Source organism: Lepisma saccharinum, chromosome 12 (genome assembly GCF_977018435.1).
Source record: "Lepisma saccharinum chromosome 12, izLepSacc3.1, whole genome shotgun sequence".
Lineage (NCBI taxonomy): Eukaryota > Metazoa > Arthropoda > Insecta > Zygentoma > Lepismatidae > Lepisma > Lepisma saccharinum.
This window is the reverse complement of record NC_139240.1, coordinates 60,718,842-60,790,930: the sequence shown is the minus strand read 5'-3', so window position 1 is coordinate 60,790,930 and position 72,089 is coordinate 60,718,842. Positions and strand designations below refer to the sequence as shown.

Below are 72,089 nucleotides of genomic sequence, written 5' to 3'. Positions count from 1 at the left end.
ATGCTTATATCAAGCTTTCCGTATCTTACTGGCTTTGACAAGCTACAAGCGAGCTACCTCAAGCAGGCCCGTACCCAGGATATTTTTGAGGGAGCGGCAGATCCAAAAATGTGCATGCATGCATGTGTGTGTTTAATTCTTGCTTTCTGTTAATAATTATCGTAAGTTTTCATACTTATATCAGTCTTGCATTCCTGTTTTATCTTTTCTTGTATATGTTGCTAAAAGCCCAGGATTTCTTTACGAGGGGGGTGGGGTAGATCCGAATCAGCGGCGGCGCTAGGGGTGCGGAATGAAATTAAAGGGGTGCAGTGTTCAAAATAAAGAAAACAGGAACGACGCATGCAACATTTAGCCACTACATCATGTCTAAACATGAACATGTCTCGATGTGACTTAACAAAAAAAAAAATATACATTAAATTAGGCATACATAGGAGATGTACTACGTACATTTTTCAGCAAAAAATGCAGGCTCGACCAGGACTCGAACCCGAGACAAGACGATTATACACAGGTAAATCCGTGGCGAATTGGTTAGCGTACCGCGCTACGACGCCAGGGGTCCCGGGTTCGAATCCCGGCTAGGACGTTTGTGTTTGTCCGTAATGAGAAAAACCGAGAATATAGTAAAAATGGATATGTGTGAAAGTTGAAAAAATGATGAATGATGGGGGATACTAGAGGAAAAGGTCTAAATATGCCCCCCCCCTTTTTGTGCTGTCATTTTCGGAGGAAAATATTAATATATCAAGCACCTGCCTTTAAAATGCATATCTATGAAATATATCCTTAAATGTAATAGCATGCTAAAGTATAGAAGGTCTCAATTTTTTTTTAAAAAAAAGCAATTTCCGAAAAATTGTAAAACGATGTATTTCAAAATTGTGGTCTAAATATGGGTTACTAGTGGCAATATCACAAAAAGCAATTAAAATTAAAAAAAAACAGTCATTTATCGCTAAAACATTATAAAATTCATATTTATGAATTATCTGTCGTTTTGAAAATCACGCGGAATGGGAAAAATCGAAATTAAGAAAAACATCCAAATATTTGTTGAAAATGTGATCTCAACATTGGACATCATGTCATAGCCCATATTTAGACCATCACCCTATTTTTCTTCTTCAATTTATTTTCGCTCTCTGTGCTACATATTTCACAAACAAATCATGGCATTATGAAAGCCCACATTTGTTTTATGTACCGCTAATATCATAACCTATACAAAGCAGATGAGAATTCAGAAAACGCTGAGTTAAAACATACCTGCAAAAAGTTTTCTGAGGTGGCAATTCTATAACAGCGTCCAAGGCCGAAACTAACCACCACTTTCTCTTGCGAATTGGCGCCGCAACCTTTGTCCTCGACAGATAACCAGTTCCCATAGCCTCTGCCAGGCTGCAGCACCAGGGAGCGGTGATAACTCCAAAACCCATATTTAAACCTTCGCCCATATTTAGACCTTCTCCTCTACCATAGCACGGTATGCCAGAAACACGGGTTCGAGTACTGGTCGAGCTTGCATTTATTGCTGAAAAATCTACGTAAAAAAATACATTTTCGCGTCATGACTGCAGTTTGAAAAAAGTCGGGACAGAGATTAAAAATAATGGACTGTCCCGACTAATTCGGTAAATAGGATGTCTGATAGCCTTTCGCCAATGATTATAAAACTAAATTACCCAATATCGCAGACTGCATACTTATACACAACAAACACATTCATTTTAGGGATGGCCAAACGGATCCGGATCCGGATCCGGATCCGGATCCGGATCCAAAAGTTACGGATCTGGATTCGGATCCGAGAGTTTCGGATCTCAATCCCATTATAATATTACCACACCTTAAAAGGTATGATCTACGATTACAAAGAAATTTCTCATTAGTTAGTCCATCAATAATTTTTTTCAAGTGCTGTTCCTAAAATACTTGCTACGCATCGGCTAACACACTCGTGCACAAAAATAGTCTTACTTGTTTAACATAAAATGTCAGAGGTGATTTTGTAAATGCCATTGAAACGAATATGTATTCATTCGAATGTATTGGAAATGGAAACACACATAAATGTGAGACATTCCATTCCAATATGAAACCTTTAACACATAGAACAAGATTGAAATGTTATACAAAAATTATACAATTTTTCTGCAGTTACAGTTTTACAAATTAAAATAATACATTATAATATATGCAGTGTTATATAATTACAAAGTGTAAGACTAACAAGGGAGGTTATCTAAGTGTCCCCCCCGATTTCCATGAAACTTGGCAGGTGTGTAGTGGGGCCCAATGGAAGAAATAACTGTTTTTTGTTTCAGCTAAAAAACTGTTTTAGGGGGCAAAACCCCCTCAAATGTCATGATGAGGACAAATTGAAGAGAGGATCTGACCCCTGTGTTCCCCTCCGATTTCCATGAAACTTGGCAGGTGTATGTATAAACGGACCCAAAGGAAGAAATACGTGTTTTTCTGTTTCGGCTAAAAAAAACTGTTTTAGGGGGCAACCCCCCTCAAATGTCAAGATGAGGACAAATTTAAGTGGGCATTTCACCCCTGTGTTCCCCTCCGATTTCCATGAAACTTAGCAGATTTATAGAGGGGCCTAAAGGAAGAAATACGTGTTTTTTTGTTTCGGCTAAAAATCTGTTCTAGTGGGCAACCTACCCTCAAATGTCAAGATGAGGACAAATTGAAGTAAGGATCCCCCTCCGATTTTCATGAAACTTCGCAGGTATGTAGAGGGCCCCAAAGGAAGAAATACGTATTTTTTTTTGTTTCGGCTAAAAAACTGTTTTAGGGGGCAAAACCCCCTCAAATGTCATGATGAGGACAAATTTAAGTGGGCATTTCACCCCTGTGTTCCCCTCCGATTTCCATGAAACTTAGCAGATTTATAGAGGGGCCTAAAGGAAGAAATACGTGTTTTTTTGTTTCGGCTAAAAATCTGTTCTAGTGGGCAACCTACCCTCAAATGTCAAGATGAGGACAAATTGAAGTAAGGATCCCCCTCCGATTTTCATGAAACTTCGCAGGTATATAGAGGGCCCCAAAGGAAGAAATACGTATTTTTTTTTGTTTCGGCTAAAAAAATGTTTTAGGGGGCAAAACTCGCCTCAAATGTCAATATGAGGACAAATTGAAGTGTGGATCCTCTGACCCCTGTGTCCTCCTCCGATTTCCATGAAATTTGACAGGTGTATAGAGAGGCCCTATGCCCCGTGTTTCTTCCTATGGCATATTTACGTGGTTTCGGGGTCGGATCCCCACTTCAATTTCTCCTCATCTTTACATTTGAGGGGTGGGGGTCCCCCTAAAACGGTTTTTTAGCTGAAACACAAAAACACGTACTTCTTCCTTTGGGCCCCTCCATACACCTGCCAAATTTCATGGGAATCGGAGTGACACACAGGGGTCAGATCCCCGCGTCAATTTGTCTTCATTTTGAATATTGAGGGGGGTTTTGCCCCCTAAAACAGTTTTTTAAGCTGAAACACAAAAAGACATAATTCTTCCTTTGGGCCCCTCCATACACCTGCCAAGTTTCATGGAAATCGGAGGAGGAGACTTAGACCTCCCTTGTAAGTGTATTCATTAATTACAAATCGCGCACGCGCGCACACACTATATATATGTGTGTGTATGTATGTATATTATATATATATATATATATATATATATATATATATATATATATATGTGTGTGTGTGTGTGTGTGTGTGTGTGTGTGTGTGTGTGTGTGTGTGTGTGTGTGTGTGTGTGTGTGTGTGTGTGTGTGTGTGTGTGTGTGTGTGTGTATATTAGCAGGTAACAATGTGTTATAAACACATTCTTACTTTCCAAAGAAGCGCATGTGGGATGGCAAAACGGATCCGGATCCGAAAAATTTTAGGATCCAGATCCTTAGGATCCGGAACCAACCGGATCCGGATTTCGGATCCGCCAGGATCCGGATCTGGCCATCCCTAATTCATTTATGTAAGAACAAAATGTTTACAAAATTGCAAAACCGTTCATGTTATTTTCGTAATTTTTAAGAGGTTTACATTTAAATATTTCATGGTTCGAGGGGTGAAAAAATGCAAAGATATTGTGCTATCTGGGAATAAGTTCAAAAAGTATAACGAGGAAATGGATTTAATGTGAAGTGAAAATGCTGCCAAGTAGAACAATAACGAAAAGGAACAACAGCGAAATAAAGTCATAGAAGAGAGAGAGAAACTAACATAGAAGGGAAAGAAAGCGAGAGATGATGAACGTGGGAGAGAGAGAGAGAGAACGAGGAAAATATATGAGAGACGAGGGGGGAGAAAGAGTAATGGAAACACACACACACAGAGAGAGAGAGAGAGAGAGAGAGAGAGAGAGAGAGAGAGAGAGAGAGAGAGAGAGGAAGTGTGAAAGAGAACATGCATCACAAAATTATACATCTACGCTTAGATCAGTTCATAAAAATAACAATAATAATAACAAACTTCAAATTGAAACTTCTTTCTTTATTTCCCGGATCATGCTTGCGAAAATATATACTCTGCAAACACCACACACAGTTAAGTGTGTCATTGTTATCGTCCAAGAGGCACAGATGACTATTGTCGACAAGGAATGACTCCCAAAAATTACTCCGATAAAAAAGGTAAAGTGCTCCCCTGTGCTTAGCACCGCGCCATGAAGGCGTATAGGGGGTGTGGGGGTAACGCCCCACACTTTCTTGATCCGGTCGTGAGTGGGGGTGATGTGATCAGCATCACGCCCCTGACCGCCTTTACTCCCCAGGGTTCCCCCAAGGTACCCATGTCGTTCGACGCTTCCAACGTTAGAAAAGTTCCCGGATTTGAACCGGCCGGGATCGAACCCGGGACCTTTAGCATGGTAGTCAGACGCGTTACCGCCTGAGCTACCTTTTTTTTTTTTAAAAGGAATACCCCTATGCGGTAGTATTCCCCATCATTCACGCATTTCTTCTCTACTTTCACTCATATCAACATTACTATTTTCTCCGTTTTTCTCATTACATACAAACACAAACATCCATGTCCTAGCCAGGATTCAAACCCGGGACCTCTTGCATTGCAGCGCGCTGTGCTAACCACTCCGCCACAGAGGCCGACACCTCGGCCATTACTCCGATACCAACCATAAAACAGCTTCGGGTTGGCATAATTTGATCATTGTGGTTACACACATTTCAACTTTATATGGCTTAAAAACACCTCTCTGCGGTTGGCAACACTGTCTCGTACTACGATAAGGTGAGAAGTCCAATCTTTCATTTGGTTAGAGGCTGATAAGCAAGAACGAGATAGCTTATTTGGGTTAAAGGTTGAAGGTTACCTAATTAAATCAAGGATTGAATCTATCTCTTATTTACTTACTTCAATATTATATTATAATATATATATAATATATATTTAGTATTATAGCGTTGCATTTCTGTCACTTTTGGCTAATCACGACTAAATGCAATGTTGCAGCATTTGGAGAACATAATATAACTCTGCTTTTAAGTTGATCCTAAGGGGATTAAAAATGGCGCTGCCCGGTCAATGTAACAATCGAGTCCACCCATGTTGTGATACATTATTAGAGAACCGATAGTTACTATCAGATATATATGCATATCATATGCATATAATTTGGTTTAAACTTGTATCGGTTAGAATTGGTACATTTTTTCTACTTTTCGAGCATTAGAGTTCAGAGATAATTTGATTCAGGCAGAGGCGTCTCGTGAACGCATGCGTCAATTCCGGGAAAAAGGACAGCTTGCTCTGCGAAGACATTCATGAGAATTTCTACATTCTAATTTCTTCATATAGGAGAAGTATTTATTTTACACGAGAGCGCTGATCTAAGCTTATATTAGATTCCTTGGATCTGAAGTGAAAGAAAGTAATAATTCTTTTCTCACAATTGATGATAGTCTCAGTAAGGTATGTGTTATATATAGACATATTCTCCGAAATCTCATCTTTACATTGATGTACGATACACATCACAATTGTGTTTCATAACTGCTGTCACAATAATTAAAGCTACCTCTTCCGATGGAAATTTCAATGGATTTGAATAGATGAAAAACACGTTTTCACTTTGTTTAGACTCAACACGTGCTCCGTCGTCTGCTGGAACGTCACCACTAATACGGTCCATTGCAATCAGGCATGGAGTCTCACTCATTGCACAATGCTCAAATACCTTTTTGGTCAATCCCCGCCCTTTCGTCTTCCGACGTAAGCGCATATTACTTTCGTTGTTAGGTTAGGCATGTTAGGATTAGGGCTCTTAGCATAAATACACTCCAATTTTTTTGGGGGGGGGGATGACCAAAAAAAAGTATTAGTTATGTTAAGTTCCCTAAACCTAACATTTCTAATCTAACAACGAAACCATTTAGCCTGACGTCAGAAGACGAAGACCAAAAAAGTGTTGTGCGATAAGTGAGCAAAATGCTTTCGTGGTGCGCAGTAATTTCCAAACAAGGTCTCGGACACGTTCTGCAGTCTGCTAAGGACATCTCTTTGTGTTGACAATAAGCAAATCCTTACGAGACGAACATTGTTATGATTAGGGTGGACAAGGCATGTCATTTATCGGCAAATTAAATTCATAAATGGCACTCAAATGAACAGCTGTAACAGTGTGAAATAGTAGAAAATGAAACAAATAGAATTGACGAAATACCTGAGTATGAATCACTTTATTCTAACTTGTTTGGCTCTCGTACTGTTGTTACTACTTGCGTTAAACTTTATTTTACAGCATTGAAACAATTAGCAAATTGGAGGCTGTAGAATGGGTTGCATACGTATTATCAAGCAAATTGTCCATCACCATGTTCAATCTGTTTCTTCTTCTTTTATTGGCTCACACCTCCTTTAAGCGATTTCTAGCCAAAGGTGCCGAGTACTGGTTTTATTGTCTTTAATCTTGTTCCAAGAACAGTAATCTGTGTGCTATTAACTTTCCTCAAGAAATTATATTCTCCATTGTCACTTTTTCAGTATTATAGACCTTCTGTTCCTAAGGTATAGTGAGGTTTTGTGGTTTGTTTTGTAATGTTTCCTTGGCTCCGTGCCGATATCTTACACCCTGGATTTCGCAAACATTTCAAACATTTTCGTCAAATGAATAAGTTTCTTGTAACAAAGAGGTGTTTCTAAATAACGCGGAAGGTATTTTTTCACCTCTACGGCTACTAGTGTTGCCCACGAGACGAGACGAGACGAGACTTTGGTCTGTCCCGTCCCGTCTCGTGAAAATGCTGTCCCGTCTCGTGTCTCGTCTCGAAAATATTCGTTTGTCCCGTCTCGTGTCCCGTCTCGAAGGGTTCTGTCCCGTCTCGTCTCGTCCCGTCTCGTTTTGTCTCGTCTCGTCTCCAAAAAGTGATCCGGGATATCGTGCCAACAAAAGTCAAAAGTAGCAGAAACACGAAATATTTTCCGGAAAGTGGGATAAAGCTCCAAATATTTTACCCATTGCGTGGTGAGAATAAATAAGGTTCGTTAATCATGAGGACATTAATATTAAAAATGCAGTTTGTTGGTTACTGATTGCTAGGTATCTTATGAAATCTACCTTGTGGTTTTTCTGGCTTCCATACAAGAGTGCTCCTTTCATTACTGCTATACCTTTTGGAAGTTTTGAAATGTTTTCCACTAGACCTTCTTTCTTTCTGAATGTCGAACTACCGTGCACTATGAAAATGTACATTTCTTCTTTAAATTCTAAGCTTGGCACTCGGGAGCAACAAAAAAGTTTTTAAATGTGTAGTACGAACGCAAAAGACTATTTAAAATTTGAATACTTAGTATATTACATTTATTGTTCTTAACATTGTTAAACATCTTCTATGTTAAACATCTTCCCTTTAGCCTCTACGTCTGGTACCATCGCTTGATCTAATTTATCCTTCGTCAGACACGCATCTAGAAATATATGTCGGGGAAGAGTGTCCGAGCCAAGTGTTTCAGAAAAATTGATAATAATAACATTAACGACAACAATTAAGCAAATGTGTAAATTAATACATTAATATAATTCATAGGTCTATTCATTTGAATATGTAAATTAATCAATTCTATTATTATTATTACATAAAATGTTACAAAGATTGTAGAAGAATGGTAATATAACAGCACGAATATTAGCTAATATCTAGCTTACGTGTAGTTAAGATCGCCAAAATTTGCATAAAAACAGCTGTCCTGGCAAGAAGTATAATGTCAAAAAAGGTGATGAATTGAATATTTGCTGAATAACAAAAAAGGATGTTACATCCAGTTGACGAAAAATAAAGTTCCTGATTAATATTTTATGCTCATTATTATAAGTAGTAGTGTACATAAATCTTCATTGATACTGTCATTCAAAGCCGTATGATCGCAATAAAATCCTTGTTCGGCAGGAAAAAGTAACCCTCGATTATGCTAAACAAATATATTTTTTGTTTAGCTAGAGCAAGGCCCCAGGAGGATGCAAGAAGCCGTTCCTGCAAAAGTGTATGTTGTACGAAGCGAAGAAACGTGACAAAACCACCACGTATGGAAGGCAAACCTGCATATATTTTATATCGCACATTTACAGAGCCGTGCCTCCTGAAGTTATAAAAATCCCAACTTCAATGATTCTTTTAGACATGCTATAGTTGAAAAAAATATGTTTAGATGCACCAAAAGTGCATCATTATCAGATTATGCATATAACGTGTTATTGAAATCAAAAAATTGTGTAAATGGCTACCTCCCCGATGGTGTTGTAATAACGTCGAGGTCTTGTAATCAAGGCCCCCCGCGTTCGATACCCAATGGCGGCACAAAGTGGATCGGATCGCACTTTAAACTGTAGGTAGGTTCGCGATTTAGCCTATTTGTGAATCAAGTGGACTTAAATAAACAATATCAACCTTAAGAATATTAGAATCCACTAATTCACCCGCACCTAAGTCAAATTTCACATATCCCTTTTCATCCTCGTTCATAGACTTCCTGCAATACTCTTGTGCATGTATGTTGCATCCCACCAGGTGCGAGAAATGTGAAGTTATTCTTTCCCTGTACTGCGTTATTTCTTTTCATAACAGTATCTGAACTTTTAAAAAATGTGCAAAATACGTCTCTATCTTTAAACAACCACCCTTTCTCATGCATGTGCAAAATAATCCCACTCTGTCTCAGAAAACCTCTTCGTACGATCAAATGAAGGAAACAACTCTCAAGTCTCAACAATTATAATTTTTTGCTTAAATTTCCTATAATTTATACAAACAGTAGCACATATCACGTCCTTTGGTCCAACACTGTCAACAGCTAATGTTACTTTCCTCGTCCTAATAAATTTACTTCCAACCAGTGACGGTGCCAGGGAAATGTGACGGGGAGGGGCGGAAGGGGGGCAACAAAATATTCTAAGGGGGCAGTCACATTAAAACGCCCGAAAACACTACACGTATATATATACATATATAATAATACTTATAATAATAATTATTATTATTATTATAATTATTATTATTATTATATTCATGTATGGTGTTTTGTGTTTGTCTTTTATTTAGCGTGGACGTTTACTGCCTTAATTTACTTCTTGATTACGAGTTTATCTCCACATGATTCGTTTTAATAAAGACATTAATTCTTTTTTATTGGTAAGTTGCGTTGTCTCTAGTGGCCTATTTCAGTATTGGAAGACATTCATAATTTTATAATTCATCGTCTTTCTTGAGATGAAACTACTGATATAAATATTTAAGTTATAAGATAATAATATAAATGACGAAAAAATGCTTCGAAGAGTTTAATTTTCTTGCAAAATAAACGTGACGTTGGAAGAAATGAATCTTCTTGAGTATTAGAAACAATGTGAAGCACTTCTCCTGTAGGAGAATTCTGCTCTATGTGCTTTGGAGAACACATTGCCCACCTTTGGTACGTCCAGGACTTGACATTTCTTCTCAATGGCAAGAACAGCCAAATGAGGCAGTTTGCATCCAGCATCCTGTTTCGAGCAAGCCTTTTCAAAGATTTTAAGGACAACCATCTTCGTAATGCTGAAGAGTTTTTGGGCAAAATTTGTGTTTCACCTTTCAGGGAAATGTTATCACAGGATAAAAAAATCAGACAAAGGTTACAGTTATCTCATAATTTAAGAAATATTCTGACCCTGGCATTACTTACTCTTACTCTATCACTCCAACGTATGTCTGTGCTACACAATTACAGGCACCTATGGAGTTCGTGGGAAGTTGTTCTTCGATTTTGATATGTACGAGAAAGAGCGAACCTGCATCCAATGATTGAAGAGTGGCAAATCCTAATAAGCGTTCTTTTACCTGCCCGCGATATGTTTTGAATCGAATTTTAAGTGCAATTTGCATTTTAAGGTTCACGTTCAATACATTTCCAAATAATATCATCTCATTAACTTCAAGAGTATCGAAGAAATTCATTTTGTTAAGGTTTCCTCAGACTCATCATCTCGAAATTCAAGTCCCTGAATAGTAAGAAACCGCGATGAATCCACAACAACTGACATGTAGTGACGGGTTTTCTTCGATCACCTTTGGTCCTGGGTTCGATACCCAGTGCAGGCACTTTAAACTATTAGTCCAATCCCGATTGGCTTTTCTGTGCATAAAGTGGACTTAAAACACCAAATCAACCAACCAACCAAATCTTGAATCAACTTTCAATGTCTTTTAATAATTAGCGTTGTCACTAACGACCACGATTAGAATAATTTGCGCGTACTACAGATGATGTCTTGTGGTCCTGAAAATATTCGTGATGTTTTAAAACCATCCACATTCACACTTTTCCCCAGTTCTTAAGACTGGTTAAAACTTAGGTTAAAGGTAAAGGTAAAGTGTTCCCCTGTGCATAGCACCACGCCATGAAGGCGTATAGGAGGTGTAGGGGCAACGCCCCAAACTTTCTTGATCCGGTCGTGAGTGGGGGTGTTGTGATCAGCATCACGCCCCTGACCGCCTTTACCCCCCCAGGGTTTCCCCCAGGTACCCATGTTATTCAACGCTGGGTGGGCGCCGGGGCCGCTTCCACCGTTAGAAAAGTTCCCGGATTTGAACCGGCCGGGGATCGAACCCGGGACCTTGAGCATGGTAGTCAGACGCGTTACCGACTGAGCCACCGCGGCCACATAGGTTAATCTCGGCTATTACAGGGCATAAGATGAGAAATCACCTATGCCCGGGTCGGCGCTTGATTCTTGAACGAAAGTCACATACACATAGCTCTATATATATACTAAACAAATTAATATTTGTTAATCAAGTTGGTATTATAAGCAGGAAACTGATATCAGGCAGAATACACAACTTTGAAAAGGTGAAAATCGTCATACTCTTATAAATGAACTCTCTTATTATTCGATATTTAATTATCTTCAGTTGGAGGGCCCGGGGGAGGGGGCAAAGTGTCTGACATGGGGCGTCCCCCTCCCTCCTCTGGCGTCGTCACTGCTTCCAACCCTCTAATATAAAAAAAAGCCTGACAAGTTAAGTCCCGATATGCGCAGATCGCTGCGGAGCACTTCCTATTACGTTATCCTCCCCACCACTCTTCTACTCTCTGGTCTGGCGTTGAGAATACCAGTGGTGCGAACTCAGCAAAATTAAGCTAAAACAAATATGACAAACGATTTTCAGTGTTTAGCGTGACGGTGAATGCAGGCTCCTATTATATCAGTGGTTCATTTTATTTAATACGGCCTTTGAAAATGCGTGCGGTGCGCCGATCGCAAACTGTAGTATTACGCACGTGCGTTAAGGTTTATAACAAAGAGAAAGTACAAGGCGAATGACTTCATTTTCTGAATGTGACATCGAGTAGTGGCCTTTTTTTTTTTTAACCGAGTGGGGTGGTGGTTCGTTTGTTTATCGTTTATCGTACAACAATCACTACGAGAAGGCAAACACGCTTGCCTGTGTTATTTTCTAAAGCACTGAAACTTTGAAAGAGATGGACTTATGGACGAGCGTGTAGATGAACTGATAATTGGACATTAGACTTGGGTGAAGCCGATTCAGACACGGACACAGATTCATCGGTAGACACAGACTCGGATGAGTGGGAGAGTGAAACTGAAGAAGGAGAACTGGAAAACATTTAGAAGGTGAGCTCAGTTCTATCGTTTATATATTTTTCATTTCTCTATCGTTTTATTTCATACATTTCTTATGCTGGTAAGAAATATCCCTAATATAACTTAATTCATTTAAGGTTTAAAGGGATAATATCAAAATGTATTTAGAATTTAGCGTAAACAATAGGTAGCGTAGGTTAGGGGATACTAATTCATGCCTTTCACATTCAAATTTCGTTGAAAATTCCGCTGCCTCCGGTTTGCAACACTGCGAACGAACGTCGCCGCAGACAATGGAGAGGGGAAATGTGATGTGAGGTGCGCAAACAATGGATTGCAGCGTCTTGTTTTTAAACTTGTCAAGTTATAACTTCGCTGCCGATAGCCTCACCTTCGAAATGGAAGCTTGTGTGTCGGCGAATAATACAAAGAACTTGTGTTCACTGTCCCTCTTTCATTCAAAGTCTGCCGTTTTCCTTTTCAGCTTTCCCTGCAAAACTTCCTGTCAGCAAGCAAACCAAATTACAGAATTTTTATTGCCCCTCCCTTGCATCAACTTCCATTCCTACTTTAGGCCTGGATTTATGGCACGTACCCGCTACTGCAGGTCAACATCGCCCTATGTTTGGTGTTTTCCCCCTGAAGCAACGGTGTCCATTGTTGAAAGCGAAACCTCTGTTAGTGGGGAACGGCGAAAAATAGTCTCGGAATACACCCTGGTCGTAAACAAGCTCCCACCACCCTGACATTGCTGTCAGCTTTCCTCTGAAGTTCGATAAAACTACTTTGTGAAATGTGTTTAGTAACGAGTGAAAATGTAGACAGTAGATACTACATGTATTTTGCTCATAAACTTGAAGGCTAAATTTACAGAATAAAAAGAACAGCTACAACATTCCTTCATCTGATTTACATAAAGGCTAATCGGGACTGGACCCACAGTTTAAAGTGGGATTCAAATCACTATGTTCCTTCACCGGGTATCGAACCCGGCACCCCTTGATTACAAGGTGACGACGCTACCACTGTACCATCGGGGAGTCCCCATAGAACAAAGTTTCCTTCTACGACGATTATACAGAACTTAGTGCATTCCTTCATTTGAAATCTATTCTATATCAGGCTCAGTATTTCGTTATTACAATCCAAGGAATAGTATTCTCCTTAAATAAGAAATACATAAATAAAAAAAAGCATTGGAAATAATCTTCAAACGACGTAAAAAAATCGAATCCAACCATCTGTAGAATTTCTGAGGGAAACAACTAAAATATTTCTCAACAAATACATATCCGAAATTTCCATAACATTCTAATAATTTCGCAACCCGTGCAAATACTCATGTGGTAAAATCTTGTCGTGGTTCCCTGTAAACACTAAAATCACCAAATTACTTCTTTCCATATTTCCCGTATTTTCTCCTCCTCTTTAGCTCTCAGCTGTTCGTAGTGGGATAATGGAAGATTATTTGTCCCTAATCATCTCCTTCTCTTAGTCTAGCTAATATCTTGGACTCCTTAATAACTTTCCCAACAACTCCTTATCAATTTGTACTGCCATGTTTCCCACAATGCTTTTCCTACTTCCTAATAACAATCACTTCTGTACACCCTTTGCTGTAAAAATTAAATAATAAAAATAAACCATATCCGTCGGTCCGTTTATCTTTCCAACCTATAGAGCTGAGACTATGTTTACAAGATAAATCTCGGACTCAGATACTCCACGATCTTTTGGCCCCTCCTTCCACCTTCTCTACCTGCCCTTTTACTTGATGTTATTCAGAATTGTATTAGTATCTGGAGTACTATCGTTACATAAAGTTATTAACCTGGAATAAATTGAAAAACAAAAATGGGGAGTAATTCTGTGTTTCGAAAGAGTATTGAAAATAAGTTTAAGTATTCATTCATTCCTCTCTCTAGAATAGTCTTATTTTGACTTAATACACGTTTATCAACGTTTCTAATTGAAATACTTTATTCCAAGCAAACAAGTATTTGCAAATGATTAAATATTTTGCTTTTATTTTTTCGAGACATTCGAGACGAGACGAGACTTTTCAAAGGCCGTCCCGTCCCGTCTCGTGTCTCGTCTCGAAAACGAGACGAGAAAGGCATTCCGTCTCGTCCCGTCTCGAATTTCAAAATGCTTGTCCCGTCTCGTGTCTCGTCTCGTTTTCGAGACGAGACAAGAGACGAGACGGGACATGTCCCGTCCCATGAGCAACACTAACGGCTACGAAACTTACGTTTTTTCATATTGAAGTTCCTTACGTACGTGTAGCGTCTATACGGCTTTTCGGGGCTTCCATAATGGATACCCGATTCATGTCACAGGCGCACGTCCACACATTTTCTTTCTCTTGTTATGAATGACTTGTGCAATGGGATAATTTGCGATATGTTATTTGTATTACGTACTGGCGGGTTGGAGATTTCAGACATTGGAATTGATTTGTGTGACAACGTTATCTTGTGGAACATCGTGGACATTTCTCTTCGCAACTGCGGGCCAGAAAAGGGGAGAGTTGTACTTTCTGAATGACTTGTGGAATGGAATAATTTCCAACTTCTTATTTGTATGATTGTACGGAATGGGAAGGGTAGTATTCTGTTGAAAAGGACAACAAAGACTTTTGACATACGACTTACTTCTCTTTTGGACTTTCAAATTAACTTCGATCCGCAATTCAGTCTGCACGTGGGATAAAGAGGTAAGTTAACTTTTGAGGTTTAATTTCAGCCTTATTTTTTTGGTACCTAAATGTGTCAGTGCTAAAAATAGGGCTTATTGGGGGCAGGTGGCTCCGGCCAGTTTCTAACGTACGTTCAAAAGGGATTCTATGTAGGAGGAGTTAGGTTAATTATCCCAGGGGCGGAGCCCGGAATCGGTGGGTTTGAACACAGCAACCACCTCGCAACTTCAAACGGCTGTATAGTCGTAAATACTTATTTCCGCGCTCCAGAATTGTATTATTCACAATTAGCAGCACATACTTACCTGCGAAATCGAGGGTGTAAGATTTCGATACGGACCCGTTTCCTTTACCCAATTAGAGCTTGAAGAGTTGCAACAAATCTCCAAACAAGCTGCTGACAACATCTGCCACAGTACGTCGATATTCAATAACATGATACTTGAATAGGATTCTCTATACAGGGTGATTCTTTATGTAGTTTACAACTTCAATAAATTATAATTATTTATTGGAACCACATACAGACTTGGTTTATATGTCATTATGCAGCAAAACACTTCAAGTTTTGACTCACGTAGTGTGTAGTTGCGGAGTTATCACATGCGGCGCCACCGGTCTATCGTTGAAAATGGCGACTTTCACTGGTGCGGAAAGAGCTAAGTGCGTGTTCTGGTTCGAAGAAACACTATACTCGACTTTTTTTATGGGGGTTTGTGAAAGATAGGGTGTACACCCCTCCCCTACCTCATAATCTTCATGAACTTCAAGATCGCCTCACAACAGCCATCGCTAATGTTACCCCTGAAATGCTGGTTAATGTTTGGCAGGAAATTGACTTTCGTTGGGATGTGTCCAGGATGACCAACGGTGCACACATTGAACCATAACATATTTCTAATATAAAACGTGAAGTGTTTTGCTGCATAATGACATATAAACCAAGTCTGTATGTGGTTCCAAAAAATAATTATAAATTATTGAAGTTGTAAACTACATAAAGAATCACCCTGTATTATCGCTATACTCAACAGACTGACTGGCTAATTATTTGGTGATTGTCGTTGTGAAGTTTCGTTTCCTTGACTTCCATTATTGTTGTCTTGTTCAATGGCGTTCATCTTGCTGTTCTAATTCTGAGACCTCTGTGTCTCTCGATTGGAATTAACTAACTTAACGTAATCCTTTAATTTGAAGGTAGGTTAGGTTAGTTCATTATTACTCCAAGCCACATGTGAATGTGTAAAATAATTCATACTACAAGATGAACTCCAGTGGACCAGACAACACTAATGGAAGTCAAAGAAAAGAAACTTCACAACAATAATTAATCAGTAAGTTGAATACCGTAAAATCATTGACGCTAATTTATAAGTGTATATATGTGTGTACACATACACTCTCCATTCTTTAATATAATTGAGGACTCGGGAGTAAAACTTCACAACCCACGCTCCGTTAAAAATTTAGTTAACATTAGATGCAATTGCTGCACAGGGAACATCTAGGTAACTAATAAGCCATATTGTAATGAACGAACTTTCACCTGCGTTTCTCCCGGTTCCATACTTTTGTGTTACTTTTACTTCAGAGCCGCCTAACTACGTATTTTGTAATAATTACCGTGATCCCATTGTTTCAAACCTCTAAACACCAATTGTTAACACTATATTAAATCATTTTAGAATGCATTGCAATTGTGTCAGAATAGATTTATATGAAATTAACTGGTTGATCCAGGTCATGAAACATGCACTAAGAATGTCATCGCCAGCAGCTTCCTGTTTAGTGCCGTACTGAGATATTTGTACATAGGTAAGTCAGTAAGTAGGTCACAAACGTTTATTTTAAAAAAATACTAAGTGAGATACTGACTTGAAAACAGTTTTTTTTTTCAGCACAATCTGATGCACTTATCCCAATCGCTTTATCAGTCCCCCAAAACCTGCTGCATAATAGGATTTTGGGTGCTGTCCCAGCGACAGTCGAAAAACGTTTGCAGCCACCGTGTACACACTTCTCGGCTAAACCATGAGAACACCCTATTGCAGTTACTATGCTGTCTATCGTCACTCGCCTGTCAGTTCGATTAATCTGCTCCACCCGTATGATCTCTACGTAAACTCCTCGACAAGGACACCATTATTAAATTGAGCTGCCCATGCGTGCTTCTACAGTGGAGTCGCGGTGCTAACCGGTGTGCAGGAAGGTTACTTTGACAAAATCCCGTTTTCCTACTGGCTGCTTTGGAGAGGGAGATTTTTAACGTTGTCAGTTCTTGCCCAAGCGGTGGGCGTAATTGGCTGTTTGACCGCGAGTTTCTTCGCAGGGAAACGCGGCAACAGAGGGTCACTGACATAAACCGTTTCCCGCGCCGAATGCAAGACCGGCAGGACTGTAGAAACTGCTAAATAAATATCATCAAGCTGGATTGTGCTGCCACCCAATGACACCTTTGGAAACTACTCCTTACTATTTTCAGCTATACCACATCAGTTTGTGACCCATTTACTGACTTCGCCTCGTAGTCTCCAGCACAGAAATCCGAATAAATCTGTATGAAATTACTGGTAGCCCAGAGAACGCCTGAGGTACTGATAAATTCCACGCAGCAGCTCCTGCACGGAACGGGCCATGCTGATGACTGAGACGCCCAGCAGGAAACCCAGAGACCCTCCGACGTCCGCCAGGAGCTGGGACCCGTCGTAGGCCCACACCTCCGCCAGCCGCTCAACGAAGTCGGAGGCGATTCTGATTCGGACGACGTTGTGCATTTTCTCCCTTGTTCCCATGTCATACACGGTGGAATAGTCCATTACGATCCTTGTCGTGTAGCACGGACGAGGGCAGTTGCACAATTTGTAATAATTGGCAATAGCTCTTAAATAGTTATACACAAGCTGCGAGTACGAAGAAGAATTGTTGCATTCGGGATATCCGTAAATAGTCATCCACGGTGTGGTGCATCCGCTGCTGTTTGCCGCCCACTTATCGATGCATTCGGATACACACTGTAAGAGAGGGAGATGTAATAATTTCAGAAAAAATATTAATTATTTCATTACTTTGAATTTCTATAAGTTATATTTTCTGTTGAAGTAATTTGTTACATACTATATACGCAACAAATTGAAAATCGATGGTACGGTGTGTAGACATTATCATTCCAGCAGAGACGTTGATGAATTGAGGTTGCGGGTTTCATCTGTATCACCATATGTTGCATACTGGTATTCCATTGTAGGTTTACATTTAATGAAGACCTTCTTAAGTTTTGACCAGAGATATCAGTTACTCCTGGTTAGTCTTTCCGTAGTGTAGTAAGAAGTTTCGTCGTTGTTGGACGTAAAATCTGACTGTGACTGGTAACATTGAATGTATCGCATGCCTGCATGCGGTACATTTAATGTTGATTGCATACAACTGCTGCTTGCAGATCCCGATACTCAATATGTGTGTGTATGCATCGTGATACTCTTAAATACCTTCGAAATACTGTAGTTCCTATCCTGAATACAGGTGTTCTGATGGTAGTTCAGCGCCTGGACACTCTGCAGTCTGATGCTCACCGTCACCGTTTCGCCTGGTACAAGTCGCAAACCGGTTTTCTGGATCCAATTAATGTCGTGCTCTGAAAATAACAAGGGATTTGGAGTGAACTCAAACACATTCATTAATGGCTATACCGGAAGTGTATGTATGTGCATGTGTGTACGTATACATGTATTGTATTTTCTGGAATCCTCAGTAAAATCTTTACTGACTAAGATAGGAGAGGTATTCTTCCCTCTTCAGTTACTGTAAGAGGGAACGTAAGCGCTCCCTCCCCCAATGTTCTACATCTTACTAATCACCCGATATCCATAAGCAGGCGATTACTATCCACTGATTCCGTAAAGAAACTGTTTCAAAGAGATATTATACTCTTCCATATCGATGATATACGACATAATAGTGCACCAAAAATGCTTTTGTCGGGTGTGTACTTAGGATTTACTAAAATGCAGTTGTCTCATGTTCTCTCGCATGATAGAATCCAGTGTGGCATTTGAAAAATAATCCAGTAACTTCTTTGGACGTATCAGGATATTGCATACGTTCAAGCATCACATCGGCCAAAAGTTTACAACAGAGAGAATATATAATAATAACAATTTGTAAGTCTTTCTTCGCTAGGATATGATAATACGTACCAGTCCAAGGTTCCTTGTGATCATGTATGTTGATGAGCAAGCTGGGCTTCTCGTCCAAATTGTCGTAGATCTGCGTTATCACGGTGAAACTAAATCCTCTGATTGCTGTCCGGTTTATGAAAAAGGTGAGGCACCTTCCGTTCTTCGAATGCATGCTACTATCTTTACGAACTTCTTCTAACATTAGAGAGATTATAAAACATATGTATATGTTAATCATTTAACTTCAATGGATAAACGTTACTTATTTGTATGAAAAATAGACAACAAACTGATTACGTAATATTCACCTCAACCTTTATTGTCCACGTGTCTGTGTGTATAATTTATGTGCATTCCTAGTGTTGTTACTTGATACGTCAATACTGTTTGTCCAAGCTTTTCTCACTAGATCAAACGTCATCTTACATTAAAATATGTAACTCATAACATCCATCAGCTAGTTCCTGTTTTTATCTTTCTTTCGTTTTAATAAGTCATTCACTCGTACACACACACACATACACACAGAAACAAATGATACAATGCAATGAAAGATATTTCAGAATTTAATTCTAAATGTAATGCATAATCTTGTATAATGCCCAATTGTGAGATTCAAGCAATCAAAGGTATCATTGTGGTCAACTAAAGATTAAGTAACTCTTAGTTTCCCCAAACATATGAAGTTTACATTCATTAATATAACGTTACACAGAACTGAAAATAAATGTCCACCATGGTAATTGTTATGCAAAGTCAACATTATTTCGTAATTCTAATACTTGATCTATAGTTAGTGACGTACCTAAGGGAAGTTGGTGTTAATCCTAACCCTTTTTAACCTACCATTCCTACATAAAAAAAAACACTAAATGGTGAAAAACTAAAAGAAATGCAGGACTGAAAACTAAAATAGAAGACACCTACCATGCCCTCCCCTTTAGAAACTCTTGGTCACGTCACTCTCTAGATTCATGTAATAACTGTGATAGAGTTTCCTCAATATTAGACAGTGGTATTATCTCACATGATTGCATCCATCTTCACACTCTTTGAAGTAAAGAAAATGTGGAAAGCAAGGATGGCTGTTACCAATAATCACCATTAGATAGTAAGTCGTCTCCATACATTACGGTGTGAAACATTTCGGTCGGTTTGTAAGTGGCTTCCTCCCAGAGATCATTCAGAGATGTAATATTCCAACCAGACAATTCGTCGCCTATTGGCACAATGGAGAATGACCAGTTGTATTTCTGGAAGAGAAGAAGGTAGGCATTATTGTAGCAGTTATGTTGAACAGACGAGACTATTTCACATTTTGTATTGCCTCGTGTGGATGATAAATATATTAACGTGAATCTAATATGGAGAGCTAACCTAACCAAACCTAACCTAACCTAACCAGGAGGGAAGGGAGTCAAGGAGTGGCACTTGGATGGCAAGCAGCGGCGATGTCCTTTCAGATGTAAGATAGGAGTCAGGATAAGCCCTTTGAGAAACAGGTGGCAATCGGTGTTAGTGTTCTTGTATGCAAATTAGGGGGGGGGGGGAATCTTGAACTATAATATTTGTCAAGCTCTTGAACGATATAAATTAACCTGTGTTCGAAATAGGTGTATCTTCTTCCTATTCAACGCACTTATGTAAAATAGAAGTAACGTTCTTGAAAGATATAAGTTAACCTTGGTGCTTGATTAATTGATTGATTTAGTTAATTTTACTTCGCGTTTTGTGCCTCTTGGCTAATTTCCGAAGATGGGGATGAGTGATGAAATGATGAAATTGATGAATGGACATTCACAAACAACCAAGCCCGAGCGGGATTCGAACCCGGGACCCTTGGCATCGCAGCGCGATGTGCTAACCACTTTTTTTTATTATTTTTATTTATTTACCATTTTTCTTTCATACAGTAATTTTACAGGTTTTGGATAACAATAGTTCTTTTAACATTCCATCAGCACCTTTAAAAAATGTGCAAATAATATTGTTCTTTTATCTTGAGACACTTTATGATATTCCTGTTTAACATATATTAAAAATTGATCATGAAAATCTATACCTTTATATATGCAGACAAACAATATATAATGTCCAAACAACCATTGTACACTACGCAATTTAGTACATGGAAAATACGAAAACGTAGGTAACATTATGTTATGCACAGTAAACGCATTGGGATGGGTGCAACAAATTTTTCCTAATAACACACATAGATATTTCCATGTTTCACGTGTCCGTATGCATTCACTTAGCCAGTGTGAAATCGAACCTTTTTTTTTTTTACACCTACCACATAGTGGGTCTTGTAACAGTTTTAATTTATGTAATTTCTCTTCCGTCACCACTATATCCTGTACCACACAGTACCACGCAGATTTTACCAAGGGCGATAAATGTGGTGCGTGAACATTGTTCCATATTTTGTGCCAGGGATGGGTTCGTTGATTAATCATTATTTTGCAGCTAGGCAATGTTGCCAAACAATGTGACTGGTATAATTGAGATACTTTTGGTATTTCAAGAGGTTTCGCTGAAAGTAGTATATAACAAATTTCTAGCATTGATTCTTGTAAATATTTATACTGCGGTGGCACCGTTGCTATATCAATCGGAGACTGCAATGGTATGGTGTCCAAAATCTGCTTAAGTATCACACCCGTTAAACTGTCTGGGAAGTTTACTAACATTGATATATCTGCTTGTACTCGGAGAGCTTGGCTTTTTAAATCCACGTGAATCAAGCCAAGCCCCCCGCACCGTACCGACAGACATACATTCTCTTGACTCACTCGCAACATTTGGTGTGCCCAAACAAACCAGTTTATCGCCCTCCTTATCTGTACAAAATCCAATTTCCTCATCGAAAGCACTCGTGCCACAAACCAGAGCTTTGAACTCGCATAAATATTCACAAAGGCTACCCTGGCAACCAAGCTGAGGGCACGAAGTTTGTTTTGTTTAAGCACACTTTTCAGGCCAGCAGTACATATTGAATAATTTTGAGCAATCATTTCTTGTAAAGAGTGGGTAAAAATTATTCCAAGTATTTTCAGTGCATTTACTTTTTGAATTTTATCATTTTGATACGAGTGGTTTGTAGCATCTAAGTGCATCCAATGAGTTTTATTATAGTTAATCTTTAGTCCAGCCACCGAGCTGTACTTTTCTATCACATTTTCAAGTATTTCCATATCTGTCGGTAAATTCACAAACACCGTGACATCATCAGCATAACCTAATAATTTTATCGTTGTTGTGTGAATATTTAACCCCTGCAATTGCATTTCAAGTACCTTTAAAAATGGCATTAACGCTACACAAAAACTTATCATCGACATGGGATCACCTTGTCTGACACCCCTTTGTATAGGAAATGTCTTAGTTAGGAACCCATTGATTTTTACACACGATTTGGCATCAGTATATAAACTCTTAATCGCATTTACAAATTTTGGACTACAACCCATCCTTAAAAATACAGCATATACAAATTCGTGCTGTACAGTATCAAAAGCATTTTGAAAATCCAATGCCACTATACCATGGTGACCTTGTATGGTCGTATGTCTATAACTAGTTATGACATCACGAATTGTCTGTAAAACAGTAAATATCGATCTATTATTACCATAACAGTATTGATGGAGACCGATCATTCTTTCCATATAAGGCAAAAGACGACGAAGTAAACATCTTGCAAAAATTTTATAATCCGTGCACAACAAAGATATCGGTCTATAGTGTTTTACTACCGTAGGGTTAGGAACTTTGGGAACCAGGACGATTACACCTGTATTGCTCGTCCTACCCAAGCAGTGTTGATTATATACTTCATTTATCCAGTCTGTCACAATATTACCTACAAGTGACCAAAATCTTTTATAAAATTCTATTGGAATACCATCTATTCCTGGCGATGAGTTATTCTTCATTCCTAGAATCGCTTCGTACACCTCAGCAGCTGTGAAGGACTTTTCAATCCGCAAGTTGTCATTAACAGAAAACATTTCCGGAACTTGTTGTGAAAATATTTGTTCCTGAGCTGGATCATAACTTGTTCCTTGAAATCTAGAGTGATATGCGCGGTAAAAGATTTCCTTTATGTCAGTCACATTACTATACTCCGAATTATCTTCGTCTATTATCTTATGAATCGTTTGGCGTTTTCCACGATTACGTTCTTGTAGAACATGACTAATATTTGCCATTTCAAGAGGATCAAAAGGTAAAAGTTTACTACGTATTTTGCACTCACTTCTTTTTTGCGCGTGTAATTGCAACAATATTGCCTGTACTTGTTTAATGTTCTTTTGCACTTTTCCCCCTCTTACCCCTTCATCAGTTAGCTCTCTCAATACTTTATAATAAAAATTGTATTTATTATTCCAATCCTGGTTCCGTTCCCTACTATATTGTCTACAAAATCGTTTGATAGCTGGCTTTAGATATTCATCCAACCACTTAATTATATTTATTTGTTTCGCTCTTAATCGTTCCCAATATTTCCATTTCTCTTGTAATTTGTCAGCAAAAAGTGAATCATCAAATAACGATATATTCATTTTCCAATATCCATACCCATATTGTATATTTGGCAGTTGCATATTTACCGCCATTATAATTGCACTATGATCTGAGAAGCAAGTTGGCACCATATTAACATTAGTGATATTAGGGATAATTGATGGTGAAACATAAAATCTATCTAACAGTGAAGCACCCCATCCTTTACATATGTGAAGCCTGCGCTAGTTGGGTGCAAAGTGTCCCATGGATCTTTCCATTGAAACCCAGTTACCAACTGTTGCAGCGCATTGGATGTATTAAATCCAGGGCGCTGGTCTTTTGGCAACAACACACAATTAAAATCGCCTCCACAAATAATATGTTGCTTATTACCTTGAAGTTCCGTCGCTACTTCATTTGCAAAAAATTCATTACGTTGCTGCCTTTGATTACTATCAGAAGGCGCATACAGATTACATATCCACAGGTTTTCCACTTGTACAGTTGTAATTCTACCACTCGGATGGTATTCTACATTTAATACCGGTATATTGTCTCTAACTAGTACAGCTTTTCCTTGCGCTGAATATGTGGAATTATTATATACAATATAACTAGCGGGTAACTCATAATTAGTTATTGCTACTTCTTGAATGAGAGCAATATCTATAGCGGACTGAATTAGAAAGTCCCCCAATGCACTTTGTTTTGTTTTGTTTTGTTTTGTTTTGTAGTTTGTTTATGTTTATACTAGCAAGTCTAATGGTGGTAAGCATCACTATGTATATGTAAACACTTGAATTTACAATACTGTTAAATATATACATCCAATAGCTGAAAACAGTACCACATCAAGGAAATGGAACCGAGTGGTATCAATCGTTGATCTTCTTTACAAAAAAAAAGAGGAAACTTATATATCATGAAAAAAAAATACTCGATCACTCTATCATACCTATCAGTCCCATATCAAAAGCCACCACAATCATTACACTCTTACAAAAATTACTTAACCTCCTCAACATTTTTCCAACTAACCTTTTTATAATCGTGATTAGTGTTGTCAGTATCTACTCCACTCTCTCGAGGAAATATTATAGAATGTACATCTGCAGTATTTTTCTTCTTTTTCTATGACGCACACAACAAATAACGTTGGACACTACACTAGGGGTGGTCCCTCCTTCCTTTCTTCTGTTAGTGCAGATACCCATGGATATTGACTCAGGGCTCCTCAGGTACCTGCGGATGTTGAGACAGAGCTCCCCCGGGTTTTTTCTTCTTGCTTATTGGCGGGACGAATCGTGGTCTGGATCGCTTGTGTCTTGAAGAGCGTCTTTGTCCTTTATCCGTGTTAATTGCCGGAAATTCATCCTCTGTTTTCGATTCATCCCCGGATCCATCTTCTGTGCCTATTTCTACTTTCTGGACTTCTATCTTCTTGTCTACTTCCTTTCCGAGTTGTGAGGGAATTCCTGAGGTGTGTTGTCCCTTGTCAGGTCTGTCTAGTGTTGTTAAGGAGTTGGAGCTGGAAAGTTGGCTACTCTCTTCTTTTTCACCTTGTTGTTCGTTGTGTATTTTGTCTTTGTCGGTGCTCTTCTTTTGGCTTGGGTCGTTTGGTGTTAACTGTATTTGAGGCTCTAGTTCCGTGGCGGGTGTCTCTGTTGTTTCATTCGTGAAATGGGGGTTGGATCTGTGGCAATTGACCTCTTCACTTGATGTTGTATTCGAGTTTTGGTGTCATAGGCCATAGGGGTCGTTCCAGTGGTCAAATTAACAGGGACTCGTCCCGTTCTATTAACGCGGGGTCGTCGCGAGGGGCATTCTGAGAAGTTATGTCCCTCCAAATCACACCCACTACACGTACGTACTTGACCAGAATAAGTTACCCAGTACCTGTCTCCTTGTATGTACGAAGGGATTGCTTTCCGCAGGGCCATTTTAAAGACAATGCGCCCCGTTCGTGTTCTATAAATATGTTCTTCTGAATACCTCTCTTCCTTTACGTTCAGCACTTCACCGTATTCACTAATTACATTACGAATCGCATCGTGGCTTAATCCATCTGGCACTACATGCACACTTACAAAAACACTCTGCTGGTCTGCCCATTCCACATCTATTTTATGCCGTCCGTCTGCATCATAATAGGGCACTTCAGCTCCATAATCATTTAATAATCGCTCACCCACAACTTTCGTTACAAATTTCACAAATACACAGTTTCGATAGTAATCAATTTCAAAGCTTTGAACTTGGTTCGATGTCACACCGTACGTGTTATGAAACCACTTATGTAAATCCAGCGAAGTAGGTCTAGATTTTACACTACGAAAAATAAATTTCAACGTATTTTGTCTCTGTATCGGCATGTTTGTCTTCCTTCTAGTCTTTTTGAATTAGCATGTACGTAGTCCAAAACAGAGCTTCCTCAATTCAACTCAAGAGTATTTTGCCTTACCTGCCACACGGAAAACAGCGAACGCGAAAACACGATCTGCACGCGGCCGCGTGTGCAGCTAGACACCACTCGGCCATAGGGTCCGGCATTAACCTTGGTGCGGAATGGGTGGCAAGCTGTTCCCATTTTCTGGTAACTGCACTTATGTAAAATAGGTGTAACGTTCTTGAAAGATATAACTTAACCTTGGTGCAGAATAGGTGGTAATATGTATAATACACCTTCTTTGTATTCAACGCACTTATGTAAAATAGGAGTAGCGTTCTTGAAAGATATAAGTTAACCTTGACGCGGAATAGGTGGTAATATATATGTGTACCTTCTTCCTATTCGACGCACTTATGTAAAATAGGAGTAACGTTCTTGAACGATATAGGGTAAGCATACCACTTATTGGCACTTTAAGAGGAAGTAGTTGGAAAAAATGAATTACACATATTGTATCAGTACATTTTTTGGGTTTCGGTATTTTATAAACTTTGACACCTGTTCTGAAATGAAATCGATTGAGACATAGTAAAAACAGAAAGCAGTTATTTAATTATTTAATTTTCTGATAATGCCTGTTTGTTGGCATACACACATACATCAAAACAATTAATAAGAAGAGAAACATGAAAACACATTCCTTAACCTACCTGCTTAGAATTGAGCAGAAATCTTGAAAATCACAAAAGCCTTCCAGATATATACGATTTTTCCACGAGAAATAACAAACGAAGTAGACACCGCTTGCAAATGTCATCAACGGAAGACGGGGAAACAAGGCGGGAACAGGACCAATGTTGCCAGTTTCACACAGATCTTAATTTCTACAAATATTCCTCAACGTGCCAAAAAAAACCTGGGCAGTGCCAATTACAGGAAAGGTTACCCTATATAAGTTAACCTTGGTCTGTTCTTAGTTCTTCTATGATCGTGCAGAATATCCAACTGCTACAAGGGTGAGACTTCATTCTTCAGAAAAATATACTTTCGGGATTTCAAGTATCCGTGTTACGAATTCTGTAGAATTTAAACGAATGTATGAAATAAAGTATAAACAAGTATCAAGTATAAAATATAAACAAGTATCAGGTATAAAGTCAAAAATAATAATGGGCAGATTTAAAATATTGTAATTCGAGGGAGAGAAGGTCAGCCCAACATGGCAACAGTGCCCTGTCTACGCGTCACCTTGAAGCTCGGGTGTACGTGTCCCGCAGTATAATGTACAAACAATAACGTCACAAGGAACCTCTTGACCAGGAATGGTTGATTCATTGAATGGCAGAGGTACACAGACCAATAGATGAAATGTGAAAATACACATTTACTATTAAACACAGAAAACACAACAAAATATTGTACGAGATAAAGCTGCAGCAATTGCGTCAACCTCGCAGAGTCGTTACACAGCCACGAACAGTTATGTGTCTTGTTAATATTATTTACGTTCAACGAGATCGTAACATCCCAGGAGTGTTCGTGACTGTACACTAGTGTCGTACCAAGCTGTGAAGTTTGGCAATGCAAAGATTTCACCAGTCGATATCAGCCAATAGGTTGAAATGCTGTCTAGAGGACCAGTGTAGAGGATTACCTTAAGGACGTTCTGCTTGTATCCAGGATAACGACATAAGGTAACTGCTGGTTGCTGCAACTCCTTGTTGACTTCCAATCTAGTCCTCACGGACAGGTCAGCTTTGGTGAACGTCCAGTAGCAGTGTCTCACCTAGAAGATACGTCATTCTTTGGGTCATTCCATGTCAAGTGGTCTAGGGCTCCACGCTCGACCATCTCGGATTTGGCTGAAATTTTGTATGTTGAGTACCAAATGTCTCAAACGAAGTTTGGCCAAGTTTCAGATTTTCCAGTGGCATACTTATTGAGATAAAGCCAATTGTTTGACCCCATACCCTGACCACATAACGTACGGTACTGAGATTTCACCAACTTTGAGACCTAATATCGCTATTAATTTTCTTTTATAACAAATGAAACTTAGCTAGCCTGTACAACTTTTTGCGCTCTATTTCATGGTAAAAATAACTATTATTTCTGTGCATGCTGTAGCAAGATAAATTATGTCAAAGTTAGTCAAAAAAATTGACCTTTCAAAAAAACTGAAAGTTTAAAGTTACATAGCTCCTTAAATATTTATTTAATAGATGCCCAATTTGATACATAGTGGCTCTACAAGTTGTTCTTTGAAAGTTTGTAATTTCATGACAGTAGCTCTTTCTGTTACTTTACAAAGTTAGTGTAAAGTTGACAATTTTTGTAAAATGGCTAAAAATAGGGTATTTTCAATCCCATATTCCAAAAAAGTATCTTCTAGAAACGTTTTTAAACCACTTTCATCGGGAAGAGCATGTCTTAAACCTTCTAGAAAAGTAGATTTAATTGACTAACGCCAGCATACAATGCCCTAAAAAATGGGCCAAAGTGAGAAGCATTTCCTTATTACAGCTTTCATTTTAATATTCAAATTCTGCCCTTTTATAGGTTAAGACTTCTCTTAATGCTTTTTATAGAGAAATTATGAGTATTATATTGCGTTGGTCCATGGTGACATTGTCACTACCAGTTCATGAACATGAACTGGCAGCCCCATCGCCGTAGGGGCCACGCCCGATAGCCGTGCAATACCAGCCACGGGTGGGTTTCTTAGTCAAGGTTCCCAAGCCTTTGATTTGGTTTCTTAATCGAGGTTCCAAAGCCTCAAGTGGGTGTCTGCCTGGATCCCAAGCCAATGATTGAGCAGCTTATCCTAGGTTCTCAAGCCTAAAGTGGGTATCTTATATGGTTCCTAAGCCGATGTCCACAGCTTGATTTCAATTGATAGCAATCTTCACATTCTGTTACATTTATAAGCCACTTCCTTCAGCACATTTTCTGGAAATTGATATTGTCGGCCTGACGATGTGACTGAAGGAGCAGGGAGCATGCAAATGAGATGTTGCTCTGGAATCCAACATATATCCTGCCTTTCTGGCCAATAAAACGAATGAGCAGGACCTGGCGGATGCATGAAATTTACCAATGCATCATTTTCTTCAATTGAAACCTCAACAACATTGCCAGTCCACCATTTCTTGTCATAAATACAGGCAACGTAACAACCAGGGGACAGCTCAGCCAATTTCAAGTGCAAAATAGTGGTATCAGAAATTCTGGCAACAAAATTTATCGTGTCATTGGAAACTTTGCTGACACTAATTGAGTTTAAGCCAACTGGTATGAATTGGTGATGCTCTCTAGTACCAGCTATTGTGCTGCTTTCTCGCCACCGTTCTTCTTGAAACTTTCTGCTCTCTTCAATTTCATCTTTTGTGACAAAAATATATTTAATTCCACTTATGTTTTGATCACAAAAGTCAAAGAGATCTTTTGGCGTCAATATTTGGTCAGATGAAGGTCTCTGGAGACTTGCCTGAGCAGCCATCCGTTTAGTTGTGCCACCAACCCCATCACAGGGTGATTTTCCATGGCTTGTACCAAAGAAGTTCCATTCAGCCTCGATGTTGAAATCATCTTTATGGTTGCATAAATTCACAAAGTTCTTGTAGTTTTTATATTGGGCAGCAGAACCATCACTGAAGTAGTATATTTTGGTAACTTCTGTCCGCGTCACCAAAAATTCGATTAACTTTCGAATAAACACATGTACAGACACTGTATCATGTTGCAATTTATCAGAAATCATGCAACAATTAACAATTTGCAAGTTGCCCATATTGTCGACATAATATGCAACGAATGGATGCACGGTGGCCTGTGAATTTTCCCAGTGAAAGCCCTGGGCAGCATCTTGCACTACAAATGAGTAGTTCTCGGCAAAGTCCATCAGAACTATCAATTCTGTTGCTTTTAAGTTAGTCTTCAATGACTTCAAGTAATCACTTTGGTGCTTTGCAACAAAATGATGGCCTGTCAGCTTCCAAATCTTGCTTGAGAGTTTTTCAATAAAATTTTCCACTGTTAATACATTGGTATCTAGTGTTTCACGGTCAGTATGAACCCACTGTTTGAATTCAATCGATTCCTCTGCATCCCAGTCATGGAATATTTCTTCTAAGTAAACCATAACTGCATCTTCACCTGGGCAGCTTTGACAACGGTGCAGCATACAGTCCTTGGCACTCAGATCACATACTGCCTTTTCTATTAGCATTTTGTAGTCATCTTTAATATTAGCACTTTGCATCATGAGCTTAACATTCTGATGTATGGTGCACACACAGATGGAATGCATGCCTGACGCACCAACAGTCACACACCACTTTGGCCTGAGGTCGCAAAATTTGGAGAAACTGATTTCAGCTCCATATTTATTACGGTATGCCACGTACAGCTCTTTAAGGTTGCACAATATCAACCGCTTCTGCTTTTGAACTATAATACCACCAATCCGAACTGAAACATAATCTTTTTTGCCAGGACACATCCTGCTAAATTCGTCATCTTCATAGAAACGGCTGACTCTTTCAGCAACTTCCTTTGACAATTTGCCAACCTTTGCATCAGGTAATGTACATATACCTTTTCCTGCCCTAATTTTCCGGGCTGTTTTGACCATGCGTTCAGAAACGCCAAACTTCCATGCAGTTTCCTTTATTGACCAACTTCTTGGGGCCATAGTCAGCAGCTGAACTTTTCTTGATCTACTGGATATTTCGATTTTAGCTTTCATTTCTTTGATAAGGTCAGTGTAATCATTACACAAACTGCATTCAGCAGAGCGACTAGATTGTGCAATATCATCTGTCATTCCGAAGACGGACATGATTTTTTCTGCTATCACATTTTGTGCACGTTCAATTTTGTGTTTCAAATAGCCAGCTTTGTTTTGGCTGCTTATCCTACGAATTTTCAATGGAGAAGTGCCTAAAGCAGTCAAGCTTTGATCAAGACTATCGGATGCATTTGAATCAAATTCGTCAGAAGAAGAAGTTGCTGTGACTTCAGTCTTAAAAACGTATTCAGCTTTGCACTTGATGCAAATTTTCTGACCTGGCTTTACATTCACTTTGGTCACTTTGTTCAGTTCCTCAGACATGGCTAAAGTGACCTTTAACAAGCCACCTTTGATCATGTGGTTCTGCTTTCCAAACGGATTGCAACACGATTTTTGGCTCATTTCGTATTTGAGGAGGTAATTTCCTTGGTGATGCAAACAGACCAATTCATTGTCCATAAGCTCAACTTCTGATCGTCGAGCAATAAGTAATTTTTCATTTGCTGACAAGCTGCTAACAGAAATTAGCCCGATTTTGTTGGAATAAAATGAACCATGGTGACATTTTGATGACAATTTTTGCCCAACAGTGCATTCGGTTATAGGAGAATCATAATCAATTTCTTCGCTGACGTCAGTAGTGCAGGTGCCCGGGTTCTGAAACCGAAAATGAGGCTCGGTGAGGCTCGCCTTAATGGATTTCTCTCGTAAGGCATGAGCCTGATTTTCTCGCAGTGTTGCCAGCTCACCCCAAGAATATTTCACCATGTGATATTTTACAGGCGAAGCTAACCTACAAATGGGAGTTGGCAACACTGGCAACATCAATTGCGGTTTAGTGTTGCCAACTCACCTCAAGAATATTTCACTATGTGATATTTTACAGGCGAAGCTAACTTATAGTAGTAGGTGGAACGGTACGTTCTGGAAGGGTCTTTTGACCTACTTTCTCACCTTAATGAATTTCTCTCGTAAGGCATGAGCAGTGTTGCCAACTCCTCACTCGAAAAAATCACCAAGGTTTTTTTTTGGGTATAACCTAACCTCAAGCAAGGAGCTGGCAACGCTTGAGGCTTTCTCGCAGTGTTGCCAACTCACCCCAAGAATATTTCACCATGTGATATTTTACAAGCGAAGATAACCTACGAATGGGAGTTGGCAACACTGGCAACATCAATTGCGGTTCAGTGTTGCCAACTCACCTCAAGAATATTTCACCATGTGATATTTTACAGGCGAAGCTAACCTACGAATGGGAGTTGGCAACACTGGCAACATCAATTGGCGATCAGTGTTGCCAAATCACCTCAAGAATATTTCACCATGTGATATTTGACAGGCGAAGCTAACCTACGAATGGGAGTTGGCAACACTGACTAGTGGAGGTAGCCGGGTTCACCAGCATCAATTGGCGATCAGTGTTGCTAACTCACCCCAAGAATATTTCACCATGTGATATTTTACAAGCGAAGCTAACCTACGAATGGGAGTTAGCAACACTAGCAACATCAATTGCGGTTCAGTGTTGCCAACTCACCCTAAGAATATTTCACCATGTGATATTTTACAAGCGAAGCTAACCTACGAATAAGAGTTAGCAACACTGATTAGTGTAATCAGCTCAGTTGAGCGCCATCAATTGGCGATCAGTGTTGCCAACTCACCCCAAGAATATTTCACCATATGATATTTTACAAGCAAAGATAACCTACGAATGGGAGTTGGCAATATTGACTAGTGGAGGTGCACGGGTTCACCACCATCAATTGCGGTTCAGTGTTGCCAACTCACCCCAAGAATATTCCACCATGTGATATTTTACAGACGAAGCTAACCTACAAATGGGAGTTGGCAACACTGACTAGTGTAATCAACTCGGTTCTGCGCCATCAATTGCGGTTCAGTGTTGCCAACTCACCCCAAGAATATTTTACCATATGATATTTTATTTCCAAGTCCCGGGGACACCAATGTATATCGTGACTTTTGCAAACCTCTCTCGGGAACGATGTGCCACACACACGCGCGCGCGCCTATCGGCAGATTACGTTTCGCGTATTTATTCGTTGCGCTGACACAGCGTGATGAGTAAATAATGCATTTTCTCATTTCTGAAGTACGAATGCACTTTATCGTAATCTTCCAAGTCCCGGGGGACACTAATGTTTGTATATCGTGACCTTTGTAAACCTCTCTCGGGAACGATGTGCCACACGCACGCGCGTGCTGGCGCCTCTTATTATTTTTGTATTGTGACTCAAGCAAACAAACAAATATTTTTTTTTATTTTTTTAGGATTCCTAGCCTCTAACCTCGCCAGGGTGCGTGGTGCTCAACCCAAAAAGGTTCTAACGGCTGTGGTTATGGATAACCACACCTCTGTAGAGTTTTCATGTGTTTTTTTTCTCTCAAACTTCCATGAAACTCTACAGAGGACCTCCGTAATGCATGCAACGTGTACTAACGACTCTAGTGTTATTTGATGTTGTAATATTTTTGGATATAGAGTTTTATTGTGAGATATGTTTATTATAATATTTTTGATGAAGATGGAGAATGTGTGTGTTATAAAAACTAAAGTTGCATGCTTTTTTTTTTCTAGTGTGTGTGTGTGCTTGATGTTCGACAGCATCTGTAACGATAAAAAAAGAATTTTATTGTTAATTTTCTCATGTAAAAACAACAAAATTTTGTGCAAATTCTGATTGTCTCGTGCTATAGTGCAAAAAAACTGATGAAAAAAAGATATTGTAACTGATAATTGGTGAAATTGACATTGTAACTGATCTGAACTAGAGAAATTCGTATTATTATTGTGCTAGCACAAAATTTTTATTGTAACTGATTGTGCAAGAAAAAGATGTTAAACCTGTTAAAACTGCTCTGTGACCCTCTCGTTCTTCACGTCGTACGCGAAAGACTTCTCTGCAATCAGGATGACGCTGCACACGGTGTCATCGGGCAAGGCTTCGTGGAACTCGCAGACGATTTTGATGTTGGTGCGATCGTTGACCACCACCTGCTTCCTCTTCGTCGTGTTGATGACGAACATCGGCCTGCGGATTTTGAATTCGCTGGGCGTGTAGTACATGTCCACGTTTCCCTCGGTCACGCGCTTGTAAGCCGTGTAAGCTTCGTAAAGTTTGAGGTAATCGTCTTTGGTCATGTCGAGGTTGTAATTCTCGCGCGGGAACACTTCGTTGCGTCCATTCTTCAGATAAATGTTCTTGATCTTGCAGTCGTCGAACTTGCTGGAATCTTTTTCCTGGTTGTTATCGCGCCCGGTCTGAAAGAGTACCACGACGAAATCTGGCATGTCGAACTGTATGTTGTTGAACTGAGTCGTCACGTCGAATTCCATGTGACTTCCCGACGCCAACTTCTGTACGCACTGGTAACCGTGAAAGTGAATCGGCACCTGCGGACTCTTCAAGATCTCCGCTTTGTACTTGAGGGCGTAGTTCGTCTCGTATTCCACGATCGGCATTCTCAATTCCATGCTTCGGATGACGCACTTGGCTGCTTCGGGTAATGTGTTGGCTATCGGCGTGCCGTCGGCGTTCAAGTTGGTGTATCGCATCAGTGCGCCGTTGTCGTTGGCCGCTCTTCGAAACGTGACGCGCAATCCTCCCTTCCACATGATCTCTTTGTAGTCGGAGAAGAATCCCGGCAGCAGACGCATGGGAAAGAGCACCGTGTGACTTCTCGTCGATATTTTTGTTCCCGCTTCGAATCCTCCCGCTTGATAGTATGCCGCGTCTGTTTTGGATAATTTCAATGTTCCCACTGCCGTCGACGTGATACCTGGATAATCGATTCTGTCGATGACGGTGTTGTGTTTCCTCACCTCCACCTGCGAGAACAGGTGAGGCACGAAGTTGTCCACGAGTTTCAAATTTGCATTGGGTGGAAACGCTTCTCCGCTTTCTTTCTTCACTACGTCGAATTGAAGGTAGAGGTCCGCTCTGTGAGGATGAACAAACCCGTCCCCTACGTCCACGTCGTATTCGATCTCCCTGTTCGCTTCGTTGAGATTAGCGAACGTGCGACGGTTCGGAGGGAAAGATTGCAATTCGTAACTTTCGATTTGTTCCATTTTTACTATGTATGGTTATTTATTATACGTTGATCTCCACGATGGCCGTCGTAGTGGCACCTGCGAAATCCACCACCTCGTCTTTCTCGTTCGTCACTACCAACTCTATGTCGTCTATGCGGTTGCGACATACTGGAAAATAGATCGGCGAAGAGGGCGTGTAGATGATCGGTTCCATGAATTCGGAATTGGGTTTGAATGTGGCGATGATTCCCGTCTGCTTGTGACTTCCCAGCAACTCCCCGTCCGAAGATTTAGTGATCATGCCTTCCGCCACGTTACAGTGAACGTTCAGAGTCTCTATGGCCAGAAATTTAGGAATGTTTGCTGCCGTGTGCTTGATGCCAGCTTCGAGTTTTGTGTTGTTCTCGAAACCTAAAAGTTCTCCCATGGTGCCCAGGTCCACGGTCTCTGTCGCCGACACGATTTCCACTCTGTGCGTGACCGAATTTTGAGAAAGGTACGTGCCTTTGGGTAATTGAGCTTGCAAAGTGGAAAGATTGTATTGACCTGGCGTGACGACGATGTGTTCGCTTCCGACGCTAATTTTGTTGTTGTGATCCGTGACGTTAGGTATGAGGTACATGCTGTAGAATGCACGCAAAGCTACGGATTTAGGATAGACGATGTCGTCGTGCAGCGTGAGTTTCAAGATTGAAGATTCGCTCGTGAGATGGAACACGCCCATCGTGTTTAAGATTCCACAATGCTTTCTGAAAATGTTCCACCGACGGGTTATTTATTTTAGACATGTATGCGAGAACAGAAAGGCAAAGGTGGCCGCAGTTAACATCGGTGAAACCCTGGATGCGTTTGTCATTGTAGTAGAGGTTAGCAACACTGAGATACTTCACCAACCTGGCAGGTGGTGTGCCACCGAACGAATCGAAAACAAATGCATTGTTATCGTTAATTTTGAGGTAGCATATCCAATGTGTACCAGGATTTTTGTAATTGTCCAGGTTGACCACGCCATACTCCTTTTTCTTCACAGCAGAGGGTAGAGAATCGGACATGAAAACACCCCTGAAGTTTCTTATTCCCAACAGTTCGATTAGAGATTCAATATCGAAGTTGGACAGGGCTTCTTCTTTTTTTTATATTTTTTCAAAGCATCGAGGTTGCTTTTTTGCTTTTTGGTTATACCTTTCCCCTTCTTCTCCATAGCCAGATTGTGACGTTTTTGTTCTTCCAGTTCCGCCTTGTTCTTCTTCGAGTCGATGACGGTTTTCGCGATGGCGGCGCTTCCGCCGGCCAAACTTCCAACGGCCCCCAATGCTGCCAGGATGGCCGGGATGCTGAATATGAAACCTCCGATTTTTTGCTGTTTCCGCGAACGCTGCAAGCGTCTCAATTGAGGTGTGCTGAGAAGTAATTTCATTCCGTGTCCTTTCGTCAAGCAAGAACGTTTCTTCTCGCGTTGTTTCTTGGTGAGTAAACCATCGAGGGCACCTAGATTTTTCAGATTGGAGTATGGTATCTGGTACACGACACCTTTAGGCTTCATGTTGATGCTTTATATGTTATTTTCACGGTATGTTATTTATATATATGTTCTGAGATTTTTTTTGTTTTGTGTAATTTTTTTTCGGTATGTTATTTATATATAAATGTTCTGAGATTTTTTTTGTTCCGTATAATTTTTTTTCAAGGATATACTCCGCGCAGAACCGTTACACAAATTCTATTACGTGCTTTGTTTTCTTACCAAGAAGTTCCTTTGTACCCTTGTACACGATTTGAGTTTTGTTCTCGATTAAAATAGCTAGCTTCTCGTCGGATAACATGTTAGCGTATCGATCTGGTAAAAATAGACTGTATTGTGCGTTGAGCAACAGACGCGCCTTGGGACCATACTGGGTAGAAACAATTGAACCGGAAGTTATCGTGTAAGGTTTGTCCACTTCCAATTCCTGAATTTTTACATACTCTACTGACAAATTTAGCATTTGTTTTAATGCTTGGAGGTCACTCATTTTTTCAGTCGTCATATTGAAGAGAAATTTTCAGTGTGTGTGTTAGAGAAATTTAATTTTTTTTCACAATGTGTGTTATTTATATATACACTGAAGATTATTTTTTTTCACGATGTGTGTTATTTTATATATATTTTTTTTTCACGAGATTTTTGTATCGAAGATTTTTTTTGTCTGTGTTAGAGGAAGAAAGTTTGTGCTTCGGAAAATGCGATGATGTGCGTGATGATATCTTCCGTCTCTTGTTTCGACTTATGCCAATCATCTGTGAATTGTCTTCTCCCCTGCCTCGCCTCATGCAGTTCATCTAACCTATTGTTTAATTTTTCCCCTGCGGCCGAAAAAAGAGTGTCGAGATCGTCGCACCTCATGCCGCTAATTTCCCGAAGATAATCCTTGACAGCCATTTCACAAGGGATGCGAAATTCCGGCGTTGATCTCGCTATGATCAAAAATTTTCTTATATCCTCACAATCTCCGTTTACTGCATGTTTGAATATTTTACACAGTAGTTCGTGTGGCAAGTCGGTTATACCAGACATGATGTTTTTTTTTTTTACTGTATGTTATTTATATACCCCACCCAAGTTTTTGTTTTGTGTTCATGGCTATGGTGGTGCCCAGTGCCGCAACTCTTTCTCCCAGCGATGCGTCTCTGCTGACGAATCTTTCGAAAGCTGCGTGCTCTAATTTTCTGTCTGCTTCGTGACGTGCATCTAGATCGGTGCGAGTGGTGTTGTAGGCGATGTCGTGATCTTTGCATGCGGCGTCCAACGGATTTACACCCTTGTCTCCTCTCTCCAATCTTTTCTCGAGTTCGGTACCCGGTCCGCAGTACTGGTAGCCGGGTAAATGCATCTCGAAAGGTAACTTGTTGATGATGTCGTTCACGAGTCCCTTTCCTTCGACCATGTTCCAGAATCTCGGAGGCAGCGTGTTGATAATTTTAATGAGGTAACCTATGCCCTTGTCGTCGTTCACGATGAAGTTGGAAAGTTTGGCGCTGATCATGTCCACAATTCCTACCTTCTCGTTGTAGAAATTACGATTGCCTGCATTCTCCTCTCCTGCAATAACCAACAATCGGTCTATGAGCTTGCGCACGTCGTCCACCCACACAAACTCTTTGGGCAGGGTGTTGTAGAGTTTGACGCCGCTGCCTGTTTTCACCTGGTTCCATATCGGCTTGATGAGATTTCTGTACTTCTCGCCGCTGCTCGATTTCACCCTATTCTGCGAGGCGTCGTTGTTCTGGTACAAGGCATCCGTCATGATCAAAATTTCTTTGTAACTCTGGTAATCTTCGTCGGTGTAATCTTTCGGCTGCTTTTTGGCAACGAGTTCCCACAGTCCCACCGTACCCGGATACCTGTTCCAACTATTCTTCTCGCCTAAATTAACTTTAATGTCGTTGCCTTCGAAGGTCACCTTCGATTTTCCAATCTTCCAAACCACACCGCCGCCCTCGTTGCTCTCCATGCTCGGATACAATCCGAACACTTCATCCTTGTCGAATTTCCCCGTGCTCAGGTAGTCTCGTGCCAAAGGTCCCAACTCGATCTTATCCAAAGACGACGACGTGCTACCTATGGCTTGACGTCGTGCCGGTACGTCCTTCAGTTCGAACGGCGTCGAAGGAATGCTCGAAATAGGCGTGGGTACGGCGTAACTTTTAGCTGCAAGTGGTACGAGTTCGTTGATCAAATTTTTATTTTGTTCCGTGACGCCTTTAATTTCTTTACCTAGATCGCTGATGGCGTCGATCACAGGTTGATCTTGACGTTTCTTCTCTTCGTAGAATCCGCGATTCTCGGATTTCCAACCTTTGAAGCGTTTCGCGAGGTAATCGCGGAGCTTGAGATTTTCGTCTTCGATTTTTCGTTTCGTCATAACGTTATTTATACACGTCGTTTCTCACAACGTTGCAACGTTTAGAAAGTCGTTGATTTTGTTTCTGTATTTTCCGTCGTTGGGTTTCCTTGTCATGTCGATCGTTGCGAATCCGAAATCGTCACTGTTCCAACAGTGGGAGCAGCAGCGTTCCGAAAATTGATTGTAGTTCATGTCTCCGCCTACGTAGTCATCGTACGCGTGCTTGAGGTTTGTGTGATCTTGACGAAACAAACATATGAAATTAGCGTTGTCGCGTACTAACTGTTTTGGAATTTTGGAAAACGTTTGAGCTAGGAAGAAGCAATCCATTCCTTTGTGACGACCTTGCGTGAAAAAGTTGCGAATTTCATTTTGATTTTCCAGGATGACATCGTCGAACACAACGACTGAATTTTCACGACAATCGTCGAGTGGTTTTATTTCCGAAGAGAACGTTGCAATGTCCAGACCATCGTACAGTTTCATCAGTTGCTGGTATTTGGATTGCTCCAAACTTTTCGAGAACACGTACAGGTGCCTGTTCTTCCAATCTAACCAATTCGGTGCGAGGAGAAAATTGTCCACGAGCAGTGTCGTTTTCCCACACCCTGAAGGACCTACGATCAGACAGCGGATGCTGTCGGGAAGCAACTCGCCGTTCCTTTTCTTCTTTCGATTTTCCGAATCAGGTAGACGTTTCACGACATTCCACGCACTCATAGAATCACTTCGTTTGAATCGATCCAACTCGTGTCCGGAAGTCCCAGCCATTTCACCAAAAGTTTGTCGCCTCTCTTACGCAAAACTTTTTCGATAAGGTACGTGTCGGGGTATTTAGTTTTAGAGAGTTCCTCCTCGTAGAAGCGCCCCAATAAAATTTCACCGCCACTGTCCTTTATTATATACGTGTGACGGTTTCCGGGTAGAACTCGAACCACGGTAAAAAGTTCCGTGCTCCAGTTTCGTGTGAAACCCCTGTCGAACGTTTGCTTCAATTTACTGACCCTCACCTCGTCTCCAATTTTGTATTTAGGTTTTTTTGTCGTGGGTGTGTACTTTGGACAGTAAACGCTGGAAATTAATCGCTGCTCGTCGGACTTGGTAACGTCAGCTGGCTTCATGCCTATCGTTCCGTGCACCGTATTATTATAGGTATCGACGAGTTCCGGCAGAATGTCGACCCATTTGTAATTTCCCCGAAGCGTGAATCGTTTCCACATGTGTGTTTTCAAGGTTCGATTAAATCTTTCCACGATGCTGGCTTTGATGTGACTGAAAGTCGAATAATGTCGAATGTCATGTTTTTGAATAAACTTTTGGAATACGGCATTGTAAAATTCTTTACCGTTGTCTGTTTGCAAAAACCGTGGTCGTCTGCCGCCGCTTTCGCGAAAAATTGTCTTGAATGCTTCCGTGACGCACGTCCCCGTTTTCGCCTTCAAAGGTAGAGCCCATGCGAATTTCGAAAATGTGTCTATGACTGTGAGGAGGTACTTGTTGCCCTTGTTCAATTTATGTACGTTTTTTTAGATTGCCGCTGCTCATCTCCACGAGGTCACTTTGCCAGAGGTCATCGATGCCCTTGGTTACCACCGCCAAACGTTCGTAGTTGCGGCGTGCAGGTTTATGCAATTCTTGGACGATGGCTTGCCTAGACATTTTTTTAGAGATTACGTTTGAAGAGAAGCACCAGCGTGATGGGATTCAAAGAGGGTGGCACCTCACCTGTGTTTTGAACGATCAGCTTATCGCCGGCACTCACGTCGAAAACGGTAAGATCTTCGTCTTCGTGTATTTCATATACGTTGCGCGTTTCGTTCCAACGTGCCAGAGGAATGTTTCCTGCTTTCTGAACACCACGATTCGATATTAAGGTCATGGTGGGAACGCTAGCTTTTCTGCCGTGAGACCAGTACGAAAATTCGTTTATCTGAATCGTGCCATCGAGGAGAAACTTGTAGTACGGATGATAAGGATGCAACATGTACAGTTTGTTACCTTCGACGAACGTGGAGATTCTCTGTTGATTGGGTACGCTGTTGATTTCGATGGCTTGCAGAGAATGCAGTTTAGCGAATTTAGTATCGACGCTAACGAGGTTGCTGTGAAGCTGTCCCAGTGTATTTTGTACGGGCAACAAATGCTCGACTATGGTATCCGTTACGGTAGAAAATGACGGTTTGATTTTCACTTCCACGTTCAACTGCTTGTAGTTTTCGTTAAGTTCTTGTAACTTGGCACCGAAAGAGGCCAGCGTCGATTCCTGCGTGGATTCCAGCACTCCAACTTGATCCCTGATGTTGACGACAATACTCTGAAGGTTCTCGACTTGATTCAATTTCGAACTTTTCTCGGTGAGATCGTTCACGATGCTTCGCATCTCGGTAAACTGCGTGTGAAGGTCTGCGACGCTCTGCGAAGTGGGCAGCGTCGACACCAGCGAATCAAGTTCGTCTCGAATCTGTTCCACGTTCGCCGTTTCCGTTTCTAGTCGTTTCAGCATACGTGATATGTTCCTTTTTAAAGCGTGTAATTCTTTGGAGGTGGGGAGATTGGCCACCCTACTCTCGAGATCGCTCAACGAACTTTTGATGTCGCTCGATTCGGATAGTGCCGTCACCGCCGTTTTCAATTTTTCCAAATCTTCGCTCGAAGGTACGCTCGTCCGTAACGATTCCAAGTCACCCTGTATGTTGTCCAGCACGTGATGAAAATGAGCAAGATTGGATTCGACGTTCAAATTTTCTAAATATTCGATCTTCTGCTGAACCGTGCTTAACGTGTCTTGAATGCTCGTTAACGCGTTCGCTTCAGCGTGAATATTTTTAATTTCTTCGTTGATCAACTCCAGAGATGCCTGAAGCGTAGCGATGGTGGTTTGAATGTGTTCGAAATCTTGATAAGCCTCCAATTGAATTTTTATGTTCGCAACGCTTTTGCCGATGACCTGCAGTTCGTCTGACGATGGTAGGTTCGTCATTGTATCTTCCAAAGTCTGTAACTTGGATTTAATTTCTTCCAACGTGCCGGTGAATTCTTCTTGTAATTTGGAAACAACGACATGCAAGCGTTCTACATCAATATCCTTCACGACAGTTTGAAGTTCAGATAAATTCTTTTCGATTGCGGAAGTTCGTTCTTCGATTTCGAGTTTCAATTTTTCCAAATCTTCATTTTTCGATTGAAATTGCTGTAATTTGGCCAAATCATTTTGAAGCGAATCCACGCTCAACTGTATATTTTGAACGCTGTCATAAGAAGGTACGTCGACATAATTTTTTATGAGCGTTTTCAGTTCGGTATCGATTTTCAGAATAGGGTCGAGACATTGTGTTTGGAGCGTAGCGATCTCGGACTCTAAACTTTTGTTTAAGGTCTCCTGCAAAGCGATCAAATCGCTCCTCAACTTTTTAATTCGGACGTCCAACATGAGAATCTCTTCTGCGTGGTCTACACGCTTGGTGTTGCCGAAAATATCGTTAGGCATTTTGGTTAACGGTTATTTATAATAGGATAGACGATTCGTAATTCTACGAAGAGAGGAACGAGTTTGTCGTAATCTCCCAGGAGTTGAACGTAAAGATAATCTCCTGCGGAAACATCGTACGTAATGTTAGAAAGCATCTTGTCGTGCTTGATTCGAAAAATGTTTTTGCCGGTAGATATTTTGATTTCGCCTACGTTTTCCGGATTCACGGTGATTTGAAGTTTCCCACCGATCGGAATTTCGTAAAAATGTAAATTGTTGTTGAAGATGTAAAAAGTTTTGCCGACGTCTTCATCCAATTTCGTCCAAATGCTGTTGAGATGAATGATCAACAGACCGTTGAGTTTAGGTAACACGGAAGGTAAGACTTCATGATCTGGTATGGACGGTGCAGTTTCCATGATGATTTTTTTTTGAAACCGAACAAGTTCATAGGCATGCTGGTTTATTTGCACTGTGTGCAATTCTTATTTATTTCTAAACGACGATGTCCCCAAGGCAATGTGTGGATTCCACACTCGAGGACGCACCTCTTGTCGTCGTTGGGATCCAGGGCAATCTTCCTCACCTTGTTGGTGGTCAACACATGGTCGACGCTCTGGATGCGCTGTTCTGCTCTTAGAATCGACGACCTGGTTTTGAGGCAATCCACGAAGTCCTCGAATGTGAGATGCTCCCGAACCACCTGTCTGCCGACACCCTTGGCCTTTTTGGTAACGCTGCCCTCGGCTTTGATGGTATAGGCCTTGGCGCGAAGACCTGCAAACTCGAGAATCACGTCTCCGTCCTTCTCATCTTTGAGTTTGCCAGGCTCTTTTTTGTTGCGGGCCAGGATGCCGTACTGGTTCGGCTGGGGATAGCCCGAGGTGTCGAAGAGGTTAACCAAAGATGGAACTGTGGCTATATCCCCGTATGCGTCGGCTGTGCGAACGTGGTACACCAAGCTGTCCGTGTCCGTGTAGAGAAGCGAGATGTTGTGGCCGTAGTGTGGACGTAATATATCGTAGTACGTCTCGAACATGTGGAGCTTGCTCAGATCCAGAACAGTGGCTCCAACGTAGATGGGCTTGGTGAGCCTCACCTCACCTTGCTTCATGTGAATCAGAGCCAGCTGCTCGTTATAGATTGTTCGAGACTTGAACAATAGACTTGCGACAAGCTGACGACATCGCTCTTTCCTCGTCACCAATTTTATGTCCACGCGATTCCGTACATTCTCCATGGTTTTGCCAAACACCGCATTATTCATGAGTTTGAAAAAATCCTTATCAAACTCGGACGTGGCTGCGGTGCGGTGTTTGGTGTTGACTTCGATATATGGGCGCAACCACGGAGAATGCTCGAACTTGAGGATGTGGTGAACTGCGTGGACCGTGACCCCTTGCTGCATCAACCACCGGAGATTCTGGTAGTGCAGGATGTAATTCTTCTTGGGTTCGAAATCCATGACGAGCTTCTTCTGGTTGGAAACGGGTGGACACTTGAACTCGGGTGCAGGGGGGAGATCGCAGAACAAATCCTGCAGCTTCTCGGAGAACTCAAGGTCCACCTCGGCGAAGAACCCATGTTCCGAATCGTCGAAGCTTTCGATGTCGAATTTGGAAGGATCGGCCCACTCGAACCCTCTAAAAGGGAGTGGCTGCATCATGGAGTGCCCGTACAAGTTATTCACGTCCGTGTGCATGATGTAGCTCGACGGTTGGGTGGAGTCGTAGCCAGTAGCCATGTGATGGTTGTTGGCGCGCGCGTGCCGTTGCGACACCTGGACCATTCCACCCCGCACGGCGCGTTCCACAAACAGCACCATGTCTACGTCCGAAAGAAGCTCCAGCTTGATTTTTGTCACCAGAAACATGGCTGACCACGCCAGTCCGGGGAGACTATAGAAGTAGGCGGGGTCCAGCTTGTAGATGGTCTTCGCAGTTGCACGAAACGCCTGGAACACATCGGCGAGGAGCGTCACATCAAGTCTGAGGTAGGCGTCGTGGTAGTCTCCGAGAGTTCGACAACCTAGCTCGCGCCACATGGACTGGGCGTGATGATATTCTTCGTTGGTAATGTTCGAGCCTCGTAGCTGACTGTAGAACTTCGCCTGGGGAGGTAGCGACGTCTCCGCAAACTTGGTAGAGTCGGTGACGTATTCGTAGGGGTAGACCCCCTTACGCCTGAAGAGACCGGCGTCCAAGTTCGGAAAATTCGCAGAGGTAATAAGCATTTGTTCGTTGCTCAGCTTCCCTGCAAGAGCATCGAGGCTGGCCGGGAGAAACCTCAGGGAGTCGAGGAAGCGAAGCTCGACGGTAGAGTCTGCTCCCAGGATCGACACTAGTTTGCTCACACTGATGTAACGCTCCTCGTTCTGGGCGAGAACGTTAATTCGCATGTCGTCGTACCCAAGATGCTTGATCAGGTGGTGAAAATCGTACCCCGAGCCGTTGTGAAAAAACACAGGGATGAAGCGTGGGTCCCGGGCCATACGGTTGCAATCATTGCACCAAGGACCAACGTACCTACCGTTAAAGTGATCGTGGTGTCGGACTTTACGGTTGTTGGCGGTGTACTCCTCGTCGCAGACAGGGCAAGTGATGGCCTCGTCGTGTCTACGTTGATCATCGGGGGACAGTGGGAGCATAGACTTGGGAGCCAACAGTACCTTCCCTATCTCGATGGCCTCGACAACCATCCTCTCGAGGAAGTGTTTGGCTGCGTCGGGACTACGGTACACGTAGGGCTCGGGGGCGATGTGTTGATCTCGTCGCACCACAATGTATGCGAAACTGGATGCCTCGTGGAGTTGGTAAGGGGTGGTGGAGGAAACTTCGGGATCGGGATCGCAAGTGGACAGGGGTTTGAGGAAGGCCTCGAAATCCGCGATGATGATAGCGGGGTGCTCCACCATGGCACCGTGCATGTGGAAACGCTCCACGGCGCCAGGTTTGGGTAAGACTATCACCTCAGGCTTGTTGGCATTACAATAAAGTTTGTGGCTAGCGAGCTTCTCGGCAGCGATGTTGCGACCTCTGATGCGCTGGTAATCCTGCTGTTCTCGATTACGAAATGTAGACAAGCACCTGGGACAAACTTCTATGTGGGTTTTGTCTTTGCTCAGCTGGCTCGAAACAAGCCGAGAGAGGGAACGGATGAGGGTGTAATGGTGGCGAGTTTCATCCTTGATGAGCAGAAGGTGAATTTCCTGCGCACCGTCGTCGTCTACGTCGCTCACCCGAATAGGGTACACCACATTTTCGTCGGTGGCGCCATAAACGTTGATAGCCAACCGAGGGTTGTGTGTACGGGCCTCAAACTTGCGAATGTCCGAAAGCGCCACCGGGTAGTCGATCCCAGCCATCGCATCTTCCAGCTCTGGCTCGTAGGGTAGGTAGTGGTTAACTCGGCGTGGTTGGTTTTTCCGGTCGACAGGGTGTAATGCTGCAAGCACCGACCAGAGAAAGCACTTGGCGTCACTGTTTTGAATGTTCAGGATGGCCTTCTTTGCCGCAATGGCAGATGGTAAGCGGACGTAGCTGGAGGCGGAGAGAGGCACAAACTTGCAAAGTTTGACGCGCAGTTCGTGAGGCTCACCACACAACGAACCTCCCGAGCCCTTGGCTTGATGTTCCTCCTGCTTTGCCACCAGCTCCTCGGCAAACTTGTTGTAGATGACCTCGAGGTTGTCGACATCCGCCAGATGCAGCGTCTTCGCCTTGGTGTTGTGGCAGAAGCTGTAAATTTCATCAGACGGCTTCTTGTACCGACAACGTAGCGATGCGTAGAATTTGATGGAGTGCGTTGCAAGCGCATCGCCGAGGATGGAAATAATTTGGGCTTGTACGTTCTCCAAAAAGCTACGCGCGTCGCATGAGTCCTCCGAAGTAAGGGGAAAGTCCTCTAACAAACGCTCGAAAGCAAACTGGTTCGCTTTCGCAACAGTTTTGATGCGCTTGGCGGATAGTGGCGTGTCGGCTTCCGCTTTCCTTTTGGTTGAGCTGGTCGACGGTTGAGCACCAGATGTACTTTCGCTTAGACAAGTAAGCTTATGCTTCTTGGCATACGCAATTGTAATGTGTTTATTGCATCCGGAACACAGTTCGGTGGCAGCCAAATGCTTGCCTGGCACGCAGGTGCGACAATGTCTTGCAAAATTTTTGCTTGATATAGTTCTTTTACACACAGGGCAACTTTTCATGGAGCGCATTTTTTTCGGGGTATGTTTATTTATATGTGATCTGTTGGTGGTAGAGTGTTTACAAAACAAAAAATGCCTTATGAGCTAATTCTAATTGGTGTTAGTTTGAGGGGGTTTATTTATATATGGGTAGTGTTGTCTTCCTCAAATATGTGCTTTAATCAACCCTATAAAAAAATTAAAAAAATATATAAGAAAAATATGATTGTAGATAGAAAAAAAAATATTGTATGCATGTGTAATTCTATTTAGCTTATTTTTGCTAGACACAAATCTTCTTCAGATTTTATTGCCCACTAATATATTTTTCTACCAATCTAATAGAGGTGTGAAACTATGAAAATATTCTGAGACAATCTTCTCTAAAACATTCTTCCCCCAAAGCTAATGTTAACAACCTGTTGTAACCTAAGCATCGTGTGTATTGCATCCGGCGAAGCCACGCTAACGCCCAAGCAGCTTGCTATTATGTACCTGCACGCTCCGGATGTGCTGACGATCTTCCATCCCAGCTCGCTGTTGTGTGCCTGCATGCTCCAGATATCTAATAATCTTCGGGCATCTCGCCCGCTCTGAAACAAAATATAAACAAAACAAATTGTATACGCCCAAGCAGCCCGCTATTATGTACTTGCACACTCCGGATGTTGGGGGTAGGTGTACTGACGAGGCTTGCCGTTGTGTAACTTCCGTCGTCCCAAAGCCTACGTATTGTTGAATTTGCGTTATTGTGTCAACATTGATAGCACACGCAGAGAGGAGAGGGGGCAAAATTGTAGTTTTTCTAGATGTGTTTGCGCCATAATACAAAAATAATAAGAGGCGCCAGCGCGCGCGTGTGTGTGGCACATCGTTCCCGAGAGAGGTTTACAAAAGTCACGATATACATTGGTGTCCCCGGGACTTGGAAATAAAATATCATATGGTAAAATATTCTTGGGGTGAGTTGGCAACACTGAACCGCAATTGATGGCGCAGAACCGAGTTGATTACACTAGTCAGTGTTGCCAACTCCCATTTGTAGGTTAGCTTCGTCTGTAAAATATCACATGGTGGAATATTCTTGGGGTGAGTTGGCAACACTGAACCGCAATTGATGGTGGTGAACCCGTGCACCTCCACTAGTCAATATTGCCAACTCCCATTCGTAGGTTATCTTTGCTTGTAAAATATCATATGGTGAAATATTCTTGGGGTGAGTTGGCAACACTGATCGCCAATTGATGGCGCTCAACTGAGCTGATTACACTAATCAGTGTTGCTAACTCTTATTCGTAGGTTAGCTTCGCTTGTAAAATATCACATGGTGAAATATTCTTAGGGTGAGTTGGCAACACTGAACCGCAATTGATGTTGCTAGTGTTGCTAACTCCCATTCGTAGGTTAGCTTCGCTTGTAAAATATCACATGGTGAAATATTCTTGGGGTGAGTTAGCAACACTGATCGCCAATTGATGCTGGTGAACCCGGCTACCTCCACTAGTCAGTGTTGCCAACTCCCATTCGTAGGTTAGCTTCGCCTGTCAAATATCACATGGTGAAATATTCTTGAGGTGATTTGGCAACACTGATCGCCAATTGATGTTGCCAGTGTTGCCAACTCCCATTCGTAGGTTAGCTTCGCCTGTAAAATATCACATGGTGAAATATTCTTGAGGTGAGTTGGCAACACTGAACCGCAATTGATGTTGCCAGTGTTGCCAACTCCCATTCGTAGGTTATCTTCGCTTGTAAAATATCACATGGTGAAATATTCTTGGGGTGAGTTGGCAACACTGCGAGAAAGCCTCAAGCGTTGCCAGCTCCTTGCTTGAGGTTAGGTTATACCCAAAAAAAAACCTTGGTGATTTTTTCGAGTGAGGAGTTGGCAACACTGCTCATGCCTTACGAGAGAAATTCATTAAGGTGAGAAAGTAGGTCAAAAGACCCTTCCAGAACGTACCGTTCCACCTACTACTATAAGTTAGCTTCGCCTGTAAAATATCACATAGTGAAATATTCTTGAGGTGAGTTGGCAACACTAAACCGCAATTGATGTTGCCAGTGTTGCCAACTCCCATTTGTAGGTTAGCTTCGCCTGTAAAATATCACATGGTGAAATATTCTTGGGGTGAGCTGGCAACACTGCGAGAAAATCAGGCTCATGCCTTACGAGAGAAATCCATTAAGGCGAGCCTCACCGAGCCTCATTTTCGGTTTCAGAACCCGGGCACCTGCATTTCGAATTAGATCAATTAGCAAATTATATCATACTAATGGGAATCTAAAAATCTGTATAATAGGTTAAATGTGCTCGTTTATGAACGAAAACTTGTCTAATAATATCAACACATATGAGAAAATCAAGAAATCTAAATAACAGCATGATTGCATTTTGAATTATATTTGTCGCTATGGCAATGACTTTCAACTTTGGCCCTCTTTTTTTGGCACTCGATGCTGGCGTTAGTCAATCAAATCTAATTTTCTAGGTGCTTTAAGACATGCTCTTTCCAATGGAAGTGGTTTTCAAACGTTTCTAGAAGATACTTTTCTGCAAAATAGAATTTAAAATACCTCAGTTTTTGACTTTTTACACAAATTGTCAACTTTACACTAACTTTGTAAAGTAACAGAAAGAGCTACCACAATGAAATTATAAACCTTTAAAGGACAACTTGTAGACATGCTATGCATCAAATTTGACATCTATTAAATAATTATTGAAGGAACTATGCAACTTTAAAATTTCAATTTTTTTTAAAAGTCCATTTTTTTGGCCGACTTTGATATAATTTATCTACCTACAGCGAGCACAGAAATAATAGTTGTTATTACCATAAAATAGAGCGCAAAAAGTTGTACAAGCTAGCTAAGTTTCACTCATTTTAAAAGAATATAAAGAGAGATATTAGGTATCAAAGTTGGTGAAATCTCAGTGTCGTACGTTACGTGGTCAGGGTATGGGGTCAAACAAATGGCTATATCTCAATAAGTATTCTACTGTAGAATCTAAAACTTTACCAAAGTTCGTTTTAGACATGTGGTACTCTACATACAAAATTTAAGCTAAATCCAAGATGGTCGAGCGTGGCACTTTTCTGAAACTAGACCACTTGACATGGAATGACCCTATTACCTCTTTCCTGTTGTCTTTTCTCCCAGAAAGTGTAGTGGTAACTTCGTCGCCTTGTAATCAAGGGGTCCCGGGTTCGATACCTGGTGGAAAAACATAGTGGTTCGGATCCCACTTTAAACTGGATTTAATCCTATCTGTGCATAAAGTGGTCCAAAAACAAGAATCCAAATACATAAGCATATAAGTGGTACTGTTATTACAAGAAATTTATGAATCCCATTTATGTAATTGCCAGAATGCCAAAGAAGTTGACATCGCGAAACAAATCTTGAAACCCGAGAAAATAACAAGGAGTTTATACACTCCTCACAAAAAGTTTGGAATATTGTCATAGGTATTAGGCATTAGTTGATATGCACAGGTTTGGAATGCAACAACACATGGGTCTGTCTGCTGGATGTTCTTCTGTTTTCGCCAACATCCCTATTACCTATTGCTTAATGTAACAATATTCCAAATTTGTTGTACCTAATATACCAATATTCCAAATTTTTTGTGAGGAGTGTATATTACAAGGTGGAATTAGTTGAAAAGTTTCGTTTGATTCGCCATGTTACTCATTTAACTACCATGATGGATCGTAACAGAAATGATCGAAAGGAAAAAGTACAAATTAACTATAATCTATTGGCGAATACCAGTTAAACACATATATAGCTTTGGTACTTACCTGAATGGCCATCACAACGAAGCATACCATCAGCACTAAACAAATAGGCCCCCATACCAGGAACATCCTGGCAGCCTTTGCAACGAATTCTCTGATTCTTTGTTTCTTATCTGCCTTTCCAAGATATGCATCTGGGGCGGTCGTTACCTTTGTAGACACCATGGCACCAGTAACACGTCTGCATTTAAAAAATTGCATTTTTCGTTTAGACCACGTCGTATGTTTGCCAGACTGTTAGTTTTCTAAAGAAAAATCTAGAACTCATTCAGTAAAGTTAGTGTTGGAAAATGCCCTATTTCCTCCACTTAGCGCTGTTTATCTTGCGAATTTATTGATCTTATCGATGAGTGAACACCCTGTTTTAGCTAAATCTAATTTCAGAAATGACACTTAATGAGACAGCCCATTGTCATATTCCAATTGGTAACAGACATCCGGAACAAGCAAAGAGTGAAGTCACATAGGATATATTATAAACTTGGGAACAAACTAAGTAGAAAATTTAATCAAGGATTAACATGCATTTAACTACTATTAATAACATAGCAACCAAGGTTGTTTCGTATGTCACTTGTTTTGGAGTGGTTCGATGACTGTAATTTGGAATGTGCATAAGTTAAATTAGTATGTAATTATGTGTACTGAAGTTCCTCTTTTCATTACACAAACTAATTTTTTCAACCAAGTGCCAAAGGCAATTTATCGAACGCTGTAAGTGTTAGACAATGAAACAAAGAATAGGAACTAAAGTTTACGTACAAGAAAGGTGAGGACAAAAGACAATCTTACTCTTTTTTTAAAGTAAGTTAATTTTCTCAACCTTGGTTTTCATTAACTGGTTCGGTTATCTCGCACTGACTAGTTGATCTTTATTTCATAGTGTTAATACATTAGAAACAAAACAAGATAGCCAGTGGACTACTGATAACATTCCATACAGTGTGTTCTTAGTATTAATAAAGCTAGAGTAGGTGCTTGGCTCACTTCACTGTCGAGAACATGTGTTTTCACATAAGTTCTCATTTTTAATAAATGAAAGAACATTGTAAGGCATTCGTTTAATTCGTTTATACTATAGTTGCCTTATTCTTCATATCCCTTTCGATTCGTAATGTATTTTTTACGGTCACTTATCTAATTCTATTACAGTTGTTGACAGAGGAGTAATATCTTTTATATATTTCCATTTCTTTAGTGACCTTAGAAGACTAACGCATTGTAGGTGAAACATTGTGATTGAATACTGTACAATGGTGCATAGTAATTGAGAAGCAGTGAACATTAGAATTCTTACTTCATATCAAACTTGTGTCACCTGGTTTCAAGTAAATATCGACCAAATTTTTCCAACGTCATTTGATGCGAATCCCTATTCCATTAACCTTCATAATCATTTTCAAATTTTCTCTTCACTCCTTAGCTTCTTTCAATGAGACACACACATACACAAACGCATCTACATGTATATTACTCTAGTCTACCACCATTGTGGTTCTATAGAAATTTCTGGAGGAAATACTTCAATTTAGTTTTTTAACATCTTTCCATCGAAGCTTGCAAGCACTGCAATTTAATTTGAATTAATTAATATTGCATTTGTACAATCTGAATATTTCCATTGGAAATCTGATTTTTCTCTATTTAGCACACTTTCAATGTTGTGATTTTTGCATAAGAGGTATAAAAAGGCGATAAAACTTCGAAAGGAGTGGAGATAGGAATTTACAGAGGTAAGAATTTACAATACCGGACCCTTCCGTAATTTCTATACTAGTTCATACTCACGAAATACGTAGTCCCGATGAAGTATCTGTGGTTAACATGTGAGGGTGACGTGTTGAAATTGTTAATTGACGCGTAGAAGTTGTAAAATAAGCTTTTCAATTACCGCGATCGTTCTCCGTATACAAGCATGGAAACCATGTTTGTTCAACGTAGCGTTCACTGTTCAGTATTCTGCGTGTGTGAGGAAGATGGCGACTTTGAAGGTGGGAAATAAAGTTCTTTCTTTCGTAAGTCTTTTTTAGTAACTTTTAGTTGGGTACATGTTAATAATACAGGGCATTCGTTCATATTTCGCATAGTCAATAATTTAGGACACTTGATCACGATTGTGTAGTTAAAATTCGTCGCTCAATTGCTACGAAACTGACATTTTTTTACGGTGCCCCACAAAGCATTCACGGTAAGATTAGGTTAGGTTAGGTTAGGCAAACATAGTTAAAATTTCGTTCTAAAACGTGAAATATTGAAATAACCATTGTTTTCGTGGAGAAATCTAGGGTTTCTGTTCCGATCGCGACCACTCAATTTCGCTTATTTTGCAATTTCTACCCCCAAATTTTAACTTCAAATTCGTGATTAGGAGGGCTCAATCAGTGAGTATGCGAAATTTTACAAAAATCGGGGAGGTGTCCAGTATTGTAAATTCGCCACTTTAAAGAAACATAGATCGAGTGAAAATCAGAAAGAGTGTTTTCGTTTCAAGTTACAAATCTTTTACGGACACTTTGATCAATATCGATGCTTAAAATGTTTTGCCGTGTCTTTCAGATTCCGAGGACGTTATAGAATGAGAGCTAGAAGCTCGAATTACATTGTGTATACGAAGAAGGATTTGCGGTAGTGAATCATTTTACCCTCTCCGATTTGAAATGTTAATACCCCACTCACAAGCTAGATGATTTCCTACCAGCTTCTACCTAGTGCTGTATTGTGGGATGTCCGTGTGATGATTGTAGAAAGATCAATAAGCCAGACTGTGCAAGGAGTTTCAAATATTGCCTACTGGTGACACAGAGAACGTTTGAAGTACTGATAAATTCCACGCAGCAGCTCCTGCACGGAACGGGCCATGCCGATGACTGAGACGCCCAGGAGGAAACCCAGGGACCCTCCGACGTCCGCCAGGAGCTGGGACCCGTCGTAGGCCCACACCTCCTCCAGCCTCTCCACGAAGTTAGAGGAGATTCTTATGCGGACGACATTGTGCACATGTTCCGCTGTCCCCATATCATTCACGGTGGAATAATCCATGACGATCCTCGTAGAGTAGCAGGGACGAGGACAGTTGCACAATTTGTAATAATTGGCCATAGCGCTTGAATAGACATGCACAAGTGGCTAGTACGAAGGAGAGTTGTTACATTCTGGATATCCGGAAAGAGTCATACATGGCGTGATACATCCGCTGCTGTTTGCCGCCCGTCTATCGATGCATTCGGATACACACTGTAAGAGAGGGAGACGTATTTATTTCAGGAATGATTAAATATCTCATTACTTTGAATGACAAGGTAAGAAACGAAGCCGTACTAAAAAGAGTTGGTGAAAAAAGATATATACTGGAGACCATCAAGAAGAGGAAAAGAAACTGGTTAGGACACTGTCTAAGAAGGAACTGCCTGCTAAGAGATGCCTTGGAGGGAATGGTTGAAGGAGGAAAAGTCCGTGGAAGAAAGAGATATCAGCTTATGGATGATATTAAATTAACTGGGTCGTATGCCATTACGAAGCGTAAGGCGGAGAATAGGGAAAGCTGGAAATTGCAGTGAAAAACCTGCCAATTAGGCAGAAAACAATGAATGAATGAATTGTAGTAATTTGTAATGTACTATGTACAACATATTAAGATCGATGGTACGGTATATGGACACTATCGTGCCTGGTTAATGATGCAAAGGCTTTAACCCATCGATATATATATACGTTGAGTACTCGCATTCTATTGTAGATTTTCTGTTTTGACCAGATTATTCCATTGATTAGTTACAAAGCCTCTCCGTAGTGTATTAAGAAGTTTCGTCCTTGTTGGACAGAAAATTTAACTGTCAATGGAACTCGTGAATGTATCGCACGGTTGCATGCATGGAGGTCGGAAAATTCCGTTTCTCGAGGACCCCTATAGCGTAGAAACGAAGCCCTATTGAGCAAAGCATATCTAAGATTTTTTTGCATTCATGTTCTCTTCAGAGTATGAAAGATTGTCGGTGTTGTACAGAGCACCCTTACACAAACACATGCACGCGCACGAACGCACACACAGTTCGCGATTAGCCAAATGTGACAGAGAAGCGAAGAAAAATAAACCAAATCAATCAACGAATACACGCATACACACATTACACGGTAATATTCTTAAATCCCTTGAAAATGCTGTAGTTCATATCCTGAATGCAAGGGTTCTCTGGATAGTTCAGACCCTGAATACTTTGCAGCCTAATGTTGAGCGTGGCCTTTTCTCCTGGCAGAAGTCGCAAACCAGTTTTCTGGATCCAATTAATATCGAACTCTGGAAACAAGAAGAGAGTTTGAAGCAAATTTAAACATATATCACTGCGTGTATGTACTGGAAGTGTGTGTGTGTGTGTGTGTGTGTGCGTGTAAACATGTTGTGTCTTTTGAAATGCACGGTAAATTCTTTTCTGACTAAGATTGCAGAGGTATTCTCACTCCTGCAGTTACTGTAGAAGGGAAGTAAGTGCTCGCTCCCCCAAAGTTCAGCACCTTACTAATCTCCCGATATCCATAAGCAGGCCAATCGTAACCAATGATTCCTGTAATGAAACCTTTGCAAAGCGATAGTATACGCTTCCATAACGGCGATATTCGATAAGTAGTGCATTGAAACAAAAATGCCTTTGGAGGATTAACAAATTTCACATGAATTTGACTTATGATTCCTTTCTCCTACTGAAATGTTTGAACTTATAATATAGTTCTTCCTCATGACACAATAGAATTTATCCAGAAAGAAATTTCCAGTAACTTCTTTGCACGCATCTTGATATTATATAAACTCTAGCATCCCCACAACTACCAAAAGTTTACAATATATCATGATAACAATGCGTTCGTTAGTTTTTCTTCGCCAGAATGTGTTAATACGTACCAGTCCAGGGTTCCTTGTGATCATGTATGTTGATGAGCATGCTGGGCTTTCCCTCCAAATTGTCGTAGTCCTGCGTTTCAAAGGTGAAACTAAATCCTCTGATTGCTGTCCTGTTTATGGAGAAGGTTAGGCGTCTTCCGCTCTTCATGTGCATGCTACTATCCTTACGAATTTCTTCCAATGGTAGCGAGATTATGAAAAAGATATGGATTAGATAATTTAATATTAGTGGATAAACGTTACTTATTTAAATCATAAATAGATATCAAAATGATTACGTAATATTCACATCGGCCTTTGTACTTTCTACGTGCCTGTGTGTAAAATGTAGGTGCATTCCTAGCGTTGTTACTTCATACGACAATATTTGTTGTTTGTCTAAGCTTTTCTCAATAGATCAAATTTCGTCTTATATTAAAATATGTAACTCATAACATCTATCAGCTAGTTATAGTTTTATCTTTCTTTCGTTTCATGGATGTCATTAATTCTTGCACACATACACAAAATATGATGCAGTGGAAGATATTTTAGAATTTAATTCTAAATTATCTTGTATAATGCCAATTTGTAAGATCCAAGACATCATTGTGGTCAAATCAGAATTAAGTAACTTTTAAAGTTTGCCCAAACAAATGAAGTTTACAGTTAATAATGTAACATAACACTGAAAATGAACCCCGACCATGATAATTCATTTTTAAAGTTCAAATTATTTTGTAATTGTAAGACTTGATCTATATAATAATAATATAATAACCCGTGACTTGACAGCCCTGGAAGAAGCTTCGCCTATCTCCCGACTGCCAATCTCACTCCCACAATCCTACCTAGAGGTGTGGAGATCTTCAACCGGTAATTGGGTGAATTGGGGTCAGCACGTCGAACCCTCAGCCGTTGTAGGAGATTTCCGAGACCGGATTACGCTACTCACTCGTAGCTCCCCAATTTCCTCACGATTGTGGGTCGCCACCGGTCCTAAACACAGGCCGAAATCCCAGAGACTGAACCTATGCCGTCCCGCAGTCAGAGTCCAATACACAGCGCCTTAGACCGCACGGCCACGGAGGACGACAGACTTGATCTAGAGTCAGTGGCAATACTCGAGCATTTCTAGAGCAAGAGTGACAAATGCTGGAGAAATCTGCAAAATAAGGAACTGACTACTACTAAAGAGAAAAATCCAACGCGTCCTGAAGGACATATTCCTCCCTTTTAGGAAAAAAAATCCTTGGGACCCCACTGTCTTGAGTAGCGTCAAGAACTGCAACCATTACCTGCAACATTACACAGTGGTGTCATTCCGAATTCTTCAACGCTCTTATAAGTAAAGAATATGTAGAAAGCAAGGATTGCTGTTCCCAACAATCACCTTCAGATATTTTGTCTCCTCCGTACCCTACCTTACGATACATTTGCTTCGGATCGTAAGTGGCTTCCTTCCAGAGATCTTTGAGGTATGTAATATTCCAACCATACAATTTTTCATATCTTGGTAAAACGGAGACTGTCCAGTTGTATTTCTGAAAGAGAAGAAGGCAGGTTTTATTGTAGGAGTTGTGTAGAATAGACGAAATTTCATATGTTGTATTGCCCCCCCCCCTGAATGACAAATATAATTATATACATGAATCTAAAAATGTGGAGCGTAATTAAGTTGGTAACGAGGAGGGAGGAGAATGGTGGGTGGCAAGCAGCGTCGATGTCCTTACAGTTGTAACATAAGAGACAAGACAGGACCTTCGCGGAACAGGTGGTAATCGGTGTTAGTATCCTTCTATGCAAATTGGCGGCAATTTTCTTGTACCATAACAGGTGTGAAGCTCTTGAACGATATAAGTTAACCTTTGTGCGAAGTAGGTGGCAAGCCAATTCTTTTTTCTGGTCAATACATTTATATAAAATAGAGGTAACGTTCTTCAACGATATATGTTAGCCTACCAGGTCAAAAACCTTACGTAAAATAGGAGCCAGGTTCATTCTTAGAATATAACTGGACAGAAAGGACAAAGAAGCTGAAAGCGGAGAATGAAATAAATGCAACGAGTTTAATAAACCGACCAAGAAGTAAAAATCGTGTTCATGGATAACTCAGATACCCGACGCTACTTGCAATGTCCTGTCCCACGTTCAACACTATCCATGCTTCACGTTACACAATATAACAGTAAGTTTAGTCAATACGAACGTTTGGTACACTAACATGACCCCACTGCTTATCAAATCACCACTATAAAGGAAGCGAAGCATTTACTATTTCAAGTAAGGTGAATTGAGAGGATTGATACCTCCTAATGTATTTGGGTCATTAATTGCGCTGGAATTTGTACTAATCCTGACGTCACATTGCAGTAAGAATCCGTTAAGAATTCTTGAATGCGAGCGTATTAAAATTCATATCACACAAAACAGGGTATGTAGTAACGTGGTACAATATTAAATACTTGTGTGCTGAGCATATAAGGCGTCACAAGGAAGCTCTTGATCTCGGAGAGTAGAAATTCACAATAGCTCAATATGGATAATTCTATCTGAAGTCCTCAATTTAAAATACATAACACAATATTACATAGAAATTTTCAGCGAAAAATGCAGGCTCGACCAGGACTCGAACCCGGGTCTCTGGCATACAGAGCCATTGCTCTAACCACTTTATATACGTATATATATATATATATATATATATATATATATATATATATATATATATATATATAAAAGGAAAGCCCCTACGCGGAAGCTTCCCCCATTACACTTCATTCACTCATATCATCTCATTCACATTTCTATTTCAGGACTTTTCAGGACAGACAGTCACAAATGCCCATGCCTTACCTGGGACTTGAACCCGGAACCCATGGCGTTGTAGCGCACTCTGCTAATCACTTCGCCACGGAGGTCGACAACCCACTGAGCTACCGAGTCGGCCTGGCCTTGCCTGATCCTTCGCTATCGCTGTTGTACCTGCGTGGAATCGTCTCTGCCAGTGCTACCGGAACTGGATCTGTTGCCTTTGAAACACAGTAGACTTCGACATTTCCTGGTTCCTCCCAGCGTTTAGATGTCAATTATTGAAGATTAGGCACACACAGGACAGGTAGTACGTAGAAATTTTCAGCGAAAAATGCAGGCTGGACCAGGACTCGAACCCGGGTTTCTGGCATACCGTGCCATTGCTCTAACCACTTTTTTTTTCTTTTTTAAAAGGAAAGCCCCTATGCGGAAGCTTTTCCCATCACACTTCATTCATTCATATCATTTTCACTCAAATATCTTGTTCACGACTTTCAGGACAGATAATATCACATAGATCCACGTCCGAGCCAGATTCAATCCCGGGACCTCTGGCATTGCAGCGCACTGTGCTAATCACTCCGCCACGGAGGCCGACAAACCACTGAGCTACCGAGCCGGCATGGCCTTGCCTGATCCTTCGCTATCGCTGTTGTACCTGGGTGGAATCGTCTCTGCCAGTGCTACCGCAACGGGATCTGTTGCCTTTGAAACGCAGTAGACTTCGCTGGAAATTTCTACGTAGTACAACTCCTGCGTGTGTCTAATCTTCAATAATAACACAATATTATAAAAGATAATGTTACAACAAATGCGACGACTTGGTAGTCGTCGTACAGTCATGGACATATATGTGTTGTAACGATACCATTGACTTAAATGTGGTCACTGAAACCAAGAAGTAAAGTTTGTCAATGCATAAGATTCCACCCATCGAGGTAAACAAATAGGTGTATATTCTGCTCATCAGTCAGCTGTAAATACTGTCTTAATTAAACACCACTGCAGGATTACCTTAAGGACTTCCAGCTTGTACCCAGGATAACGACAGATGGTAACTGCTGGTTCCTGCAACTTCTTGTTAACTTCCAATTTAGTTCGTACAGATAGGCCAGCTTTGGTGAACGTCCAGTAGCAATGATTCACCTGTAAGAAAAGTATATTTTATATTTTAAGTAGTTACGAAGTATCTAGAATCCTCCTCGATGTACGTATATTGAATAGAAATAGAAATTTATTTATTTTAGTATTGTGAACAGATTTAGACCTTTATAGAAAACCGTGCATTTAATATACATGCATAAAACTATTTTACAGATTAAGGTTGTTACTTTTACGCTAATTCTAAAAATTAAAGAAAATATTTGTAGCTTTTTCAGTCAATTAAGATTTGTTTTAGCTCCATAAAACAAGAACCATCATTTAGCAAATTTTCTATTCTTTCATTTTGGTTATATTAACTTTTTGTGTACAATGCACAGTTTTCGAGATATTATATACCGGGTGTCCCAGAAGTCTATCTCTGATTACAAACTTTATTCATATCCGCTATATGCAATGTAGAGATGTGAAAGTGGTACCAAAATGTTGGAAAACTAACCAAGTTTATTTGTTGGAGGTTTCAGTAATGTGGCTGTAGTGTAGCAGTGTCAGTGCCAAGGAAATCCGAATTAATGCTCTTGACATCGGGTGGCATCTTTCCATACAATGTTTCTTGGACTTGACACAATTTGGGAATGAAGATAAATTCGATTTTTTTAAATACCAACTTATTGATGGCAGATATTCTAGACGAAAGAATTCTGTACATTTGAAAGTTCCTCTGCACTGTTATTGGTGACCGGGTCTCGTGATACCAGAGGACATGCTGAGCTTTTTCCTGATTTGTGAACATTTCCGGTTTTCTGGGCACTGACACTGCTCGACTTTCCGTCCGAGCCCGGCCCGCTCAAAACTCCACGTGTCTTTTACAACTCTGAAATACACTGTCCCGATTCTCAGTAAGGGATTTTTTTTATTCTAATGGGTTTGCAGCAATTTCTTACTCTTTACTACCGGATTTGCTCACCTCAATCTGAAAGACGAAGCCAGTGGTATGCTCGATATTCCTTGAATGTTGTTGACAATGGTTCTATATTAGCATGCAATGTTAATTGGACATTATCCATTGCCTAGTGTTTTAAACTATACATATTCCAAAACTATGTTGAGAAGGGAGTACCTCTTCTCAACCTCACGTGAAATTTCTTTTGCGACTGTTGGGAATCGAACCTACTACAAATCGGGTGCTTTAACCAATTACTCCACGGGGAAATAACATTAATATTTCTTAGAAATAAATATGGAATGCAGTATTTGAAATAAGGTCATGGGGGGTGGGGTACAATTCTTACAGCTGCCTTTGATAATTCAGAAAAAAATTCTTCTACATTTTCTCGTAACAAATGCATGTATAAGGATTGAAATTTGTTCGTATTTCTAATAAACTATATTTTTTTTACTGTTGACAACTAAGGTAAGTGCAACGTGGCTATTCATTGCCTGAAATTTTAATACGATGTAGATACTCATTTGAAAGTAAATATTTACAGTTAACGTTACTAACAAACTGAGTACCTGTAATCACCTTGGTTTAAATCGAGTACTCAAAAGTGAAAACCAGAATTCGGTAATTATTTTCTGTTAAGATTCACACTTCTTGGTATGATTTCGTATTGCTATCATATAGTTCCGCAAGAAATGGATTTGAAACGTGGTGTTTAGTTACATTGATTCAGAACTTGATTGATTTAGTTTATTTTACTTCGCGTTTTGTGTCTCTTGGCTAATTTGCGAAGATGGGGATGAGTGATGAAATGATGAAATTGATGAATGGACAGTCACAAACAACCAAGCCCGAGCGGGATTCGAACCCGGGACCCTTGGCGTCGTAGCGTGATGTGCTAACCACCCTTTTTCTTTAAATAACTTTATTTCCTTGTTACATTTCCAGAATACAAAGTATGATCATCCAATACAACTGTCTTTGGTAATAATTACATAGTATGCATGACAATTAAAAAATTTGCATACGTAGTATGCATAAAATGTTGATATTCTTGATGCATATATATTTCAAATCAATCACGAAAATCATGTTTCTTATAGGTACTAACAAACCAAGCATAATTCCCTAATATCCATTGTACACTATGTATCTGCGTTTTCGGGTAATAAGTAAAACTTGGGTACAAAAGATGATCAATCGTGATTTGCCTCTGGCTTGTTCTGCATATTATACTGATCATTTTCGTGATATACTTCCACGTTGATTTTGTAATTATACACTCACTGATTAGGTGTTCTACACATTCTTCTACATTACACCATTTACACAGCGGAGTTTCCGCTAATCGGGATCGATTAAGTTTAGTTCCAGTTATCACGATTTGGTGAACAATACAATACCATGCAGACCTTAGCTTTGTTGATAAATAAGTTGCATGTATATTAGACCAAACTCTGTTCCACAGGACACGAGGGTACTTCAACATTATTTTACATTTATTATACCTGTTCTTATAGATAATTTTGTATATATTTTTTACAGTGGGTATTTGAAGATTGCCCCAGAGTAACAAAGAATAACATATTTCCACAATAGAATCTACAAATATTGGTACTGTTTGGGCATAGTGCTTATATCAAGTGGATATTCTAATAGAATAGTGTTCAAACATTGCTGGAGGATCGTACTTGTCAGACCTTCAGGATGATTTATCAGAGCGGCAACGTTAGCCTGAATCATTAGTGCTTGACATTTGGTTGCCACATGAACCAATTTTAATCCGCCTCATTCAACAGATAGACACATTTTTTCATGGCTAACCCGAAGGATATGTCCAGACCACATGAACCAATTTACAGCACTCTTCAGTTTTGCAAGGTCTATTCTTCGTGGTGGAAGAATTCTTCCAGAAACCAGACCTTGGAGAGCGCGAAAATATTTACAAAAGCTGCACGTGATAGTAAGCTTAAATTCCTAAGCTTATGTTTACATAAAACAGCTTTTATAGCTCCTATTACCGAATTATAATTTAATTCCTGCATCTTTTAATTGACATAGTAAACATTATTCCAAGTATTTTCGGTTTTGGAACAACTTGAAAATGTCCTTGAGATCTGTTTTGGTTTGTAGAATTGAAATATATCATACCAGTTTTTCATAGTTTATCTTTAAACCTGAAACCAGTTTGTATTTCTCCAGTTGCTGATATATAATTTTTGTGTCAGTCGTGGACTGAACTAAAATACTGACATCATCTGCATACGATAATACTTTAATATTTTGATTGCTAATTGTAACACCAGATATTCCCTTTTCTAAGGATATTTACAATGGCATAAGCGAGACACAAAAAGCCAACATAGAGACCATCTCCCTGTCGAACCCCTGCACATACAGGGAAGGGGTTCGTTAAGAATCCATTTATTTGGATTTTGGATTCTGCGTATTTATACATACCTTGTAAGGCATTTAGAAAATTTCCACCTAGACCAAGTTTACCAAAAACCTTGAACATATGTTAATGATGAACAGAGTCAAAAGCATGTTGGAAATCTACAGCTAAAATGGCATGATTTACATTTGCAGTTTTGGAGTTTGAACTAGCAAGTACTTCACGGAGTGTTTGCAACCCACCATATATATTTTTGTTTTCACCGTAACAATATTGCATCTTACCAACTAATTGTTCAGCATAAGGAGCCAACCGTTGCATTATACACCGAGAAAATACTTTGTAATCTGCACACAGTAGAGTTATGGGACGATAATGAGACACTTTCTTCGGTTGCGCTATTTTTGGTACTAATACTATAACACCAGTATTTGATGATTTACCTGTGATGTGGTTCCTAAAAACTGCATTCACCCATTTTGTTATCATTCCACCCATCAAATTCCAAAAGGTTTGAAAGAGAGCAGTGGGAAGTCCATCAATTTCAGGAGAGGAAAAGGGTTTCCTCGCCATGACTGCTTTATGTACTTCTTCCATAGTGAATACATTGTCTAAACGATCTCTATCAGTATCATGAAATACTGTTGTGAATATTTTCAGCAAATTCATCAGCATTTAAATTACCATTTGTACTTGTATCAGAATAAAGGTGACTATAATGATCATAAAGTACTTTCTTAATGTCCGTAAGTTTTGTATATTCCCGTCCATCATCCGTTTTATCTCTCTTGTACAACATGAGCGAGAGATACAGTTTCATGGCGATCTAAATGTGGGAGCCTGCTCCTAATTTTGACACCATTACGTTTGTGAGCATGCATACGTAATAAAGTGGCTTGAATTTGCTTTATATCAGATTGCATTGTTTTACCATTCGTTGCATCCTTTATAAGCTCACGCAACACACTGTAATAAGGTTATATTTGAGGTTCCAATCTTGGGATCGTTCTTTGGAAAATTGAACACAATTTTTTTTTTTAATACCAGGTTTTAAATTTTTTTCCCACCAACCTAGAATATCTGTCTTTTTCTCTAAATCTCTTTCCCACTTTATCCATTGTTCATTTGTTCATTTTCCATTCATTCCATTGTTTTATTGATGTCACATTTTGACTTAATTGGGGAGTGACATAAGAACGATCTAAACGTGATGCACAGTTGTTTCGGAAATATGTATATCCCAATTTACAATTATGCTTAGCGATCCAAACATCCTCAAAATTAAAAACATGAACTAATTTTTGTGATGAATTTGATGTTGAGAACCTAGGTCGTTGATCCTGTGGATATAAAACACAATTAAAGTCACCTGCACATATTATATGCTCTTTCCTCCCTTGTAATTCTGCTGCTACACCAGTACCAAGAAACTCATCCCGCAAGAGACGGGTTGTATTTCCAGACGGAGCATATATGTTGAATAAACAAATATTTGTTATTTTTTGTTTTTTGTACCTATTATACGGCCAGATGGATGTTCAGTTACGTGAGATATCGGCAGTCCTTTTTTGACAACTAAGCCCGTTCCTTGTGCGTGACACGTGGGGTTTAATTCACACTCTGGGCTGGTAATTCAAGCTGGGTCACACAGACTTCCTGCAGAAGGGCAACGTCCACTGAGGATCGGACGAGAAAATCCCCTAAAGCGCGTTGTTTCATCGTGGAACTTAACTTATTTATGTTAATAGTCGCTATTCTGACAGTTGTGTTCATAATAATATTTATCATTAAAGGGAAAAATATATTAAATACATGCTGGGTGGTCACTCTGAACAGTTTATAGCCACTATCGAATTATCATTCATGTAGACCTCTATCATAACACAATAGTATAATTCATCTCTCACACTAAATACGTAAATCACTCTAATTTTTTATTTTACTAATCGAACTTATTTACAAACAAGAAATTTAAATTAAAACAGACTATCACTCTATCGTAACTATCAGTCACCCAGTTTATATCTCCTATCAAGTTTCCTTCATAGATACCACTGTCATTACACTTGTACAAACTTTACGTATGCTCGTCAGCATTACTATAGGTCACCTGCTTCCTAGCAACATTAACGACTCTGTCCAATAAATAAATCTGGGGGAGGTTTGTTGCTATTAAAAAGTTTTTCTTTAGGAACATTGTCCAAATTATGTGTTTTACTAACCTGTTTAGAATCTAGATTTGTGTTGTCAGTTTCTACTCTAATATGTTTAGAAATTATTGTAGAGGTTACCCCTGCATTATTTTTCTTCTTCTTTCTACGTAATACCATTGATTCTTCCGCCACTGACCTTAACCTTGATACGGATCGCGAACGTGATGTCCTAGGGGAGGTTACTACGGGGATTTCTGCCTCCGGGAACAAAGCATTGGGGGGAGGGGGAAGGATGTGATGAGACTCCTCTGAACTGGTCAAAGTTGTCAGCTCCATCTCTTCACCTCCTGGTGGAATATTCTCCACAACGGTGATTATGGAGCTGGCTGTGTTCCCTTCTTTGCTGTCTTCTGATGCAGTGACTTCTGCAACGGATGTTGCTAAATCGCTTGGTTTAGTCTGCACGGGTAGCAACGTAGGATCAGATATCATCGGGACTTTGTCAACGGGTATATTGACTGGGGTCCCTGCGGAACTGGTTTCCAGGGGATCGACGTTTGGGACACTGGGTCACATTTTGCCTCACTTCTGCACACGCCAGGCATGTAAGTTCTTGCACTGGGTATGTCACCCAATACGAGTCTCCATTCATCATTACATATGAAGGTATGGGTTTACGTAATATCATCTTAATCAGGACACGTCCAGTTCGAGTAGGGTAAATGTGTTCCGCAGAGTATGTCTCGTCCTCAATTTTCAACACTTCTCCATAAACACTCATGACTCAACCTATCACTTCTGCACTTAATTCAGTGGACACTACATGGATTTATTACAATTATTTGTCTCTTGTGGGCCCGTTCTACTTCAACCGTATGGTCACCCTGCGTCACTATAGATGACTTCAGCACCAAAATCATAAAGTAACCGTTCTCCTACCTTTCTTATCACAAATTTCACGTACAAACACTTACGTAAGTAATCTATTTCAAAACTGAGCACTTGGTTCGTAGACACATGATATGAATCGTGAAACCATCGATGAAAATCCAATGACGTAGGTCGCGTTTTAACATCAGTGAAAATAAATTTCAAGGTGTTTTCTCGTTGGGTGTTTATCGTATCTTCACCACTCGATAATTATATACAAAACCACACACTCACTCCAAGTGCAATGAAACTAACACAACACTAGCAAACCGTATCCGGCCCTAGCTAACTCGGGCAGTTCGATCACTAAGCCGTCACACGCAAAGAGCGGAGATCGCTACGAACTGCTTCCTGCAAGAGTTGCAGGTAGACTGACCACTCGGCCACAGGGTCCGGCTGATTCAGAACTGAGTGTGTGTTTCACAATCATGAAAGTGATACTGTAATTGAAAGAAAATCGCGAATCCTATTTATGTAATTGGTAGAATGCCAAGGAAGTTGACATCGCGAAACAAATCTTGAAACCCGAGAAAATAGCACAGAGTTTATGCATTACAAGGTGGAATTAGTTGGAAAGTTTCGTTTGATTCGCCATGTTTCTCATTTACCTACCATGATGGATCGTAACAGAAATGATCGAAAGGAAGAAGTACAAATTAACTATGATCTTTTGGCGAATACCAGTTAAACACATATACAGCTCTGGTACTTACCTGAATGGCCATCACAACGAAGCATACCGTCAGCACTAAAGAAATAGGCCCCCATACCACGAACATCCTGGCAGCCTTTGCAACGAATTCTCTGATTCTTTGTTTCTTATCCGTCTTTCTAAGATCAGCACCTTGTGCAGTCATTACTTTCATAGATACATTGCTATTATAACTACGTCTGCATTTGAAGGATTGCATTTTTCGTTTCGACCACGTCGTGTGTTTTCTAAACAAAGGATATGAACTGATTCAGGCAAGTTAGTGTTGGGAAATTTCTTATGTTCCAATTTGTTTGTGCTGTCTGTAGTACGAATTCATTTTTCTTATCGATGAGTGGACACTTTGTTTAAGCAAAATTTAATTTCAGAAATGACATTCAGTGAGACAGCCCATTGCCATTTCTAATTTGTAACAGTCATCTGGAATGAGCAAGAGTATACTGTGTGACAGTTGTTATTAAATTGTACATATTTGTACTGCATAATTTTTTATCGAAGTTATGTTATATTATGAATTGAGGACTAAAAGTGGAAAACGTTGTAAGTGCCAAAAGCGAAAGTGTTGGGAAATCGCATCGTTCCGCACATCAGGTCGTAAGAACGTGCACAATAGTGACCTCTCTACACGCTCTTTGAACTACTTAGAGGGCTATCAGCCACATTTCACGTTTACCACATTATAAAGCATGGCACATTTCACAGTTTAACGTGGAAAACGGAGTATGAATTATTGTGGCACAGCGTTTACCAATTTTAGTCTTCAACTTCGGAAACAACGAAATAGAAAATTTCATCAAATATTAATATCCATTTAACTACTATTAATAACCTATCAATCAAGTTTGCTTTGTATGTCATTAGTTTTGTAGTGTAAAATCCATGACTGTAAGTTGGAATGTGCCTAAGTTAAATTAAAATATAATTACGTTTACTGAAGTTCCTGTTTGCATTACACAGACTAATTATTTCAACCAATTACCACAAGACAAGCGTTTTCAATTTAGTTATTATTAGTCGGTTGGTTTCTCTCGCACTGACTAAGTTTGAACTTTGTATAGTGCTTAATGATATCAAAATGCAGCACTGTACATAGTACATTTGTATGTAATACTTGAACTCATTAAATCATACATACAATAGTCATTAGAAAAAGCAGTGTCAACAAAATAAGATAACAAATAGAACTTCTAGTATATATTCTACACAGTGTATTTATTAGTATTAATGAAGGTGGCGTAGGTGTTTTGCTTATCTCCTGTCGAGAACATGTGTTTTCACATAAGAAGTCCTGGACACTCAATTTTAAAATAAGTGAATTAACATTTTGGAGCATTTCTTTAATTCATTCAATACGACATACACACACACACATAACACATTTATTTACTAGTCAGGGTTGGAACTCGGGATCCCTGGAATCGTAGGACGCTGCTCTGCTTTTTAGGTTACTTAAAAAACCACCATTGTGACTTTTGAAATCGCTGGGGTCGATTGCATTTAGTTGATATTGAACATGTACAATCTGGGCACTTGCAATAGAAAATATTGATTTTTCTTATTCAGCACATTTTCAATATAGTGATTTTGTGCAAGAAGTATAACTTTGCAACGAGTGGAGCTAGGAAGTTACAGAAACGAAGAACTAGAAGATACACCGATTGAAAGTCAGAAAGTATGTCTTAGCTTCATTAGTTCCAAATGTTTTGGACATTTTAAACAATATTGATATTTAAACTGTTCTTGGGTAGTTTTCAGATTCCGAGAACGCTACAGAAATTCTAGAAGAAGGTTGAGAAGTTCGCATTACGTTGTGTATAGGGAAGAATTTGCTGTAGGGAAGCTTTTACCCTTTTAAATTTGGAACGTTAATGGCCCGCTCACAAGCTACATGCTAGCCCCGTCTCGTTCTCTGCACTTTTTGACTCTCTATACACTGACGCGTCTAGTTGGCTACACAGTGCAACACCGACTCGTCTACGTCGTTGATTTGGTGTCAAGTTGTGTATTTCAGCGACGCTAGGGATCCCGGGTTCGAATCCCGCTCGGGCATGGTTGCTTGTGAATGTCCATCCATCAATTTCATCATTTCATCACTCATCCCCATCCTCGCAAATTAGCCAAGAGGCACAAAACGCGAAGCCAAATAAAACAAAACAATCAATCAAGTAGTGTATTTGTTATCAGCACAGTTTTCACTGCGTTCTGGAGAAGTGTAATGTGTGGTGTAGGGTCAAGTGGTGCGTGCTAACTAATCAAATGAGCGTTTAAAGCAGCCGACAGGCATTTGTTGAATCTTCTGAACTTGAACACCGCTCTTCGTCTACCTGGTTGAACTTCATTTCCTTGCACCAGCCTGACACCGGGCTACACTTGCACTACACATAGCAGCAAACTTTCTTACCTGCTTCTACTTAGTGCTGTATTGTGCTGTAATGATTACAGAAATACCAGCCTGTGCAAGGAGTGCCAAATATTACCTACTTGTGGTCCAGAGAACGCTTAAAGTACTGATAAATTCCACGCAGCAGCTCCTGCACGGAACGGGCCATGCTGATGACCGAGACGCCCAGCAGGAAACCCAGGGACCCTCCGACGTCCGCCAGGAGCTGGGACCCGTCGTAGGCCCACACCTCCTCCAGCCTCTCCACGAAGTCGGAGGAGATCCTGACGCTGATTAAGTTGTGCACGTGTCCCACTGTCTGCAGAAGATCCATGGTGGAATATTCCATTATGATCCTTGTAGTGAGGCAGGGACGAGGGCAGTTGCACAGTTTGTAATAATTGCGAGTAGCTCTGGAATAGGCCATCCTAAGATTTGCGAACGAAGAAAATGCCTTGCATTCGGGATATCCAGAAACGGTCATCCACGGCGTCATGCAGCCGCTGTTGTTGGCCACCCACTTATCAATGCATTCAGATACACACTGTAAGGGAAGGAGGTGTATATATTTCAATAAAAGTTATTTCATTACTAAGTATTTCTCTAAGTTTAATTTTATGTTGTTGTATCTAGTTTATAACTGAACTGGGTCTATACAGCAGGTTATAATCAATTGTACGGTATGTAGACATTGCCATGCCAGCAGAAACACTGGTTAATGAAGCATTAGTACTCGCATTCTATTGTAGGTTTTCACTTGTGTTTTCCATTAAGAAAGATCTTCTTTGTCGCTGATGACAGTGAATGTGTCACATAAGTGCTTATACAGGATAGAAAATATAATTTCTTGCTGACTCCTAGCATCGAAATAAAAAGCTCCAGCGAGCAAATCATTACTAAGAAAAGTTTTCTTGTTGATTTAATGTTGTGAAAGCTTCTCTGGCTATATGGAGGAACCTCTCACTCTCACTCTCTCTCTCTCTCTCTCTCTCTCTCTCTCTCTCTCTCTCACTCTGTGTGTGTGTGTAGTACACTATATTCTTATTCTTAAATACCTTCGAAATACTGTAGTTCCTATCCTGAATGCAGGGGTTCTCTGGATAGTTCAGGGCCTGGATACTTTGTAGTCTGATGCTCACCGTGGTTATTTCACCTGGTAGAAGTCGCAAGCTTGTTTTCTGGATCCAATTAATGTCGTACTCTGAAAGCAAGGAAGGGAGTTTGAATCATGTTGTCGCGCATTTGGAATATGCGCACAAGCAAAATTGGTGGACATAAATACAGGGGAAAGACAATAGCTGTAGAGGTGGAAACTGACCGAAGGATAAGAGGTTGGTTCATTTGCAATTTAAAATTGCTCGAACCTTCCCTTGACACTGTATCCAGGCTGTAAGGCTGGAATTTCTGTGGTTCTACCTGCTGTGTAGAACCTGTGTGGTTCACAACTTTTGCATTAAAAGTTTCTTAAAATTAAAATATCCCTATTGCTTATTCCAAGTATGAAATTTAAAAATTCAATGACGAAAACACTCAACCAACGCTTAGTGAAACATGTTACATAACCTTATAGTGTTCCAATTCGTATCGGTAACTGTTACATGAACTCTGTAACTGGGAAGTAGCCTGTTGTCTTCATTAACATAAATAAATCAGTATATATACATTCTAGCATTACCCATAAATTACTATACAACTTCAGAGTGTTAAAATGACAATGCGTTGCTTGCCTTCATTCATTACAATGTATTTTTACTTACCAATCCATGGTTCCATCTGATCATGTATGTTGATGAGCAGGCTGGGCTTTTCGTTCAAATGGCTGTAGTATATTGATTTCACGGTGAAACTAAATCCCCTGATTGCTGTCTCGTTTATGGACAAGGTGAGGCACCTTCCGCTTATGCAGTGCATTCTACTATCCATGCGAATTCCTTCTGTTAGAGAGATTATAAAAATTACATAGCTTATTTCATAGAATTTCAGTAGATAAACGTTATTTTCTGTAATGAAAATGGGGATCAAAATGATTAGATAATATCACAATGTCCTTTGAATTTTCAACGTGTCTGTGCCATTATATGTAATGAAAAGTACAGTTTTCATCAAATATGCTAGTTTAGCGTGTAAAATAGAAGAGCAAATTGTGTAAAAAAGAACGAATTTATTATAAAATATTATCGAAAGTCGTGTAATGTTTTAGATGGTGACTACACAAATATTTGTTTCATCTGAAGAAATACAGAAATACTTGTATAATGGAAACATTATCATTGAGTTCAACAAATTGTCAAGTAAGTAACTTTTAATGTTCCTGTAGAGAAATTAAATTCACAATTCTTAACACAACATTACATATAGACCTAAAAAGTGAAAGCTGGAAAATGATCCTCCACCTTGATAATTGCTAGTAAAGCCAAAATTATTTCATAATTCTTATAGCTGGCTGGTCCAGAGTTAGTAACTAGCCAAACTTGGAGGGATAAAAACCCCTCTTTTGACCTGAAGAAGAGGCGTCAAATTCTGCTCCTGCTGCTAATATATATATATATATATATATATATATATATATATATATATATATATATATATATATATACAGACTACTACTAAAATGAAGACCCAGCCCCTTCCTTACGGCCATATTTCTCCCCATTAGAAAATTCTGGGCTCGCCACCGCAACAAATTTTCCGCAATGAAGACCAGTGGTGACATACCAAATCCATCTTCACAGTCCCTTAAGTAAAGAAGATTGGAAAGCAAGGATTCCTTTTACGAATATTCACTCACCATTAGGTGTTTTTTCGTCCCCATACCACACTTGATCATACAGTTCCGTCGGTTTGTAAGTGGCTTCCTCCCAGATATCTCTCAGGGATGTAATATTCCAACCATACTGGGTGTCGCCAATTGGAGTAGTGCGTATAGTCCAATTGTATTTCTGAAAGAGAAAAAGGTAAGCGTTATTGCAGGAGTTGTGAAGAGCAAAAGAAATTTCAAATTTTGTAATGTCTCCCATGGGAAATAAATATTGATATGAATATGAAATGGTGGGTAAAATGAAGATGGTAGCAAGGAGGGAATGGCAGAAGGAAGAAGAAAAGTAAATAAGGAACCTGATAACTTTCTCACAATATCCCAGACAGGGAGGAAAGAAGTTGATAGGGGAACGAAGATGAGTGAAAGAGTTTTATTATGTCCACCAAGAAGTAGTAATCATTTTCACTGAACTATCGGTACTCAGAAACATGTTGCAATTTGAAGGTATAAGGGGTGTTGTTTTTGTTTTATATTCGTTTAAGTTTGTTTTAAAGTTTGACTTTGAATATATATAATATATCAAAAACAGCAAAAACAAAAGAGAGAGCCACGCTTTACGCGGCCACACGCAGACCCTATTCCACGTGTGGTGTTCCGTATAATAACAGGTATCCCTTGAGATACCTGTTAAGCAACAGACGAACTTTAGCCTAAATTTAATAAGCAGTAATCAGGGGAGGCCTTGGTAGGCTTATGATTCACTTCAATGATAGAAGGTCAGACACCTTTGAACGACATATTTATTCATAAAAAACAACGCTTGTGGCATAGCTACCACCAAACACGAGCATTTCACTGTACATAACACACAAAAAAGATATACAAAAGATTCTGTACTTACATACCATCCGTTTTTACATTATAATTTTCATACCTGGGGCCACACACACACTATTT

The 72,089-nt window shown here is 40.2% G+C and overlaps 1 protein-coding gene across 1 annotated transcript; it reads right to left on the bottom strand.

Annotated features, from left to right (window-relative positions):
- Positions 1 to 17,370: 17,370 nt before the first annotated feature.
- Positions 17,371 to 55,023, bottom strand: LOC145996356 (acid-sensing ion channel 3-like). The gene is made up of 7 exons (XM_083132786.1): positions 54,968 to 55,023; positions 50,077 to 50,254; positions 27,537 to 27,668; positions 20,084 to 20,234; positions 19,000 to 19,176; positions 18,292 to 18,437; positions 17,371 to 17,817 (listed from the first exon to the last, which is right to left on the bottom strand). Exons 2-7 carry the CDS (start codon positions 50,236 to 50,238, stop codon positions 17,371 to 17,373), a joined length of 1,215 nt encoding a protein of 404 aa, XP_082988912.1. The 5' UTR covers positions 50,239 to 50,254; positions 54,968 to 55,023.
- Positions 55,024 to 72,089: the final 17,066 nt, after the last annotated feature.

Bases quoted from the DNA above. Each gene is read 5' to 3' on its own strand.
- LOC145996356 (XM_083132786.1), bottom strand. From the start codon at position 50,238: ATGGTGTCTACAAAGGTAACGACCGCCCCAGATGCATATCTTGGAAAG. The intron at 19,177-20,083 runs GTGATTATTGGT...CTCTAATGTTAG, and splicing joins AGACGACTTACTATCTAATG to AAGAAGTTCGTAAAGATAGT. The intron at 17,818-18,291 runs GTATTTAAGAGT...CCTCTCTTACAG, and splicing joins GGAACTACAGTATTTCGAAG to TGTGTATCCGAATGCATCGA.